The sequence below is a fragment of the Chiloscyllium punctatum genome, chromosome 3, assembly GCF_047496795.1.
Source record: "Chiloscyllium punctatum isolate Juve2018m chromosome 3, sChiPun1.3, whole genome shotgun sequence".
Lineage (NCBI taxonomy): Eukaryota > Metazoa > Chordata > Chondrichthyes > Orectolobiformes > Hemiscylliidae > Chiloscyllium > Chiloscyllium punctatum.
Genome location: NC_092741.1, coordinates 79,699,336 through 79,771,424, shown reverse-complemented (window position 1 = coordinate 79,771,424; position 72,089 = coordinate 79,699,336).

Here is a 72,089-nt window from a genome sequence, read left to right as displayed (position 1 = left end):
GAAATATAAAAAGGCTTTAGGTTCTTGCAGGAATATGTACATTGGAGTTCAGCAATAAACTGCTTGAAAAAAATTCAGGGTCACTGCAGTATAAGTCAGTTTGTTTCCATAAAATTGAAGATGAAATCAAAGAACGTTGGTCAAAAATTATAGCTGCTATATTGTACAGAGTACCGGGGTATGGATACTTTAAATGCTGTTACAATGTAAACAAGATATAGGTTAGCATGGGAACAGTTTAAGAAGTCCAAAATGATAGTTGAAGTGACCATAAGTATTGATGATCCAGTGCTTCTTCAACATCAGTCCATGCCCGCTAGCACCAGAACATGAGGAGAACACTGCCTCCACATACCGGCCTCTGTTCAGGACTTGCTTAGCCACCACACCAGCTCCGGCCTGTGTGCTCTGCTACTGTATCAGGTATCAGCCCTCTCACTCTGCTACTGTCACTGGACTCAACCCGTGCCCACTCTGCCATGTGACTTGACCCATGACCGCTCCACTGTGGGACTCAACCTGTGCTCGATCTGCTGTGGGACTTGGTCTGTCCTCACTCTGCTGTGGGACTCAAATTGTGCTTGCTCCACTGTGGGACTCGGCCTGTGCTAGGTCCGCCGTTGGACCGACTCGTGCTCACCTTGTCGTGGGACTTGGCCAGTGCTTGATCTGCTGTGGGACTCGGCCTGTGCTCCCTCTGCTGTGGGACTCGGCCTGTGCTCCTCTGTCGTGGACCTCAGTCTGTGCTCGTCTTGTCACGGGACTTAGCCTGTGCTCACTTGCTGTGGGACTCGGCCTGTGATTGCTCCACCATGTGACACAACCTCTGCTCGTTCTGCAATGGAACTCACCCGCACTTGCTTTGCCGTGATACTTGGCCTGTGCTTGCGCACCGTGGGACTCAGCCGGTGCTAGCTCCACCACGGGACTCGGCCTGTGCTCCCTCTGCCGTGGGACTCGGCCCGTGCTCACCTCGCTGGGGCTCTCAGTCTGTGTTCGCTCCACCATGGGACTTGGCCCGTGCTCGCTCCACCATGGGACTCGGCCCGTGCTCGTTCCACCATGGGACTCGGCCCGTGCTCGTTCCACCGTGGGACTCGGTCTGTGCTCACTCCACTGTGGGACTCGGCCCGTGCTCGCTCCACCATGGGACTCGGCCCGTGCTCGCTCCGCTGTGGGACGCGGCCCGTGCTCGCTCCACCGTGGGCCGCGGCCCGTGCTCGCTCACCCATGGGACGCGGCCCGTGCTCGCTCCACCGTGGGACGCGGCCCGTGCTCGCTCCACCGTGGGACGCGGCCCGTGCTCGCTCCACCGTGGGACTCGGCCCGTGCTCGCTCCACCGTGGGACTTGGCCCGTGCTCGCTCCACCGTGGGACTCGGCCCGTGCTCGCTCCACCGTGGGACTCGGCCCGTGCTCACTCCACCGTGGGACTCGGCCTGTGCTCGTTCTACTGTGGGACTCGGCCCGTGCTCACTCCACCGTGGGACTTGGCCTGTGCTCGCTCCACCATGGGACTCGGCCCGTGCTCGCTCCACCATGGGACTCGGCCCGTGCTCACTCCACCATGGGACTTGGCCTGTGCTCGTTCTACTGTGGGACTTGGCCCGTGCTCACTCCACCGTGGGACTCGGCCTGTGCTCACTCCACCATGGGACTTGGCCTGTGCTCGTTCTACTGTGGGACTTGGCCCGTGCTCACTCCACCGTGGGACTCGGCCTGTGCTCACTCCACCATGGGACTCGGCCCGTGCTCGCTCCACCATGGGACTTGGCCTGTGCTCACTCCACCGTGGGACTCGCCCCGTGCTCGCTCCACCATGGGACTTGGCCTGTGCTCGCTCCACCATGGGACTCGGCCCGTGCTCGCTCCACCGTGGGACTCGGCCCGTGCTCGCTCCACCGTGGGACTCGGCCCGTGCTCGCTCCACCGTGGGACTCGGCCCGTGCTCACTCCACCGTGGGACTCGGCCTGTGCTCGTTCTACTGTGGGACTCGGCCCGTGCTCACTCCACCGTGGGACTTGGCCTGTGCTCGCTCCACCATGGGACTCGGCCCGTGCTCGCTCCACCATGGGACTCGGCCCGTGCTCACTCCACCATGGGACTTGGCCTGTGCTCGTTCTACTGTGGGACTTGGCCCGTGCTCACTCCACCGTGGGACTCGGCCTGTGCTCACTCCACCATGGGACTTGGCCTGTGCTCGTTCTACTGTGGGACTTGGCCCGTGCTCACTCCACCGTGGGACTCGGCCTGTGCTCACTCCACCATGGGACTCGGCCCGTGCTCGCTCCACCATGGGACTTGGCCTGTGCTCACTCCACCGTGGGACTCGCCCCGTGCTCGCTCCACCATGGGACTTGGCCTGTGCTCGCTCCACCATGGGACTCGGCCCGTGCTCGCTCCACCGTGGGACTCGGCCCGTGCTCACTCCACCGTGGGACTCAGCCTGTGCTCGTTCTACTGTGGGACTCGGCCCGTGCTCACTCCACCGTGGGACTCGGCCCGTGCTCACTCCACCATGGGACTCGGCCTGTGCTCGTTGTACTGTGGGACTCGGCCCGTGCTCACTCCACCGTGGGACTCGGCCCGTGCTCACTCCACCATAGGACTCGGCCCGTGTTCGCTCCACCATGGGACTCGGCCCGTGCTCACTCCACCGTGGGACTTGGCCCGTGCTCACTCCACCGTGGGACTTGGCCTGTGCTCGCTCCACTGTGGGACACGGCCCGTGCTCACTCCACTGTGGGACTCGGCCTGTGCTCGCTCCACCGTGGGACTCGGCCCGTGCTCACTCCACCATGGGACTCGGCCTGTGCTCGTTCTACTGTGGGACGCGGCCCGTGCTCGCTCCACAGTGGGACTCGGCCTGTGCTCGTTCTACTGTGGGACTCGGCCTGTGCTCGTTCTACTGTGGGACTCGGCCCGTGCTCGCTCCACCATGGGACTCGGCCTGCGCTCGTTCTACTATGGGACTCGGCCTGTGCTCGTTCTACTGTGGGACTCGGCCTGTGCTCGTTCTACTGTGGGACTAGGCCCGTGCTCGCTCCACCATGGGACTCGGCCCGTGCTCGCTCCACCGTGGGACTCGGCCCGTGCTCGTTCTACTGTGGGACTCGGCCCATGCTCGCTCCACCATGTGACTCGGCCCGTGCTCGCTCCACCGTGGGACTCGGCCCGTGCTCGTTCTACTGTGGGACTAGGCCCGTGCTCGCTCCACCATGGGACTCGGCCCATGCTCGCTCCACCGTGGGACTCGGCCCGTGCTCGTTCTACTGTGGGACTCGGCTCATGCTCGCTCCACCGTGGGACTCGGCCCGTGCTCGCTCCACCGTGGGACTCGGCCCGTACTCGCTCCACCGTGGGATTCGGCCCGTGCTCGTTCTACTGTGGGACTCGGCCCGTGCTCGCTCCACCTTGGGACTCGGCCCGTGCTCGCTCCACCGTGGGACTCGGCCCGTGCTCGCTCCGCTGTGGGACTTGGCCCGTGCTCGCTCCACCGTGGGACTCGGCCTGTGCTCATTCTACTGTGGGACGCAGCCCGTGCTCGCTCCACCTTGGGACTCAGCCCGTGCTCGCTCCGCTGTGGGACTCGGCCTGTGCTCGTTCTACTGTGGGACGCGGCCTGTGCTCGTTCTACTGTGGGACTCGGCCCGTGCTCGCTCCACCGTGGGACTCGGCCTGTGCTCGTTCTACTGTGGGACTCAGCCCGTGCTCGCTCCACCATGGGACTCTGCCTGTGCTCACTCCACCATGGGACTCGGCCCGTGCTCACTCCACCATGGGACTCGGCCCGTGCTCGCTCCGCCGTGGGACTCGGCCTGTGCTCGTTCTACTGTGGGACTCAGCCCGTGCTCGCTCCACCATGGGACTCGGCCCGTGCTCACTCCACCATGGGACTCGGCCCGTGCTCACTCCACCATGGGGCTCGGCCCGTGCTCGCTCCACCGTGGGACTCGGCCCGTGCTCGCTCCACCATGGGACTTAGCCTGTGCTCGTTCTACTGTGGGACTCGGCCCGTGCTCACTCCACCATGGGACTCGGCCCGTGCTCACTCCACCATAGGACTCGGCCCGTGCTCGCTCCACCGTGGGACTCGGCCCGTGCTCGCTCCACCGTGGGACTCGGCCCGTGCTCGCTCCACCGTGGGACTTGGCCCGTGCTCGTTCTACTGTGGGACTCGGCCCGTGCTCGTTCTACTGTGGGACTCGGCCCGTGCTCACTCCACCGTGGGATTCAGCCTGTGCTCGTTCTACTGTGGGACTCGGCCCGTGCTCGCTCCACCACGGGACTCAGCCTGTGCTCGTTCTACTGTGGGACTCGGCCCGTGCTCACTCCACCGTGGGACTTGGCCTGTGCTCGCTCCACCATGGGACTCGGCCCGTGCTCGCTCCACCATGGGACTCGGCCCGTGCTCACTCCACCATGGGACTTGGCCTGTGCTCGTTCTACTGTGGGACTTGGCCCGTGCTCACTCCACCGTGGGACTCGGCCTGTGCTCACTCCACCATGGGACCTGGCCTGTGCTCGCTCCACCGTGGGACTCGCCCCGTGCTCGCTCCACCATGGGACTTGGCCTGTGCTCGCTCCACCATGGGACTCGGCCCGTGCTCGCTCCACCGTGGGACTCGGCCCGTGCTCACTCCACCGTGGGACTCAGCCTGTGCTCGTTCTACTGTGGGACTCGGCCCGTGCTCACTCCACCGTGGGACTCGGCCCGTGCTCACTCCACCATGGGACTCGGCCTGTGCTCTTTGTACTGTGGGACTCGGCCCGTGCTCACTCCACCGTGGGACTCGGCCCGTGCTCACTCCACCATAGGACTCGGCCCGTGCTCGCTCCACCATGGGACTCGGCCCGTGCTCACTCCACCGTGGGACTTGGCCCGTGCTCACTCCACCGTGGGACTTGGCCTGTGCTCGCTCCACTGTGGGACACGGCCCGTGCTCACTCCACTGTGGGACTTGGCTTGTGCTCGCTCAACTGTGGGACTTGGCCTGTGCTCGCTCCACCATGGGACTTGGCCTGTGCTCGCTCCACCGTGGGACTCGGCCCGTGCTCGCTCCACCGTGGGACTCGGCCCGTGCTCGCTCCTCCGTGGGACTCGGCCCGTGCTCACTCCACCATGGGACTCGGCCTGTGCTCGTTCTACTGTGGGACGCGGCCCGTGCTCGCTCCACAGTGGGACTCGGCCTGTGCTCGTTCTACTGTGGGACTCGGCCTGTGCTCGTTCTACTGTGGGACTCGGCCCGTGCTCGCTCCACCATGGGACTCGGCCTGCGCTCGTTCTACTGTGGGACTCGGCCTGTGCTCGTTCTACTGTGGGACTCGGCCTGTGCTCGTTCTACTGTGGGACTAGGCCTGTGCTCGCTCCACCATGGGACTCGGCCCGTGCTCGCTCCACCGTGGGACTCGGCCCGTGCTCGTTCTACTGTGGGACTCGGCCCATGCTCGCTCCACCATGGGACTCGGCCCGTGCTCGCTCCACCGTGGGACTCGGCCCGTGCTCGTTCTACTGTGGGACTAGGCCCGTGCTCGCTCCACCATGGGACTCGGCCCATGCTCGCTCCACCGTGGGACTCGGCCCGTGCTCGTTCTACTGTGGGACTCGGCTCATGCTCGCTCCACCGTGGGACTCGGCCCGTGCTCGCTCCACCGTGGGACTCGGCCCGTGCTCGCTCCACCGTGGGACTCGGCCCGTGCTCGTTCTACTGTGGGACTCGGCCCGTGCACGCTCCACCTTGGGACTCGGCCCATGCTCGCTCCACCGTGGGACTCGGCCCGTGCTCGTTCTACTGTGGGACTTGGCCCGTGCTCGCTCCACCGTGGGACTCGGCCTGTGCTCATTCTACTGTGGGACGCAGCCCTTGCTCGCTCCACCTTGGGACTCAGCCCGTGCTCGCTCCGCTGTGGGACTCGGCCTGTGCTCGTTCTACTGTGGGACTCGGCCCGTGCTCGCTCCACCATGGGACTCAGCCCGTGCTCGTTCTACTGTGGGACTCGGCCTGTGCTCGTTCTACTGTGGGACGCGGCCTGTGCTCGTTCTACTGTGGGACTCGGCCCGTGCTCGCTCCACCGTGGGACTCGGCCTGTGCTCGTTCTACTGTGGGACTCAGCCCGTGCTCGCTCCACCATGGGACTCTGCCTGTGCTCACTCCACCATGGGACTCGGCCCGTGCTCACTCCACCATGGGACTCGGCCCGTGCTCGCTCCGCCGTGGGACTCGGCCTGTGCTCGTTCTACTGTGGGACTCAGCCCGTGCTCGCTCCACCATGGGACTCGGCCCGTGCTCACTCCACCATGGGACTCGGCCCGTGCTCACTCCACCATGGGGCTCGGCCCGTGCTCGCTCCACCGTGGGACTCGGCCCGTGCTCGCTCCACCATGGGACTTAGCCTGTGCTCGTTCTACTGTGGGACTCGGCCCGTGCTCACTCCACCATGGGACTCGGCCCGTGCTCACTCCACCATAGGACTCGGCCCGTGCTCGCTCCACCGTGGGACTCGGCCCGTGCTCGCTCCACCGTGGGACTCGGCCCGTGCTCGCTCCACCGTGGGACTTGGCCCGTGCTCGTTCTACTGTGGGACTCGGCCCGTGCTCACTCCACCGTGGGATTCAGCCTGTGCTCGTTCTACTGTGGGACTCGGCCTGTGCTCGTTCTACTATGGGACTCGGCCCGTGCTCGCTCCACCATGGGACTCAGCCTGTGCTCGTTCTACTGTGGGACTCGGCCCGTGCTCACTCCACCATGGGACTCGGCCCGTGCTCGCTCCACCATGGGACTCGGCCTGTGCTCGTTCTACTGTGGGACTCGGCCCGTGCTCGTTCTACTGTGGAACTCGGCCTGTGCTTGCCTTGCCAAGGCTTTCCGTCAGTGCTCCCTCTGCTGTGGGACAAGGCCTGTGCTCGGTCCACTGTGAGACTCTGCCCTTGGTTACACCGTTGTGGGACTTGGCCCCTGCTTGTTCCACCATGGGACTCAGCCCGTGCTCGCTCCACCGTGGGACTCGGCCTGTGCTCGTTCTACTGTGGGACTCAGCCCGTGCTCGCTCCACCATGGGACTCTGCCTGTGCTCACTCCACCATGGGACTCGGCCCGTGCTCACTCCACCATGGGACTCGGCCCGTGCTCGCTCCGCCGTGGGACTCGGCCTGTGCTCGTTCTACTGTGGGACTCAGCCCGTGCTCGCTCCACCATGGGACTCGGCCCGTGCTCACTCCACCATGGGACTCGGCCCGTGCTCACTCCACCATGGGGCTCGGCCCGTGCTCGCTCCACCGTGGGACTCGGCCCGTGCTCGCTCCACCATGGGACTTAGCCTGTGCTCGTTCTACTGTGGGACTCGGCCCGTGCTCACTCCACCATGGGACTCGGCCCGTGCTCACTCCACCATAGGACTCGGCCCGTGCTCGCTCCACCGTGGGACTCGGCCCGTGCTCGCTCCACCGTGGGACTCGGCCCGTGCTCGCTCCACCGTGGGACTTGGCCCGTGCTCGTTCTACTGTGGGACTCGGCCCGTGCTCACTCCACCGTGGGATTCAGCCTGTGCTCGTTCTACTGTGGGACTCGGCCTGTGCTCGTTCTACTATGGGACTCGGCCCGTGCTCGCTCCACCATGGGACTCAGCCTGTGCTCGTTCTACTGTGGGACTCGGCCCGTGCTCACTCCACCATGGGACTCGGCCCGTGCTCGCTCCACCATGGGACTCGGCCTGTGCTCGTTCTACTGTGGGACTCGGCCCGTGCTCGTTCTACTGTGGAACTCGGCCTGTGCTTGCCTTGCCAAGGCTTTCCGTCAGTGCTCCCTCTGCTGTGGGACAAGGCCTGTGCTCGGTCCACTGTGAGACTCTGCCCTTGGTTACACCGTTGTGGGACTTGGCCCCTGCTCGTTCCACCATGGGACTCAGCCCGTGCTCTCTCCGCTGTGGGACTCAGCCCGTGCTCTCTCCGCTGTGGGTCTCAGCCCGTGCTCTCTCCGCTGTGGGACTCAGCCCGTGCTCACTCCGCTGTGGGACTCAGCCCGTGCTCTCTCCGCTGTGGGACTCAGCCCATGCTCTCTCCGCTGTGGGACTCAGCCCGTGCTCGCTCCGCTGTGGGACTCAGCCCATGCTCGCTCCAGTGTGGGACTTGGCCTGTGTCGCTCTGCCATGGGACACACCTGCACTCACTTTACCATGGGACTTAGGTTGTGCCCGCTCAGCTCCCACACAGGCTCTGACCCATCTCCATTGACCCTACTCTCCAGGCAGGGCCGTCAAAAGTTGACGGGGTGTGGAGGAAGTTTTAAAAAATATTACAAGGAGGAGAAAAAGAAAGAAAATAGAAAAGAGGAAGAAGAACTGGTGAGCAGAAGAGTTTCAACTGGAGCATCCTACTCTGCCGCCATCTCTCCCTCGCTCTTCTCGAGAGGTTGTTTCAAATTGAATATTAAATGTAACAGCAATTAAAATTGGGGATATGCCCAAGTCCTGAATTGGGAGGTGAGGCTATAATGGTACACAGAGGTCAGGAGAAGGGGAGAGACATGAGATCATGAAGGGAACAGTATTAGGTCAGCAGATAGTGTTGTCTCTCTGAAGGGTATGCATTTAGGTGATGGTGGATAGAGACAGATTGGTTTGCTGCTTGGGAAAGGCTTGAAGGCACCAGGTGAAGAGATCTAGAGCCAGCGAGATGAATTTGCCAAGGGGAAAACATCACAACTGTGACTCAGCAGAGATTGCATTACACAGAAAGGGAATGGATTCAAAATGGAACTGGATGAGCTGAGAATTTGTAACAGTTTCTAGGGGGGGAATGCTGGTTTGAAGTGGACAGAGGTGCCTGGAAGAGAGCAGTCAGTGAACTTCTAAAAGAATTCCTCTCCCCATTCTGACCATTGCCAACCCTGCAGTACCTTCACCTCCAGGATCGCATCATCGACTCACTTACGCCTGTCCCTCCAGAGGAACTTACTGAGTAGGGAAAATGGCTATTATTGAGAGTTTAAATGTTTGATGGCTAATTCAACGGTTTCAAGAGATCTCGTTTAAACAGCTGCTTCGAAATCAGATTGCTGGGTCCAAAATTGTAATATCAGGCCCTGCTCAAACTTGTGGCTCTAATGAAAACAGCCCAAGCTTATACAGCCTCTTTTCATCACTAAATGCTCCATCCCAAGTAACACCCTGGTGAATCCCCTTTGTACTCTCTCCAGTGCAATCATATCATTCCAATTGTGGTGACCAGAACCCCATAGAATGCTGTTGCTGTGGCCTAACCAAAGTTCTGTACAGGACCAACATGATCCATAACTGGTAAAGGCAAGCAAATGCTCTCTTAACTACCTTATTAACTCTGTCCTACAACCTCCATGGATCTATAGACAAGCATCTCAAGATCTCTTTTCTGAGCTTCCTAACATCCTGCCATCCACTGAGTAGCCCCTTGTCTTGTTCTTTATTCCAAAATGCATCAATTCACATTTATCAGGGTTACATCCCATTTGCTATTAACCTGCCCGTCTTACCAATCCACTTATCCTCTCCTAAAACTGAATACCTTCCCCTTCATTGTCAACCACTCGGCCAATCCTTGTGTCATCCGCAAAATTATGTACCATTCCCCACTGAGTCCGCAAATCCGACCCCACATTCGCATCCACATCGTTTATGAATATAACAAATAGTAAGGGTAACAGCACTGATCCCTGTGACATGCCGATACACACTGGGCTCCAACCACACAAACAACCTTCGACCACCATCTCTGTCTCCTGACATTGAGCTAATTTGGATTGGTTAAGTTACCCCGTATCCAATGAGCTTTCACCTTCTTTATCAGTTTCCCATGTAGGACCTTAAAAAAAGCCTTGCTGAAATCGATTTAAACTACATCAACAGCCAAACACTTGGTCCCTTTCTCAAGAAAATTCCACCAGGTTTGTTAGGCATGAATTCCCTCTGATAAAGCCATGCTGACTATCACTGATCAAGGATTGATGAAGGGCTTATGCCTAAAATGTTGATTCTCCTGCTCCTTGATGCTGCCTGACTGGCTATGCTTTTCCAGCAGCACCCTCATATCTCTGATCCAACCTTACCTCTGTAAACGGAGATTGTTTTTCTCTTTCCTTACTTTCTTCAAGAGTTTCCCAACCACTGCTGTTAGACGCACTGGTCTATGGTTCCCTGCTCTATCTCTACCACCCTTCTTAGTTTAGTACCATAATTTATTTTCCACACATTTCTGAAAATACAGTAAAATGTGTACAAGTCACCATAACTAATCTGTTGCCATTTTAATCCCATACATTATAAAAAAGAAATATTACATACAAAGTTAAGACAAATTTTATTTTTTGTTCCAAACGTAGCTTCTTGATTTCATAAGTGTTTCCGGGACGTGCCTTACTCCTCAGCCGCCGAAGCTGTCCCTGAGGCCACAACACCAAGGAGGAAGCACGCTGAAGCAGCACCAACCCCCCCTACCGCTGACCGGGCCCAGAATGCCACCTCTGCCAAAGCCATCTCATTACCATCGATACTCCTGCCGCTGCCATAGCCAGGAGACTGTCCAACTCTCAAGGACTGGGGCTCATTCTGAGGGCCAATAGACCATCCAAATTAACTCCAGAAGATTGAGGGATTATTCACTCCACTGCCATTGCACATGCCGCTGAAAAACCAAAGGATAAGAACCAAACCCAATCTATCGCTGCTTGAAGAATTGTTCAAGCCAGGGCTACCATGGCCATGAGAAATGGGCTGGATCCACTGCTCAACAGCTCCCCACAACCTCTCGCCACCACCACAGCTGCAGAAAGAAAAAATGAATTTGATTCAAAAGTTAAGTTAAGAAAAAAATTAAAAAAGAATGTAGTAGGTCATGCAAGAGGGAGTGGATAGGCTGGCACGGTGGCACAGTGGTTAGCACCGCTGTCTCACAGAGCTAGAGACCCGGGTTCAATTCCCACCTCAGGCATCTGTCTGTGTTGAGTTTGCACATTCTCCCCACGTCTGTGTGGGTCTCCTCCCACAGTTCAAAGATGTGCAGGTTAGGTGAATCGGCCATGCTAAATTGCCTGTAAAGTTAGGTGTAGGGGAATGGGTCTGGGTGGGTTACTCTTTGGAGGGTTAGCTTAAGCTGAAGGGCTTGTTTCCACACTGTTAGTAATCTAAATACCTCCTACCCTGCTGCCTCCGCCATCTTGAATAGCCTTACAGTATTCTTGTTAAGTGGAACCACATTAGGTAACCTCTAGTCCTCTATACCCTGCTAATCATTGTCTGCCATTCAAAAAGAGGCCTGTTTGTTCCTATTCTTTGTTTCCTGTCTGCCAACCAGGTCTCTTTCAACTTCAATAAATCACCCCAATCCCACGTACTTTAATTTTGCATAATAATCTCTTAAATGGGACTTTTTCGAAAGCCTTCTGCAAGTCCACAAATAAACCACATCCAATAGCTTTCCATCAACAATTCTATTAGCTATGTCCTCGCAGAATTCCAATAGATTTTTCAAGCACGATTTCCCTTTGTGCAGTCCTGTCACTTTATTGCAGAAATTAAAAGCTCATGGTATAGTGGGTTACATACTGGCATGGAGGGATGAGTTTGCGAACAGGAAGATAATAGTAGGAATCAATGGATTTTTTTCAAGCTAGCAAGATGTCACAAACACAAGGATCAGTGCTGGATCTCAGTTCTTGCAATGTAGTGATTCCCTCCTTCCCTCCTCCTCTAACCAAAACTAAGAGGGGAGGGGATAGTGGGATGTGAGATTGCAAAATTTGTTGGTAGCAGAGTAACTAGTAAGGCTTTCACTCAAGAAGATTCAGAGAGCAGCGGCTCAGCAAAAAGTACAGTAAGCTCAGGTAAAGTCCTTTTAGCTTTTCTCTTTTGTCTTACAATAGTTAAGAAGGTGGTTAGGGCAGTCGCATGTTCCTCCTGCAGGATGTGGGAGCTCACGAATACTTCCAGGAATACTCCGAGTGCTTCATAGATAAGGGTTTTAGTGAGGTGGTCACACCTAAGGTGCAGGGAGAGCGTAGCTGGGTGACCACCAGGAAAGGCAAAGGGATTAGGCAGAGAGTGCAGGAATCCCCTGTAGCCATTCCCCTCAAAAACAAATACACCGTTTTGGATTCTGTTGGGGGCAATGACTGGTCAGAGGAAAGCAACAGTAGTCAGGTCGGTGGCACTATGACTGGCTCTGGGGCACAGTGGGAAAGGATAAAGGTAAACAGGACCTTAGTGATAGGACGCTGGATAGTTAGGGGGACAGCTAGGAGATTCTGTGGCCTCAAATGGGAATCCAGAATGGTGTGTTTCCTCCCGGCTGCCAGGTGCAGGAAGTCTCGGAGCAGCTGCAGAACATTCTTGGGGTGAGGGTGAGCAGCCAGAAGTCACTGTGCATGTTGGCACAACTTACACAAGGATGCGGTCCTGCAGAGTGATTATAGAGAGCTTGGAAAAAAGTTAAAAACCAGAACCTCGACGGTGGTAATCTTCCAGCTCTATGTGCTAGTGAGGATAAGAATAGGAGGATATAGCAGATAGATGTGTGGCTAAAGAATTGATGCAGGGGGCAGAGATTCAGATTTTTAGATTACTGGGATCTTTTCAGGAGCAGAGATGACCTGTTCAAGAGGGACGGATTATACCTGAACCTGGGAGGGTGTGTGTGGTTGGAGCAGTACCTTGGCCGTCAAGTTTGCTAGTGCTACAGGGAGGGTTTAAACTAGATTGGCAGTGAGGTGGGATCCTTAACAGCAGGGAGGCAAGTGTAAGGCTGAAAGGAGATGTTGTAATCATAAACAGTAAAGTGAAGAGACAGGTCAGTCTAGAACATGACACGGGGCAAGGAATGGCTGTTGGATTAAATTGCATTTATTTCAATGCAAGAGGGCTGTCAGGTAAGGCTGATGAACTGAGGGTGTGGATAGGTATATGGGACTGGGATATTATAGCCATTACAGAAACATGGCTAAGTGAGAGACAGGGCTGGCAGCTTAATGTGCTTGGGTGCAGGTACAGGCAGGATAGAGGTGATGGAAAGAGGGGAGGGGGAGTTGCATTTTTGAATAAGGCGAATATCACAGCAGTAGTCAGAGATTAAATAACTGAAGGATCATCCAGTCAGGCTTTTTAGGTGGAGCTAAGAAATAAAAAGGGAATGGTGACATCATTGGGATTATACTATAGGCCCCTAAATAGTCAACAGGAATTAGAAGAACAGATATGCAGGGAGATTGGGAAGACTTGCAGAAGCAATAGCATTATTAGAGTAGGGGATTTTAGTTTTCCTAACATAGACTGGGACTGCCATAATGTTCAAGGCTTAGGTGGAGTGGAATTTATTAAGTGCGTTCAGGGACATTTCCTCAAGCAGTATATGAAGGGTCCTGCATGGGAAGGGGCAAAACTCGACCTACTCTTGGGAAATAGGGCAGGACAGGTGACGGAGGTGACAGTGGAGGAGCACTTTGGGACCAGTGACCATAATTTTAAAATAGTTATGAAGAGGGACAAAACTGGTCCAGAGGTTCTATTTCTAAATTGGGGCAAGGTGAATTTTGATGGAATTAGACAGGAGCTTGCAGGGGTTGATTGGAATAGTTTGTTTTGCAGGGAAAGGGACCTCTGGCATGTGGGAGGCCTTTAAAGGTGAGATAGCTAGAGTTCAACATCTATATACTCCTGTGAGGCTGAAGGGCAAGGTTGGCAGGGAAAGGGAAACCTGGATGACAAAAAATATAGAGACTCTGATGAGAAAAAAGAAGAGGTATGGCTCTGGTACAGGCAGTTGGGAATAAGGGAATCCCTGGAGGTATATTGGGAATACAGGAGTTTACTGAAGGAGGAAATCGGGACACTGAAAAGGGGCCACAAGATAGCCTTGGCTGAGAAGAGTAAGGTGAATCTAAAGAGGTTCTTTAAGTATACTAAAGGTAAAAGAATAACTAGAGGGAGAATAGGACCCCTCAAGGACCAAAGTGGACATGTATGTTTAGAACTGCAGGAGATGGGCAAGGTCCTCAATGGATATTTCTCCTCTGTGTTTACCATGGAGAAAGACATGAAGACTTGGGAACTTGGGAGAATTAGTGATGGTATCTTAGGGACAGTCCTTATCACAGTAGAGGAGGTGTTGAATGTATTAGAATATATGAATGTGGATAAATCTCCTGGTCCTGACCAGATATATCCAAGAACATTGCAAGAGGCTAGAAAAGAAATTGCGGGGACCCTGGCTGATATTTTTGCATTATTGTTAACCACGGGTGAGGTCCCTGAAGACTGGAGGATAGCAAATGTTGTGCCCTTATTCAAGAAGGCTGGGAACTATAGACCAGTAACATCTGTGGTAGGTAAGTTACTTGAGAAGATTCTGAGAGATAAGGTATAAGCGTATTTGGAATGATTAGGAATTGTCAGCATGACTTCATGCATGGGAAATCATGCCTCACAAGTTTGTTTAAAGTTCTTTGATGAAGTGACAAGAAAAGTTGATGAGGGCAGGGCTGTAGATGTAGTCAAAATGGATTTCAGTAAGGTCTTTGATAAGGTTATAGGCTGCTCTGGAAGGTTAGATTGCATGAAATCCAGGGAAAGTTGGCAAATTGAATGCACAGTTGACTTGATGGTAGGTAGCAGAGAGTAATAGTGGGAGGATGCTTGTCAGACTGGAGGCCTGTAACTAATGGAGTACCTCAGGGGTTGATGCTGGGCCCATTACTGTTTGTTATCTATACCAATGACTTGGATGAGAATATACAAGACATGATCGGTATGTTTGTAGCTGACACTAAAATAGGCAGTATCATGGACAATGAGGAAGGTTATCAATGAGAAATTGCAGCAGGACCTTGATCAGCTGGGGAAGTGGGCTGAGAAATGGCAAATGGAGTTTGTACAGATAAGTGAGAGGTCTTGCATTTTGGAAAGTCAAATCAAGGCAGGAGTTTCTTGGTGAATGGTAGGGCCTTAAGGAGTATGATGGAACAGAGGGACCTTGGAGTTCAAATGCACAGTTCTCTGAAAGTGGAGTCACAGGCAGCCACGGCAGTGAAGAAGGCTTTTGGCCTTCATCAGTCAGGGTACTGAGTATAGAAGTTGGGAAGTGATGTTGCAGTTGCAGGACGTTGGTGAGGCTGCGCTTAGTGTATTGTGTTCAGTTTTGGTCATCTTCTATAGGAAGGATGTTATTAAACTGGAAAGAGTGCAGAGGAAATGTACAAGCATGTTGCCAGGACTCAAGGGTCTGAGTTATAAGGAGAGGTTGGACAAGCTAGGACATTTTTCTTTAGCGAGTAGGGGACTGAGTGGGGATCTTATAGAAATGAATAAGATCATGAGAGGCATGAATTGGGTGAATGCACTCAGTCTGTTTCCCAGGGTTGGGAAATTGAGGACTAAAGGGCATCAGATTAAGATTAGAGGAGAAAGAATAAAAGGGAACCTGAGGGGCAATTTTTGTACACAGAGGGTGGCACGCATGTGAAATGAGCTGCCAGCAGAAGTGGTTGAGGCGGGTACATTAACTACATACAAATGGTAATTGGACAAGTACATAGATAGGAAAGGATTAGAAGGATATGGGCCAAGTATAAGAAAATGGGGTTGGCATGGATGGACATTTTGTTCAGCATGTGCCAGTTTGACCAAAAGGCCAGTCTCCATGCTGTAGGGCTCTATGACTCTCTATGACCCTATGGATGAAGGGATCAAAGGTATGGTATCTTAATTTGCTCCTGACACAAGTAAGAAGAAGATATAAGGAGCCTGCAAATGTGTACAAATAGTATTCTCTATTGGGCAGTTGCTAGGCTCCAGTCAATAGTAAAGAACATCTGAGCTCATTGTCAACCAAACAGGGAGGCTTCACTGTGAAGTTGTGCACTCTGTAAGAATCTGAAACAATTCTGAACAAACCCACAAACCTGGCTTGTGACTCACCAATGTGACTCTCTAGTGCTGATGTGACTCATTTCCCAAAGGGACACTGTCCTAACATGACACAACAACAAGAATACATAAAAGATAGGTTAAGTGAGTGGGAAAAGATCTGGTAAATGGTGTACAACATGGAAAGTGTGAAATTATCCATTTTGGCAGAAAGAATAAAAAGAAGCATCTTATCTAAATGGTGAGAGGTTACAGACATTTGGTTTGTGGAGAGAAATGGGTGTCCGAGTGCAGGAAGTACAAACCGTTAGCATGCAGGTACAGCAAATAAGCAGGAAAGCTAATAGAATGTTATGTTTTAGTGTGAGGGGAATTGAATGCAAGGGTAGGGAGGTTATGGTTCAGTCATACAAGCACTGATGAAGCTGCATCTGGAGTACTTTGTACAGTATTGGTCACTGTACTTACAGGTGGATTTTAATGTGTTAGAAGCAGTTCAAAAATGGTTTCCTCGACTATTAGATGGAATGAGTGGATATCCTAATGAAGAAAGGCTAGGCCCATATCCTCTGGGGTTTAGAAGAGTCCAGCTAACTTAATTGAAACGTATAAGATTCTGAGGGGGCTTATCTGGGTGGATTTGTGGAAAGAACATTTCGTCTTCTGGAAAAGTCTAGTTCAAAGTTTAGAAATAAGGGGCTCCCATTTAAAGCAGTTGTAGGGTAACATTTTTTCTGAGGCTGTGGATCTTTGGAATTCTCTTATTCAAAAGGGAGTGGATGAAGAATCTTAAAAAAATTTAAGGCAGAAAATTTAAGAACCAAGAAAATGAAAGATTATCAGGGGTATGCAGGAATGTAAAGTTTACGTTAGAATGGGATCAGCCATGATCTTATGAAACAGCAGAGCAGGATCGAAGGGCTAAGGGGCCTAATCCTGTTCTTTATATTTTCAGAATTATGCTGCACAAGCCACCATCTGACAATTTCAAGAGGACAGTATTACTGACAACTAGCAGCTCTGTGTGTGTGTGTGTGTGTGTATGAGAGTGTGTGCACGCCTCTGTGAGAGTGTGTGTGTGCATGTGTGTCTGTGTGTGTATGTGTGCGTGTGTGTGTTTGTGTATGCACCTGTATGTGAGTCTGTATCTGCATGTGTGTGGGGAGGCGGGGGAACGTGGGTGTGTGCGTGTGTTTGGCTGTGGGGGGAGCAAGTGTGTGTGGGTGTGGGGCTGATGTGTGTGTGTATGTGTGGGATGGGTGTGTGTGTGTGTGTATGTGGGTATGGGGGTGTATGTGATGTGTGTGTATGTGTGGGGTGGCTGTGTGTATCTATGGGGGAGTGAGTGTGTATGGGTGTGTGCGTACATGTAGGGTGGGCATGTGTATGTATGGGGTGGGTGAGTGTATGTAGGTATGGGGGTGTATGTGGAGGGTGTGCGTATGTATGGGGGAGTGAGTGTGTGTGGGTGTGTGTGACGTGTGTGTACATGTATGGGGGTGTATGTGGTGGGTGTGTTTGTGTGTGTATCAGGGACTGCAAGTTGGGGATGCACCTGGGGCTTCAAGGTGGGTAGCTCAGACCTGAGAGGGTTGGTTGTTGTTATTTTGTCGAGGAACACTTTTGAGAGCCATCTTCCCCCATCTGACTAGAGAGCACTGTTGCCTGGATATGAACATTCCTGATGGTAATTCTCAGGCAATTCACCATCTGTATGCAATCTTATCGAACCCTTTCCCATGAAGAATGTAATAAACAAATTTCACCACAGTTCACTTCCTCTCACCACTGCAGTGGTGTTGTGGCAGTATTGCTGGACTGGTATTGTAGCCTGACGCTGTGGGATGTCAAATCCCAACATGGTCAATGATGAAATTTGAATTCAATGAGTTAAGACTGAATGTTTAAAAATGTCCAACAGAAACCATGTAATGAGTGCCACTTGTTAAAAACACATCAGGCTCTTTACTGTCTATGAGGGAAGCAAATCTGCAATCTTTAACTTTCTTATCCGCATGCAATTCAATTCCACAGAAATGTGATTGATTTGTAAATACTTTTTTAGGGCAATCAGTTCAAGGGCAATTTGGGATGGGCAACAATATCAATGATGCCCACTTTCCATGCAAGAATAATGAGAAAGCATGAGAGAACCAACATCCTATTAAACTATCCTACCTGCTATTCATTTGTGCCTTTTATATTCTACAGTGGGAAGACCTCCAAATAATATCTGGTGTATATTTCTGAGCTGGAACCTGTAAATATTTTCGCACTGATACAGTGCATTAATTTCCCCTCCTCCTTCAGGGATATTGATCCTCTTTCACTCCTTCCAGAGAAAGCGAGGTTAATCCTCCCCCTTGGAACATGCAGTAATAAATCTGAGAATGTTAGTGAGCAACATCTGTGGCTATTAAAGGAAGATGTGCATGCTGAGACCATATGCAGCTTGTGAGTAAGGCTTTGGAACTGACAAAAAAGCCATATCAGACTTGAAATATTAAACCTCTCTCTCTCTCCACAGATGCTGCCAGACCTGCTGATCTTCTCCAGCTCTGTTTTTATTTTGGATGTGTCCATCCCCAACCTATTGAGACAGTGCTTTAGCACCTGCTCACTGACACACTTACAGCTTTCATTGCAGGCAGCCAGCTTCACGAAGCCAGTACAACCTTGGGGTTTCTTTGAGCTTTAATCTTTCCCAGCTGCATCAAATATTGCTTGTGGCCTTCCTTCCCCTCCACTCCCAGCTGCATTGAGCTGTCAATGGTTCACAGACCTCATCCAAGCCACCACAGCTCCCAGGACTTCCCCTGAGTGCTTGCTGCTCAGACACCACCCCCCCCCCCCCTGCATCAGCACCCTTTTCAGGATGAAGTCACCTTCTCTCTTTTTTCTTAAGCATCTGACTGACCAGGAGCCTAAAAGTAGAAACCTCTTACTTCCTTGGCCTCTGACTAAAACTGACCCTGTCCCTTGAACTATTGTTCAGTGCTGCATGAACTGATCTGAGTGATATATGTTGAAAGCCTTGTCCCTAATTGAATGTGGCAGCCATTAGAACAGTTGAATGTAGCTATCATTGGAATACCATGTTCTCTAAATAGATTGCAAATTTATATTGTACAAATGAATACAGTATCAGTGAATACAAAACAAAGAAAATGAACTTAATTTCAGGCCACATACATAAGTGATACGTTCTCTCTCTGTCCCTGGCTATGGTGTCACCCCATCAGCATCCAATTATGGCTGGTTTGGCCTCCTCAGGTGATAATATATAGACTTGCCCAGGTCTTGTTATCTGTTACATGCCTTTCTTTCCTGGATAAGCAAAAACAATGGTGATTGTGAATGAGTGTGTTGACATCAAGAAAAAATTGTATTTGTATGAATACTTGCCTAATACTTAACATGGATAAAGAGCTGTAAGATATGACTGAGGTGTGAGTAGTGCCTGAGAAGGATGCAGTGGTCCAAGTGAATATCAGTGCTAGGCCTGATGGTGGATGGAGTAAGCTGAGGTTGTAATGGTGGTGGATAATTATTGAGAAATTTCATTCTTGTTTGTGAGCTGTGATTTTACCTTGCCCACACATGTCAACTAACACATTTCTCGTAGCACCACACTATTTCTTGGTCCCAGGATTTTTGACATTTACTTCCAAGGTGATCTCCTGCCAGATGTGACATTAGCTGTCTCTATGGCCTCTTCCTTCCTGCAAGTGGAGGACCTTCCTCCGCCTGTATGACTCTATAACCCTGTAGACCTCTTCCACAAGGATCTCCAGTGCCACCAACAAGAAGTTGGAAAACTTTGTTTTTGAGCCTTGCTTCAGAATTGGCTTTTCTCCCAGCCGGCACATTCTATATACTCACTGGAAGTCGTTGAATGAATACTGCATACACTGTTCCAGACAAATTGCATCTAATCAACCCTTGAATGCCAAACTTGCAAGTGTCGGTTTTAATGCCCACAGGCACATTTAAATCATGATAATCATCTATTAGCCCAAAAATTGCATGATAAGTTCAAACTTTCTAAAAGGCACAGCACCCATTTAGGGCAGGGTCTCATTCCCTTGGGAAAAATAATTCCCTTTATATTTTACTGTAACAGTTGTAGAGAATCAAACATGATGGGAGCATTATTTCTGCAATAACTCTTCTGATTGTGAAAAATGTTGAAAATAATTTAAGATGCAATCAGAATACAATCCCGAAACTAATTTGCATTGTAACTAGGATTGTGGTGTGTCTGGATTCATTTATTTGATATTGTGTTGCTGTACCCATACAGAGAGGAATGAAGGCATGCATTGTACAAGTGCAGATAAAGGATGCCTTATCAAGACATGGTCTCAACTGTATTTCATCTGTATCTGAAGCCACATTCACATGAATGCAGGCAATGATTTCATTCTTGTACAATCAAATAAAAACACATTTGCATCTTGGAATCTAATAAGACGCATCTAATTATTAGCTGGCTGGCAGAGAAGCCAAAGGTTGGTGGGAAACACAGAAGATGAGCAATGAGCTACTTTTAAAGAGCAGATGGATTTGAATACAGCCAAAGTATATTCCCAGAAAATGGAAAAAGCAGGGTAAAAAAATCCAAGGTTTCCTGGATGACAAAGGAGATGGAAATTCAGTTAAGAAAAAGAAAGTATCCTTTGACAGATGTCAGATATAAAATACATTGGAGAACTAAGCTGAATATAGAAAGTTCAAGCAATAAAAGAAGCAAAGAGGCATTATGAGAAACATTGGCAGCTAAACTTAAGTCATATAGCAAAGTCATACAAGCACATCAGTATTAAAAGGGTGTTAAAAAGAGGACCAATTACGGGCCAAAAGGGATTTATACATGAAGGCAACTGGCATGGGAGAGTTGTTAAATTAGTACTTTGGATCAGTTTTTGCCTGTGAGGCAGATTTCTTGAAAAATATTCTTTCGTGGGCTACAGACATCATTGGCTGAATCAACATTTACTGTTGTCCTTAATTGCCCTTGAGCAGATGGTAGTGAACAGCCTTCTTGAAGTGCTATAGACCATGTGCTGTAGGTAAGTGAGGGAAAGGACCCAACAACACTGAAGTAACAGTGATATATTTACATGTGACATTGGTGGGTGGCCTTGGGGGGAGCTTGCAGATGGTGCTCTTCCCATGTATCTACTGCTCTTACCCCTCTTGATGGTAGTGGTCATGGGTTTGAATTGTGCTATGTAAAAAGACTTAGTGAATTTCTGAAGTGCACCTTGTAGATAGTACACACTGCTGTGAGTCATGGAAGGAATGAATATGTGTGGGTGTGATGCCAATCAAGTGGGTTACTTTTTCCTGAGTGGTGTAAAGCTTCTTGAATAATGTTCGAGCAATACTTATCCTGGCATGTGTGGAGTTTTCCATCATACTCCTGACTTATGCCTTTGTAGATGATGGTTAAGATTCAGGAGTCAGGAAGTAGGTTAGTAACTGCAGGATTCCTAGCCTCTGATCTGTTTTTGTAGTCACTGTAGTATCTGGTCAATGCTAACCTCTGAGATGTTGATAGTGGGGAAATTCAGTGATGTAATGGCATAGAATCTAACTATTCTCCCTAGGAATTCAATTTTGTTAGAGATGATCATTGTCGGGCACTTTTGTGGTACAAATGCTGCTCACCACCTGTCAGCCTAAGCATGGATATTGTCCAGATCTTGCTCCATTTTGGCTAGAACTGATTCAGAATCTGAGGAAACACAAATGATACTAAATATGATGCAGTTATTAGCGAAATCCCAACTTTTGACCTTAAGATGGAGGGAAGGTCATTGATGAAGCATCTGAAGATGTTTGGGCCTAATACACTACCCTGAGGAACTCCTGCAGAGATGTCTGGAGCTGTGATGAGTGACCTCCATCAAACACAATCATCTTCCTATGTGTCAGGTATGACAGAGGGGACTCCCCCCTCCCTGAATACAATTCCTATCGATTCCTATACTTAAGAAAGGTCACTGGACTTGAATTGTTAACTTTGCTTTCTCTCGACAGGTGCAACCAAAAGTGTTGAGTTTTTCCAACAATGTTAGTTTTTTTCCTCCTGATTTCCTGTATCTGCAGGTCTTTCAGTTACTCTGGAGTAGTGTATACAATTCTGATCGTTCGCAAGGATGTGAATGCATTGGGGAAAATGCAGAAGAAGTTTGCATGAATGGTTTCAGGGAACATGAGAAAAGGTGGAATTTTATTCCTTGGAGAGGAGAAAGCTGACAGGACAACAGAAGGACGATTTCCAAATCAGGGCTGATCCCAGTGGAGTAGATAGGAATAAATTTTTCCACTCGTAAGAGTATCGAGACTACAAGAACATCGATTTGAAGGTTTTTTTTGCAAAAGAAGCAAATGTGAGGTGCTTTTTCACACAGCAGATAGGTTGAGTCTGGAATTAACTGCTTGGAACCGTGGTGGAGAAATTCAATTAAGACATTCAAGAAAGGATTATATAACTATTTAAATAGAAACAACATGCAGGGTTACTGGGAGTAGGCAGAAGATTGGCACGAAGTCAAAGTGCCCAGAGAGCCAGTGCAGACCTGATGAGTCAAGTAGCCTCCTCCTGCACAGTAACAATTCAGTGCTTCTGTGACTCTGAGCAAATAGCATTGGATTCCTGGTAACATTCAAATTTTGGAGTTGACATAGTGAGCTGCAGTCTATCCAGCCATGTTCTCTTGTAATTCCAGGATATGTCCACTTTGCTTGATAATTGGTGATAAGTCTCCATTCATGCTTTCTGATCAACTTAATAGGTTCATTTCTCCTGAAAATGATAGTGACTCCATGACAATGTGAAGTTCTTTTTATAAGTCTAACAGAAATTGCAGCTTTGCGTTCAGTTGTCTAGGGAGTCTGATAAATTAATGTTATCATGCAAAGCATATTCAAAATCTGGAATTCACTCCTCTATATAAAGCTTTCAACAAAAGATCATTGCAACCTTCTAAACTGTGACTAATGGATTTGGTAAGAAAGGCTATTAAGGAATATGGAAACAAATAACTGGACTTGAGTCACAAATCAGCCATGATAAATTCATTGGTGGACAAGCTCAAAGAACTGAATGGTCTAACCTTGTTCCTGACTTTGTGTACCTGATTGTCAATAAATGAATTTACTGATGTACAAGCATCACTGGCCAATTTTCCTCTGTAATTAGCCTGGATAATCCAATACGTTCAGCTCAATAGCTGAAAAACCTGCTTCATGATAAGATAATAAGCCAAGGTCCAGTTTCGCTTGTTCATCTGAAAGTAAAAAAAAAACTCATGGAATGAATTGAAGAAGAGCACAGTGCTGCTTTGATGAACTTTGTTTCCTGAAACATGCAATGAAATACTTCATTCAGAAATGTTTTTTTTCTTCAGTCTGTGGACTCTTGCTGCATGCTAATTGGTTGCTTATATATCAATTGTTGCTACACTTCAAAAGTTGTCAAGCACTTTTGACCTTTTGAGGATATGCTAGGCTGCAGAAAAATATTTAACTTTTTTATTTGTGACAACTTCAAGGAGATGGTGTTATGGACTAGGCCAGACCACTCAAAACATTCTTAACCAGGCAGTCCAGACCGTAACTTTGCTATTTGTTTCAGTAAGTGTACAGTGAAAATTACCCAGAGTAGGTTAGCCAGGTTGACTACCAGGTTTTAAAACAGACAAAAATCTGTTCATAAAATTACAGAATGAAACACAAAGAACAGAATATAGAATACCAATAGAACTCAGTCTATCTAAACTAGACTTAATTATACAGTTCCAAAAATACACAACAGTCCCAATAAACAAACCCCTTAAACAAAGAGTAAAACTGAAACAGAGGCTTACAGGCCGAAGTTAGAAGGGCAGAAGGACAGTGAATCTCGGAGCCTGTTTCCACACTGCCACTGCTGGACTGACTGACTAATAACAAGAATTCAGTTTCCAGGACTGACCACTCTCCTTTCATGATACAGGTTACTCCTAAAACATGAAAGCTGTGGTCTAAAGTCTCATTTGTTTATGTATAAACAAAAAGGTCTTTCAATAAACCCTTTCACCTCTGTACCAAACCAGTCATTTGGAACCGAGAATGTTTTACGACCCCTCTGAAAAAAATCAAGGACACAGTATTCTTGAGAAAAGGCTTTAGGAAAAAGGGACCAGCTTTGTGACAATGGAGAGAAAAGTGAAGTTGGATCTGGATAATGGTTTGTAAGGATGATTGAGTCAAGGTTATATTTTCAGGAGAGATAATGATGGATCTAATAGAGTAGAATGGGGTTTAGCACTGGGCCCTTACTGCTTGTTGTGCACAATAGTGATCCGGATGTGAATGTAGGAGGAATGATCAGTAAGTTTGGTCAGGTAAATCACAAGGAGTAAAGCCTTGGACTACTGGATGATATAGATTGGCTGGTCAAATGGACCGAACACTGGCAAATGGAATTTAATCCTGAAAAGTGCAAAGCAATGCATTTTGGGAGGACTATCAAGACAAGGAATGTCATGTTGAATGTTAAGATCTGAAGAAGTGCAAGGCATTGAAGGGACCTTGGTGTGCATGTCCATAGATCCTTTAAGGCAGCAGGACAGATTGATAAGATAGTTACGAAGGCATATGAGACATTTGCATTTATTATGGATTAGTGGTGCTGGAAGAGCACAGCAGTTCAGGCAACATCCAAGTAGCTTCGAAATCGATGTGATTAAGGGCTTTTGCCCGAAACGTCGATTTTGAAGCTACTTGGATGCTGCCTGAACTGCTGTGCTCTTCCAGCACCACGAATCCAGAATCTGGTTTCCAGCATCTGCAATCATTGTTTTTACCTCCTTGCATTTATTAGTCAGGCATTGAATACATGAATAAGGAAGTTGTGATGGGCCTGTATAAAACATTAGTTAAGAATTTGCAGCAGGTCAGGCAGCATCCAAGGAACAGGAGAATCGACGTTTCGGGCATAAGCCCTTCTTCAGGAATGAGGAAAGTGTGTCCAGCAGGCTAAGATAAAAGGTAGGGAGGAGGGACTTGGGGGAGGGGCGTTGGAAATGCGATAGGTGGAAGGAGGTTAAGGTGAGGGTGATAGGCTGGAGTGGGGTGGGGGCGGAGAGGTCAGGAAGACGATTGCAGGTTAGGAAGGTGGTGCTGAGTTCGAGGGATTTGACTGAGACAAGGTAGGGGGGAGGGGAAATGAGGAAACTGGAGAAATCTGAGTTCATCCCTTGTGGTTGGAGAGTTCCTAGGCGGAAGATGAGGCGCTCTTCCTCCAACTGTCGTGTTGCTATGGTCTGGAAATGGAGGAGTCCAAGGATCTGCATGTCCTTGGTGGAGTGGGAGGGGGAGTTGAAGTGTTGAGCGACGGGGTGGTTGGGTTGGTTGGTCCGGGTGTCCCAGAGGTGTTCTCTGAAATGTTCTGCAAGTAGGCGGCCTGTCTCCCCAATATAGAGGAGGCCACATCGGGTGCAGCGGATGCAATAAATGATGTGTGTGGAGGTGCAGGTGAATTTGTGACAGATATGTAAGTATCCCTTGGGGCCTTGGAGGGAAGTAAGGGGGAGGTGTGGGCGCAAGTTTTGCATTTCTTGCAGTTGCAGGGGAAGGTGCCGGAAGTGGAGGTTGGGTTGGCGGGGGGTGTGGACCTGACGAGGGAGTCACGGAGGGAGTGGTCTTTTCAGAACACTGATAGGGGAGGGAAGGGAAATATATCCCTGGTGGTGGGGTCCATTTGGAGGTGGCGGAAATGACGGCGGATGATACACTGGACATGGAGGTTGGTGGGGTGGTAGGTGAGGACCAGTGGGGTTCTGTCCTGGTGGCGGTTGGAGGGGCTGGGCTCAAGGGCGGAGGAGCGGGAAGTGAAAGTGATGCAGTGGAGAGCATCGTCGACCACGTCTGGGGGGAAATTGCGGTCCTTGAAGAAGGAGGCCATCTGGTAGTACAGTTTTGGAACTGTTCCTCCTGGGAGCAGATGCAATGGAGTCGAAGGAATTAGGAATATGGGATGGTGTTTTTACAGGGGGCAGGGTGGGAGGAGGTATAGTCTAGGTAGCTGTGGGAGTCGGTCGGTTTATATTAAATGTCCGTGTTGATTCAGTCGCCCGAGATAGAAATGGAAAGGTCTAGGAAGGGGAGGGAGGAGTCTGAGATTGTCCAGGTGAATTTGAGGTCGGGGTGGAAAGTGTTGGTAAAGTGGATGAACTATTCAACCTCCTCGTGGGAGCATGAGGCAGTGCCGATACGGTCATCGATGTAGCGGAGGAAAAGGTGGGGGGTGGTGCCAATATAGCTGCGGAAGATGGACTGTTCCACATATCCTACGAAGAGGCAGGCATAGCTGGGGCCCATGCAGGTGCCCATGGCTACTCCTTTGGTTTGGAGGAAGTGAGGATTGGAAGGAGAAGTTGTTCAGGGTGAGGACCAGTTCAGTCAGTCAAAGGAAGGTGTCAGTGGAAGGGTACTGGTTGGTACGGCTGGAAAGGAAGAAGCGGAGGGCTTTGGGTCCTTCGTGATGGGGGATGGAGGTGTACAGGGACTGGATGTCCATGGTGAAGATAAGGCGTTGGGGACCGGGGAAGCGAAAATTATGGAGGAGGTGGAGGGCGTGGGTGGTGTCCCGAACGTAGGTAGGGAGTTCTTGGACTAAGGGGGACAGGACCATATCGAGGTATGCAGAGATGAGTTTGGTGGGGCAGGGCAGGAGCAGGCTGAGACAATGGGTCGGCCAGGGCAGTCAGGTTTGTAAATTTTGGGCAGGAGGTAGAAACGGGTGGTTGTCCTTGTTGGGTCCAAATTTTTTTGGTCGGAACGTAATCCGGAGTCTGTGTGGGATCAGACGGTTCCATAGGCAGGTGCTGTGGAAGGAGCTGTGGCTGTGGTAGTGAGTCTGTTTGAGAACGTGGCTGAAGAGCTTCTGTGCAGAGGAGATGACCTGGGGTGTGCAGTGAGAGAGGTGTCCTGGTTGGGTCCAACTTTTGTTGGACGGAACGTCCTGGTTGGGTCCAAATTTTGTTGATCGGAACCGCCCGTTTCTACCTCCTGCCCAAAATCCACAAACCTGACTGCCCTGGCCGACCCATTGTCTCAGCCTGCTCCTGCCCCACCGAACTCATCTCTGCATACCTCGACACGGTCCTGTCCCCCTTAGTCCAAGAACTCCCCACCTACGTTCGGGACACCACCCACGCCCTCCACCTCCTCCATGATTTTCGCTTCCCCAGTCCCAACGCCTTATCTTCACCATGGACATCCAGTCCCTGTACACCTCCATCCCCCATCACGAAGAGCTCAAAGCCCTCCACTTCTTCCTCTCCCACCGTACCAACCAGTACCCTTCCACTGACACCCTCCTTCGACTGACTGAACTGGTCCTCACCCTGAACAACTTCTCTTTCCAATCCTCCCACTTCCTCCAAACCATAGGAATAGCCATGGGCACCTGCTTGGGCCCCAGCTATGCCTGCCTCTTCGTAGGATATGTGGAACAGTCGATCTTCCGTAGCTACATTGGCACCACCTTTTCCTCCGCTACATCGATGACTATATCGGCGCTGCCTTGTGCTCCCATGAGGAGGTTGAACAGTTCATCCACTTTACCAACACTTTCCACCCCGACCTCAAATTCACCTGGACAATCTCAGACTCCTCCCTCCCCTTCCTAGACCTTTCCATTTCTATCTCGGGTGACCAAATCAACACGGACATTTAATATAAACCGACTGACTCCCACAGCTACCTACACCTCCTCCCACCCTGCCCCCTGTAAAATCGCCATCCCATATTCCTAATTCCTTCATCTCCACCGCATCTGCTCCCAGGAGGACTAGTTCCAAAACCGTACCACCCAGATGGCCTCCTTCTTCAAGGACCGCAATTTCCCCCCAGACGTGGTCGACGATGCCCTCCACCGCATCTCTTGCACTTCCCGCTCATCTGCCCTTGAGCCCCGCCCCTCCAACCGCCACCAGGACAGAACCACTGGTCCTCACCTACCACCCCACCAACCTCAATGTATAGCGTATCATCCGCTGTCATTTCCGTCACTTCCAAATGGACCCCACCACCAGGGATATATTTCCCTTCCCTCCCCTATCAGCATTCCGAAAAGACCATTCCCTCCGTGACTCCCTTGTCAGGTCCACACCCCTCACCAACCCAACCTTCACTTCCGGCACCTTCCCCTGCACCCGCAAGAAATGCAAAACTTGCGCCCACACCTCCCCCTTACTTCCCTCCAAGGTCTAGAGGGACACTTCCATATCTGCCACAAATTCACCTGCACCTCCACATGCATCATCTATTGCATCCACTGCACCCGATGTGGCCTCCTCTATATTGGGGAGACAGGCCGCCTACTTGTGGAACGTTTCAGAGAACACCTCTGGGACACCCGCACCAACCAAACCCCACCCCATAGCTCAACACTTCAACTCCCCCTCCCACTCCACCAAGGACATGCAGGTCCTTGGACTCCTCCATCGCCAGACCATAGCAACACGACGGTTGGAGGAAGAGCACCTCATCTTCTGCCTAGGAACCCTCCAACCACAAGGGATGAACTCAGATTTCTCCAGTTTCCTCATTTCCCCTCCCCCCCACCTTGTCTCAGTCAAATCCCTCAAACTCAGCACCGCCTTCCTAACCTGCAATCTTCTTCCTGACCTCTCCACCCCCACCCCACTCCAACCTATCACCATCACCTTGACCTCCTTCCACCTATCGCATTTCCAACGCCCCTCCCCCAAGTCCCTCCTCCCTACCTATTATCTTAGCCTGCTGGACACACTTTCCTCACTCCTGAAGAAGGGCCTATGCCCGAAACGTCGATTCTCCTGTTCCTTGGATGCTACCTGACCTGCTGTGCTTTTCCAGCAACACATTTTCAGCTCTGATCTCCAGCATCTGCAGTCCTCACTTTCTCCCCTAAAACATTAGTTAAGCCATGGTTGTAGTATTGTGTGCAGTTCTGCTCGTCAACCTATGGGAAGAATATGGTGGCACAAGAAAGGATGCAGAGAAGATCCAAAGAACAATGAGCAGTACAGCATAAGAATAGGCCATTTGGCCCACCAAGGCTGTGCTGCCACATGATGTCTTTCTAAACCAAAATCCTTTTTCCTCTATGCAGTCTATATCCCTCTATTGCCTGCCTATTCATATATCTGTCAAGATGCCTCTTAAACATTGCTATTGTATCTGTCTCCACCACCTCATCTGGCAGTGAATTCCAGGCACTTACCACCCTCTGTGTAATGAACTTGGCTCTCATGTTTCCTTTAAACTTATCACCTTTTACATTAAACCTATGTCCCCTAGTATTTGACATTTCTACCCTGGGAAAAGGACTCCAGCTCTCCAATCTATCTATTGCTCTCATAATTTTATAAACTTCTATTAGGTCACCTCTCATCCTTCAGCATTCAAGTTCAATCTCTCTTCATATCTAGTACCCTCCAAGCCAGGCACATCCTGGTAAATCATTTCTGTACCCTCTTCAAAACCTCCACATCCTTCTGGTAGTGTGATGACCAGAACACCCCGTACACAATATTCCAAACGTGCCCTAACTAAAGGTCTATCCAGCTGCAACATAGAGTCATAGAGTCATAGAGATGTACGGCATGGAAACAGACTCTTCGGTCCAACCCGTCCATGCCGACCAGATATCCCAACCCAATCTAGTCCCACCTGCCAGCACCTGACCCATATCCCTCCAAACCCTTCCTATTCATATACCCATCCAAATGCCTCTTAAATGTTGCAATTGTAACCGCCTCCACCACTTCCTCTGGCAGCTCATTCCATACACGTACCACCCTCTGCATGAAAAAGTTGCCCCTTAGGTCTCTTTTATATCTTTCCCCTCTCACCCTAAACCTGTGCCCTCTAGTTCTGGACTCCCCAACCCCAGGGAAAAGACTTTGCCTATTTACCCTGTCCATGTCCCTCATAATTTTGTAAACCTCTATAAGGTCACCCCTCAGCCTCCGACGCTCCAGGGAAAACAGCCCCAGCCTGTTCAGCCTCTTCCTGTAGCTCAAATCCTCCAATCTTGGCAACATCCTTGTAAATCTTTTCTGAACCCTTTCAAGTTGCACAACATCTTTCCAATAGGAGGGAGACCAGAATTGGATGCAATATTCCAACAGTGGCCTAACCAATGTCCTGTACAGCTGCAACACAACCTCCCAACTCCTGTACTCAATACTCTTACCAATAAAGGAAAGCATACCAAACACCTTCTTCACTATCCTATCGACCTGCGACTCCACTTTCAAGGAGCTATGAACCTGCACTCCAAGATCTCTTTGTTCAGCAACACTCCCTGGGACCTTACCATTAAGTGTATAAGTCCTGCTAAGATTTGCCTTCCCAAAATGCAGCACCTCACATTTATCTGAATTAAACTGACTTGTCAATTTTTATACTTTATACCCCGACTGATGAAGACAAACATGCTATATGCTTTGACAACCTTATCCACTTGTGTTGCCACGTTCAGGGAACTGGGGACCGGTACACTGACATTCTTCTGTATATTGATGCTACAAAGGTTTCTGCCATTAACTATTTACTTCCATCTTGCATTAAATCTTCCAAAATATAGCACTTCATAGTTGTCTGGATTAAACTGCTTCTGCCACTTCTCCACCCAGTGTCCAGCCTGTCCATATCTGGCTATATTCTCTGGTAATCCTCCTCACTATTGGCAGCTTCCCCCGTCTTTGTGTCATCCACAAACTTCCTAATCAGGCCAGTTGCATTCTCCTTCAAACCATAAACAACAGGAGACCCAGTGCTGATCCCTGTAGAACACCACTGGTCACAGATATCCAGGAGTAAAAACACCTTTCCACTGCTATTCTCTGTCTTCTATGATTAAGCCAGTTCTACAGTCACCTGACCAGATGTGACTTCACCTTTTGTATCTTCACCTGCCATGAGGGACCTTGTGAATGACTTTGCTAAAGTCTATTTGGACAACGTCTCCACCTTGCCCTCATCAATCACTTCCTCAAAAACTCAATCAAGTTTGTGAGAAGTGTCATTCCCATCGCAAAACCATTCTGCTTATTGCTAATAGTTTTTCAAGTGTGAGTAAATCCTGTCCCTGATAACCTTCTCCAATAATTTCCTTACCACTAATGTAAGGCTCAACAGCCTGTAATTTCCTGGATTATCCCAGTTGCTATTCTTAAAGAAAGGAAAAACTTTAGCCACTCTCCAGCCCTCTGAGACCTCTCCTGTCACTAAAGAGGATACAAAGATTTTGTACAAAACTCCAGCATTTTCCTCCCTCAGCATTCTGGGATAGACTCCATCAGATCCTGGGGACGTTTCCACTTAATGCCTTTCAAAACAGACATAACATGCTTTTTCTCTATATTGAAATGCCACAGAATATCAACATACCCCTCCTGAGACTCGCCATCTACTGTGTCCTTCTCCTTTGTGAATATCAATGAAAAATATTTGTTAAGGTTCTAGAATGATAGTCATAGAGATAAACAGCATGGAGACAGATCCATTGGTCCCACTCTTCCATGTCAACCAGTTATCCTAGCTGACCTAGCATTTGGCCCATATCCCTCTAAACCCTTCATATACCCATCCAGATGTCTTTTAACTGTTGTAATTGTACCAACCACCACCATTTCCACTGGCAGCTCATTCCATATTGGCACAAACCTCTGCGTGAAAAAGGTGCCCTTTAGGTCCCTTTTAAATCTTTCCCCTCTCGTCTTCAATCTATGCCCTCTAGTTTTGGGTTTTCCTATCCTGGGGAAAAAACCTCATCTATTCACCCTTTCCATGCCCCTCATGATTTTACAAAGTTCTGTAAGGTCACAGCTCAGCCTCTGAGTTGGTCCAAGGGCAGGTCTGGTAATCTGTTGAACCTGGTAGTTAGCTGGTGCTGACTTGCGTGGCTGAAGTCTTGAGGAGGATGCTGGCGATGCTGAGTAGGGCTGGTGCAACACTAAGTGAACCTGGAGAGTCAGAATTCTTCACTAAGTGGACCTGAGCCTCAGACACTCCAAGGAAAAAATCCCCAGCCTATTCAGCCTCTCCCTATAGCTCAAACCCTGGCGACATCCTTGTGAATCTTTTCTGAGCCCTTCAAGTTTCACAACATCCTTCCTATAGCATGGAGACCAGAATTGAATGCAGTATTCCAAAAGTGGCCTAACCAATGTCCTGTGCAGCTGCAACATGACCTCCCAACTTCTATACTCAATGCACTGACCAATTAAGGCAAGCGTACCAAATGCCTTCTTCACTATCTTGCCTACCTGCCACTCCACTTTCAACAAACTATGAACATGCACCCTAAGGTCTCTTTGTCCAACAACACTCCCAAGGACAGTACCAGTAGGTGTATTTTCCTCCGGTTCCAATCAAAAATTCCCTCCTTTGTCCTTGAGTGGACCTACCCTTTTCGAAAAAACCATCTTGCTCCTTATATGTGTCTAAAATGCTTTTGGGTTTTCCTTAATGCTGTTTGCCAAAGACATTTCATACTCCCTTTCAACCCTCTCAATTTCTTGTTTGAGTTCTTTCCTGCTACCTTTGCATTCTTTGAGGACTCTGTGTGTCTTCTGTGTCCTAAGCCTTATGTTATGCCTCCTTCTTTCTTTCTGATGAAGAGTGTTGCCTGGACTGGGGTTGTTTTCCTTAGAGCAGAGAAAACTGAAGGAGGATCTGATTGAACGAATGAATGACTTATTGTCATGGATATCTCGGCAGATACAGTGAGAAGTGTTATGTTGCCACAATCCGGTGCCATTTTGAGGTTCAAAAGAATAAAATAAAGTATTTAAATCGAGTTTATTTTCACAGCTCCATGACTTATGCAAAGTCTCTGCAAGGTCCCTGCACTGGGCCTACCATAGTCAGAAGTCCTCATTCCATCATTGCTATAGCTGACATCTCACTGCCAATTCCAGGAGTCCATGCATCAGGCCTAAGAAGGCAGGACTCCCCACTCCAGTCACCGCCATCACCACTGCAGCCTCCCTGCGACATCAGGACAGTGAAGAAACAAGGAGGATAAAGGAAAATGATAGAAGAGGAGGGATAAAAAGGAATGCAGTGGACAGGCCGATCATGCCAATCCCAGCATCTTGAATAGCTTGGCCCTCTCTCTTCTCCCTGCTGCAGAGCCCTCTCTCCCCTGAACTCTGCAGGGATCGCTCTGCTCAAGTGTGAAAAGTCCTGAAGGGCACAGACAGGGAAAAACTTTCCTCTTAGTAGTTTGGCCAAAAGCCAAGGGGCACAGTTTTAAGGTAAAAAGTACAAGGTTGAGAGCAAATTTGAGAAAAATGTGCTTCATCCAAAGGATTATGGGCATTTGGAGCTCACTGCTGGAAAGGCTGGTAAAGATAGGAAACCCTCAAGACATTTAAGTACCATTTAGCTGATCACTTGAAATGCCATTGCTTTAAGGCTGTGGGCCAATTGCTGGAAAAATAGGATTAGAATAGATCGATATTGATGACCGGCATGGACATGATGGGCTGAAAGGCCTCATTTGTACTGTAAAATATTCACCTTTGACTAAATATGAATAGGAATATCTTTGAATTCAGAACTTATTTGTTTAAGTTTGGTGGCCAGTTTCCAGGGGTACGTGATAACAGTTTGATGGCTGTGATGCTCCATGCAAACATTGGTATTTTTCCCAATTTTTTAAACGTGCGAGTCATTTAAAATTTTTAAATGTGCGAGTGTTCAGAAATGCACCCAGGTATTTTAATACTTTCTAAAGCTTGTTATACTGCTGCCATATGCAGACTGCATACAATCCTTTTACTCCTCACCCTTCCACCTCTCCCAATCAATGCATCATGCTCAGGAAGGACAAACCTTGACAATGCTCTGTAATCACTATGGAGCTGAAATTCCTTTCTGTGCTATTTTTGGAGCACTAGTTAATGTGTTCGTTCTCAAACCTTTGTGTATGTTATTTTAATGAATAGTTAGTGACTAGGGAACATGACATGAATGTGCCAGAAAAATTCTATCAATTATTTCAATCCCTCTGAGAAATGCTTAGGAAGTTTTAAGCTCCTGTTATATTACTACCATTAAGGGAGACTTGTGTGTGGAAAAGACATTACTATCATGGCAGTAAGTCCATGGACCAGCACAATCTGGCTAAGTGATTCAGTTCTGAAATGAAAGAATGGATTTAATATTGTAAGCAGCAAGACTTTTCTCTGTGAATATGAATCAAAGACATTTCACTTTTAATCCAACTGTTTTTAGTTCCCTTTTAAATTGCCTGACCTCTACAACAAATAATGCCATTTAACTGAAGAGAAAATCTGAAGGATATCTCATTATTTACTTAACTAGAAATAAAATTTCTATCCCAGATGACTCATCTGAAACATTCAATACGAGACAATTAAATGTATAGAAATTGGACATTTTTCGTGTGACAGCTTCTAATTTACACATTATCATCACCAACTCTAAATTTATAGATCAGTTCCAAATTACATCATTTGTGCATTTAAATTTTTCGGGAGAATGTTACGTGATAAAATGTATCGTTGTCTACTTGAAACAAGCACAAATCCCTGGACAAAATAGTTCTGGCTCAATTCTGGGCCTAGTTTCCTCAAAGCCATTCTATTTCAGATAGGAAGCATTACATGTGGATGAAGTGATCATGTTCAACCTTTAATAAAGCATGTATTTGTCTTATTTACTGTAGGATTGATGCAAATTGGAATATTTGATCTGAAGATTTGAAACTGCTCTGATGATATATTTCCCATTAATTTTCCCATTGGTACTGTTACTCCTGATTTAATCATTTTGAAAACCATATCATCTGACAACAGAATGATAAGGTTTAATCCATTTTTGCATATGCTGGCCCAATGTCATTGCTCATTGAAATCTTAACTTACATAATACGAACTTCAAACATAATTTTTGTTAAACAATGGTATTTCTTCTGGAAGTTAAGAGTTAACAATCTAGATAACAAGAAGGTAATTATCTGCAATCACATCAAATGTTATGAACACAATTCCTAGAACATCCTATTGCATAGGCCACTATTTGTGGGTAAGTGTGAGGTGATTCACTTTGGTATGAGTAACAAAAAGATGGGGTACTGGGCTATTGGTCAGATACTTGGTAGTGTGGATCAGTAGAGGGATCTTGGTGTCCATGTACACATATATCTGAAAGTTGCCACCCAGGTAAATAGTGCGGTGAAAAAGGCATATGGCGTACTGGCTTTTATTGGTAGAGGAATTGAGTTCCGGAGTCCTGAGGTCATGTTGCAGTTGTATAAGACTCTGGTGCGGCCGCATCTGGAGTATTGTGTGCAGTTTTGGTCGCCATACTATAGGAAGGATGTGGAGGCACTGGAACGGGTGCAGAAGAGGTTTACCAGGATGTTGCCTGGTGTGGTAGGAAGATCGTATGAGGAAAGGCTGAGGCACTTGGGGCTGTTTTCATTGGAGAAAAGAAGGTTTAGGGGTGACTTGATAGAGGTGTACAAGATGATTTGGGGTTTAGATAGGGTTGACCATGAGAACCTTTTTCCACATATGGAGTCAGCTATTACGAGGGGGCATAACTTTAAATTAAAGGGGTGGTAGGTATAGGACAGATGTTAGGGGTAGATTCTTTACTCAGCGAGTCGTGAGTTCATGGAATGCCCTGCCAGTAGCAGTGGTGGACTCTCCCTCTTTATGGGCATTTAAACGGGCATTGGATAGGCATATGGAGGATAGTGGGCTAGTGTAGGTTAGGTGGGCTTGGATCAGCGCAACATCGAGGGCCAAAGGGCCTGTACTGTGCTGTGTTGTTCGATGTTCTATGTTCTATGTTCTATTTATGGCAATTTAGTACAAATGCTAAAAACTTGCCTCATTAACAGGCTTCATGTTACTCATTGCTGTTGGCAAGGTATGTTAACAGAGGGTTACATTTTCTTAGTCATTCTTGCACATGTTTAATCATTTCTATGCATTAGGGAGACACCTTTCCCAACCTGTGAAAGTTTTCCGAAATAAATATTAATATATTCCCATTGAAAATAATACACAACTTTGCATTTTTGAATGCAGCTGATGTGCTATGTTGTCAGCCTTCTAAAATCAAATTGATATGTTAGGACAATCTGTCGGTGATGAATGTAAAACTGACATTACTTTTCTTTCGGTCTCAGTTGTTACTGGTTTTCTTTGTATAAACAGAAATAATGGCACAAGAAGCCATTTGAATCAATCTGCTTTGAATTCTGAGTTAATGTCAGCTTTTACCAATCACATAAAATGTTGTAATTACTTTAGCAGAATGTGAAACCTCATTGCAGCCTTAAATATGTTGCAAAAAGAAATCTTTTATGGCATAATAAAGGTATTGATTATTTTAAAGATCAAAATTGTATTGTCATAAATATTTTATATGCCACATTTGTCTGTAACATTGGATTATACAGAAAATGCTTCCATTCAAAATTAGTTCAACAATAATCATGGTATGATGTTAGATCGTTCCCAATGCTAAATACTGAGTTCTTCGACAATCAGAGACAATGCTTGAATTAAGTCCACACTTTACTGTGCACTACAAAATAATCCAACAATTCAGGTGGTGATGCTCGAATGCATCTGCTGTCCTTTTCCTTCTAGATAATACTGGTGACAGATTTAAAAGGTCTTACTGCAGGAGCCTTGGTGAGTTAATGCAATGCATATTGTAGATGCTATATTCTACTATTACTGTGCATTGGTAATGAAGAGAACGAATATTGAAGGTGGTGGTTGAGATCCCAATCAAGTGGGCTGTTTTTGTCCTAGATAATGATAATCTCCTTGAATGTTGTCTCATCCAGGAAACTGGACAGTATTCCATCACACACCTGGCTTGAGCCTTGTTGAAGGTGGACAAGCTCTGGGGAGTGAGGAGATGGGTTACTTAATGCAGAGTTTCCAGTCCCTGATCTTCTCTTGTAGTCGCAATACTCCTTGCAGCTAGTCTACTTTAGTTCTTGGTCAATGACAACCCACAGGATGTTGACAGTGAGGGATTCTGTAGTGGTAATGCTATTGAATGTGAAAGACTAATAGTTAGATTCTCAATTGATGCAGTTGATCAATGCCTGACCCTTGAGTGACAAGTTACATTCACACCACATATCAGCCCAAACCTTGATATTATCCAAGACCTGCTGGATATGGAGATAGACTGTTCTGGTATCTGAAGTGTCACAAATAATGCTGAACATCAGCCAATCATTAGCCAGGAATCTCACTCTGAAGATTAACAGCGAAGGGAAGTTAATTAATGAAGCAGCTGAAGATGGTTGGGCCTTGGACACTACCCTGAAGAAATTCTGCAGAGATGTCCTTTGCTGAAATGATTGACCTCCAACAACCATAATCATCTTTCTATGCACCTCCATCCAGCAGAGAGCTTTCCCCTTGATTCACATTGACTCCAATTTTGCTCGAGGTCCTAGATGTCAAATTTGGTCAAATGTAGCGTACTTATACCTAATCTTGAGAAATAGAGATGAGCTGCCTTTTGAGCTTCAGTCGTCCATTTCATATAGGTATAGTTACAGAGTTATTAAGAAGGGATTCCAAGATATTGACCCAGCCACAGTGAAGGAACAACAACATATCTACAATCCACAATAGTGTGGAGACTTGAAAGTAGCTTGCAGATGGTGATGTTCCCATGAGCTGGCTGCCTTGGTTTTTCATGCAGTGGAGATCATTGGTTTGGGAGGTGCAAGTGCCAAAGCCTTTGTGCTAAGCTGTGTTTCAATTTGTAGTTAATACCTACTGCAGGATGTTACTGTGATGGAGGGAGTGAAGGTTAAAATAGTGGGTGAGAGATTGATTTGTCCTGAACATTTTGACCTTCCAGGGCACTGTTGGAACTGTAGTCATCCAGGCAAATGAAGTGTATTCCATCACACTCCAGTAGATGGCTTTGGAGAGTCAGAGGATGATTTACTCCATTGAATTCCCATTCTCTGACCCGCTCTTGTAGCCAGAGTATTTCAATCCTGATTCATTTAAGGTTTTACTTAATGGTGATAGTCTAGGGTGTTGATAGTTGGAGATTTGATGATAATAATACCATTGAATGTCAAGGTGGAATGGCTAAATTCTCTCTTTGGAGATAGTCATTGCCTCGCACTTATGTATGGAGACTCTTACTTTATTTCCACGAGGCTATATTTTGTTGGTCACACCTAAGCAAAGATCTCATGGTGATTTTAAAAGTCGTGTAAGATCTGGACAATGTAGATAAGGAGAAACTGTTCCTGGTGGATGGAGGATTGAAAACCAAAGGGCATTGATTCCAAAAGAATCAATTATAACAAGAGCAAGAACTTTTTGCAGCACCATGTGATCAAGTGACCATGGTCCCAAAATTGGTCCCACGGCTGGTGAAATCAAACCTGACAGAAAATTGGCCAAACTAAACAGCAGCCATTGGTTATAAGAACAGTAGACACCAAGACCAAAGACGTGACAAGGATTCAAGGGACTAGTTACAACTCATCTGGGAGTTTTGTGTTGGAGAAGTGTCAATCAGATGTTCTGCTATCTTGACTGCTTGAACATATGCACATAACACCTCCTGGCATGGCAACAGTGAAGGGTGTTGGTGTGACCCTATTGGATCATTTGAATGCAGCTCATGACCCCATTTCTAAAGAAAGGTCCAGTGCAAGGTTGGATAAAAACAGCCACCAGGAAGCCAGTCCTCAGTAAAGATGTAGTGAAGATTCAATGACGACTCAATGAAGACTTGCGGGGAAGACACACAAGAAGATTCATGACACAAAACTGTGCAGCAAGCCAAATAGACCACCCTGACCTGCAAGACCCAGCTTCATGGAAGAACTCGAGCTCTAGGTGAGAGAGGAAGGAGATTCCAACAGCCCAGCTCAAATGTGTGGATTGTTGTAGAAAATATATTTTCTCAGAAAGTTAGAGCTAGATAAAGAATAAATGTTGTGGTAATTTGGGAAATACATACTGATTTTGGTAAGGAATATATTGTTAATAAAGTTGATTCAAGCCACAAACCGAATTCCACGTCCCTTTGTCCGCCTTACTGACAAGAGGGGTGGCATGGTGGCTCAGTAGTTAGCACTGCTGCCACACAGCACCAGGGACCCAGGTTTGCTTCGAGCCTCGGGTGATTGTCTGTGTGGAGTTTGCACGTTCTCCCTGTGTCTGCATAGGTTTCCTCCGGGTAGTCTAGTTTCCTCCAATAAACCAAAGATGTACATGTTAGGTAAATTGGCCGTGCTAACTTGCCCATAGTGTTCAGGAATGTGTAGGTTAACTCAGAGGTAAATGTAGGGGAATGGGTCTGAGGACTTCAGGGAATCACTGAGGGGGGAGATGAGGTAGTTGCTCTTTTACAGAACTGGCACGGTCACAACAGCAGAATGACTTCCATCTGTCCCGTAACCATTCTATGCTTCTCAGCATCCTACCAACACTATCACAGAAAAATGCCACTGCAACAGGCAGATTGATGAGGATGGGCTGGTTCTTACTTCAGTTGCTTCTGTGCTGCAAGCTGCCTTGGGACTTTAACAGCTCAGTTAATAAAGGTGCCACTGACTCATTCTTGATGCTGAATGTTAAAGTTCACTGCCTCTCATGGACTGTTTGCCCTTGATTAACCTAAAGGGAAAGGAACAACCAAATTTACCCAATTCTACCTCACCTCAATTCCCTGTTTATTCAGGCAGACAGCAGACATTTTCTTTATCCACTCATGGGATATGGGCTTTGCTGGTTGGCTAGCATTTATTGCCCACTCCCAGTTGCTCCTGCAAAGCTGGTAGTGAGCTGTCTTCTTGAACTGCTGTAGTCCGTGAGAAGGCAAGTCTTTCATGGCAACCTCAGCTGACGCAGGAATTGAACCTTCTCTCCTTTGCATTTGTCTGCATAACAAACCAGCAAGCTGAGCTTACTGACTCCCTCCAATGCTAACTGACTTAGTCCACTCTGGCATCCACTAGCAGAACAGTCTAATGGATGTACAGTATAGGTATATGTAGATTTTCAAATGAGTGCCATTGTGGAGAGGAAATGATATAACTGGCTATACGTCAACCGGGAATTTATGCACCTAATTTACAAGGCTGCCTTAGACTAAAATATGCCAGCAATATTTGGATGATCATGGTGGAGCTGTATCCTAAGGCTTGAAAGGCTTTTTGTTGTTTGTTAATTAATGCTATGCCTAATTATACAAAAGTATCATTTTCCTCAAAGTCTTACTCCACTGACAGGGGAGAAAAAGTTCCAGTGCACAAAAAAAAAATTGTGAAACATTTTCCAGATGTTAACAGTTAACAAGCCCTTAAGGTACCACTTTCTCTGTTTTCTTTATTATCATACCAACATTTTACAAGTGGCAGGAAATCACCTCAAATGATAATGCATCTCAAAGGGAGTTTATAAAAATTTATCAGATTTTCCCACCGTTTACTCACGATACATTTTTCCTGCAATTTCACATCATCAGTGAACAGTGGGCTGCTCATCTCCTGTGAAGTCAGAACCTTCTTTTATTTTAACAGGATTTTGACATCAAGACAGGAGGAAAAGCAATGTCGCTGCACTCTCAGTATCATGAACCATTAGTCTTCCAGATGATAGATCACCATGTTGCTTGAGTAAAAGAAATTGCAATATGATATGCTTTATTTGGGTCCACCCTCAGTTCATGAATTTCATTTGTGTTCTGTCAACAACCTCATCAATATAGTTAAGGCTTAAGAAACTACTGTCAGAATCCAGTTAACTCCATTCCCAAGGAAGACATTAGAAACCACAAAGGATTTCAGCTTACATTGTCATTGAGCCTTTCAGGCAAATAATTCCGACGGTAGAGGTGTAAAATTTGAATTCCCCACACCTTAAATCTGATGAGATCTTAGTTGTTGGTCAAAGTTAGATATAAACACCAAATTTACTTCAAAAATGTGTGAAATTGCTCAAGGTTTACATCAATCGTCTAATCTGAATGCGACTCATTTTTGCAAGCTGGGCTAGGCCGGGTCTCCAATACACCAGCAACAACTTGCTCAAATTTCGTTTCTTCAATTAGATCAAAGGGAACTCAACTTTCATTGGCCCAGCAGATCCATCCATACTGGTCTCACATCATGTATCAGCTTATCAGCAAAATCTCAAATCCCAGCATTCCACCCCACCACCATTGTATAAATGTTGTCCCCTCTGCATTTTACATGAGCTATGGAGAAGAGCCATCTCGACTTGAAATGTTAGCTTGCTCTCTCTCCCTGGATGCAGCCTGACCTGCTGTAATTTCTAGCTTCCTTGTTTTTCAATACAGATTCCAGCACTTGCAGTCATTTTCTCCTACAGTGAGTTCACGAGACTGTGGCTGGCCTTACATTTTCTATCTGCATTTCCTTAATTCCGTTAGGAGCTAACAATGTGACATTCACACACTGACCTTGTCAGCCTCTAGACTATGAAGTGTAGATGTGTGCTTTTCAAAATGAAGACCCTAGGCTAATCCTTTTCAATCCAATGCCATTTACACATGCAACTCTTACAAAGACCATAAAACTGAGGTATGCTGTGTTAAACTGGATATCCCCTAAAGGTGCATTAATACCATGCCTGGGGTCTGCATATCTTCGATAGAAGAGAGCTAGAAACCATGCTGGTGTAACAATGAACTTTTATGGACAAATTACCTATTTACAGAGACAGACTATAGCCAGACTCAGGTTCCCTCTGGTTCCCATTGCATGTAATCTGACTTCACATGTACACGAACAACTGACATAAGTACTGTTGATCCCTTATAAAACAGAAAATGGGCACAGGGATTGTGGTGCACAATTTAGCCAGTCCTGTTCAACATAAACAGCACACTAACTACCTGCTTAAAATCATGACTTCAGTATGCAGAGTGCTAATTGCACTGTTCATTTGCTGCATATATCAGTAGGTCCCTTAATATGTTTGCTTACTAGAACTGCTTAAATCTAGGCTGGAAATCTTAAAGGAAGGGTGCACTGTAATTGCTGGGGGTGATAAAGGTTTTGTGAGCAGCTTGCTATGTGATGATCTACAATGCCTAATCATGGGAGACAACATACACTGTTGATGATGCACTGGAAGTGGAGCTGGAAATGAGGATTCATGCCTCACATCTACACAAGGGAAGAAGCCCTCCAAGCTCTCCAAAGATCATCAAACAAATAGCCACAAAGATCAATATCAGAATTTAGTCCCAAGAACACATATGATGTACTTCTGCGGCTCTGTAAGGCTCTGGTTAGACCACACTTAAGGTATTGTGCGCATTTTGGGGCCTCATATCTCAAGAAAGATGTACTGGCCCTAGAACAGGTTCAGAGGAGGTGCACGAGAATGGTCCCAGGAATGAAAAACTTAACATATAAGGAAAATTTGAGGACTCCGGGTCTATGCTTGGAGTTTGGAGGATGACTAGGGATATAATTGAAACTTATAGAATACTGAATGGCCTGACAGAGTGTATCTTGGGAAGATGTTTCCATTGGCAGGAAAGACTAGGACTTGAGGGCACAGCTTTAGAGTAAAAGGAAGACGTTTTAGAACGGTGATAAGGAGAAATGTTTTTAACCAGAGAGTGGTGAATCTATGGCATTCACTGGCATAGAGGGCTGTGGAGGATAGGTCATTGAGCATATTTAAGACTGATGCACTACATAGGTTCTTGGTTGTCAAGGGGATCAAGCGTTATGCGAAGAAAGGGGGAAAATGGGGTTGAGGAACTTATCAGCCATGATTGAATGGAAGAGCAGATTCAATGGGCTAAATGGCCTAATTTCTTCTCCTATGTGTTATGGTCTTATGGTAATTTTGCAAGGTACTTAATTATCTGGCACAAGCTACAGAAAACCATCCCTTTATTCTCCAGATACTTGTCATCCATTGCATTAATGCTCAATCTGCTTATCCAGTCTTTGTGCAAATTGAAGTCATCTATGATTGCCCTAGCTGCATATGCCTCTCTTCTCCTGATTAATACCATACTTTACATACATTATTATTTGATGTCTTTGAATAGCTCTAACCAATATTTGCTGCCCCTCAATGTGTCCACATTCCACCCAAACAGAATCCACATGCTAATGTAAAATCATGAACTGCAAATGCTGGTGATCTGAAACAAAAACAGAAACTGCTGCAGAAGTTGAGCAGGTCTGGCAGCATCTGTGGAGAGAAAAAAAACAGAATTAACATTATGAGTTTAATGACCCTTTGTCACAGTTTAAAGCAGTTGGGAAATACCTGTATTTATGCTGATGACAGGGAATGGGTTTGGGGAGAAGGAGTGATTTGAATAGATGGTGCTCAGACAGCGAGATAAAAAGGAGAAGTAAAAGGATTGCTGATGATGAGCCAGGCAAGGGATAAAATCTGATTAAATGTTAACAGGAAATAGGTGAATAGGTGAAAATGAGCTGATAATGCCAGGAGTAAACTTTACAGAGCAGTGTTTAGAGGTAGGTAATGAATATCAAGGAAGGTACAAAGTTAACAATCACACAACACCAGGTTATAGTCCAACAGATTTAATTGGAAGCACTAGCTTTCGGAGTGCTGCTCCTTTATCAGGTGGTTGTGGAAGAATTTATAGCAGAAGTTTACAGTGTGATGTAACTGAAATTATACATTGAAAAAAACTTTGATTGTTTACTAAGTCCCTCATCCGTGAGAATGACCATGTTAGTTTCACTTCTTTTATATGTAAGTCACAAAACCTTTTTTGAAAGAAAAGTTTTTTCTCTCAAAAAAAGATTTGTGATTTACATATAAAAGAAGTGAAACTAACATGGTCATTCTAACAGATGAGAGGCTTAGTAAACAATCAAGGTTTTTTTCAATGTATAATTTCAATTACATCACACTATAAATTTTTGCTATAAACTCTGTGCCTTACAATTGTGGCCTTCACAACCATCTGATGAAGGAGCGGCACTCCGAAAGTTAGTGTGCTTCCAATTAAACCTGTTGGACTATAACCTGGTGTGGTGTGATTTTTAACTTTGTACACCCCAGTCCAACACCGGCATCTCCAAATCATGAAGGAAGGTGCTTATGTTCTGAAATTGCTAAATTCACCATTTAGCCTTGAAGGTGTCAAGATAGTAGATGTTGTTCCTCCAATTTGCATTGAGTTTCGCTGGAGCACTATAGTGGGTTGAGATAGAGATATTGGCATGAGAACATGGTGCTGCATTACAGAAGCAGGCAACTGGAAGCTAGATAATTATTACAGATAGAGTAAAAGTGTTCCGCAAAGCAGTCACTCAGTCTGCACTTTGTCACCTAATTGCAGAAGAGACTACATTGTATGCAGCAAATAAAGTAGACAAGTTTTGATTACACACAATAAATCTCTGCTTCACTTGGAAGTTGTCTGAGGCCACAAAGATCAATGAGGAGAGAGGAGATAGATGGATAAGTATTGTACCTGTGATTGCACCATGAGGTGCTGTGGGGTTATGAGGAGGTGTTGGGAGTGGAGCAGGAGTGAACAAGAGCATCATGGAGGGAATGGTCCCTGCAGAATGCTAAAAAAGGACAGGAGGAGAATATGTTTCTTGTTGTTGTATGCCACTGAAACTGGTAGAAATGGCAGCTTATGATCCTTTGGATTCAAAGACTGGTGCAGTAGAAAGTTAGGACTTGAGGAATCCATTTGTTGTTGTGGAAGAGGGAAGGTATGAGGACAGAAGTATGAGAAATGGGTTGAACGTTGCTGAGGGCCCGATTAGCTACTAACAGGAAGCGGGATGCATGGTCAAGGTAGCTGTGAAAGTTGGTGGGATTGATATCCATTTCAAACCCCCAGTCTTCATGCCCTGCTTTCTGTAAAGGCTCCATTTCATTCTCCCAGTTTCTACATTTCTATCGCCGCTGTTCTGATGATGCCACCTTCTGCCGGGATCTGCAGACATGTCCACCATCTTGCTCAACTGAGGTTTCTGCATCACTGTGTTCGGCAGGACCCAGATTTTCACCATTGGTGACATCCTTTACTTCATGGCAAAAAAGAAAGAAGTGGCAAGGACTGATTAGCGATAGTCAACATGGCTTTGTGCATGGGAAATCATGTCTCACAAACTTACTTAAGTTTTTTGATGAACTAACAAAGAAGATTGATGAGGGCAGAGCAGTAGATGTGATCTATATGGACTTCAGTAAGGCGTTCGACAAGGTTCCCCATGGGAGACTGATTAGCAAGGTTAGATCTCATGGAATACAAGGAGAACTAGCCATTTGGATACAGAACTGGCTCAAAGGTAGAAGACAGAGGATGGTGGTGGAGGGTTGTTTTTCAAACTGGAGGCCTGTGACCAGTGGAGTGCCACAAGGATCAGTGCTGGGTCCTCTACTTTTTGTCATTTACATAAATGATTTGGATGCGAGCATAAGAGGTACAGTTAGTAAGTTTGCAGATGACACCAAAATTGGAGGTGTATTGGACAGCGAAGAGGGTTACCTCAGATTCCAACAGGATCTTGACCAGATGGGCCAATGGACTGAGAAGTGGCAGATGGCGTTTAATTCAGATAAATACGAGGTGCTGCATTTTGGGAAAGCAAATCTTTGCAGGACTTATACACTTAATGGTAAGGTCTGAGGGAGTGTTGCTGAACAAAGAGACCGTGGAGTGCAGGTTCATAGGTCCTTGAAAGTGGAGTCACATGTTGATAGGATAGTGAAGAAGGTGTTTGATATGCTTTCCTTTATTGGTCAGAGTATTGAGTATAGGAGTTGGTGGTCATTAGATTAGATTACTTACAGTGTGGAAGCAGGCCCTTCAGCCCAACAAGTCCACACCGCCCCGCCGAAACACAACCCACCCATACCCATACCCCTACCCCTTACCTAACACTACGGGCAATTTAGCATAGCCAATTCACCTGACTTGCACATCTTTGGACTGTGGGAGGAAACCGGAGCACCCGGAGGAAACCCACGCAGACACGGGGAGAATGTGCAAACTCCACACAGAGAGTCACCTGAGGCGGGAATTGAACCCAGGTCTGTGGCGCTGTGAGGCAGCAGTGCTAACCACTGTGCCTACGGTCATGTTGCAGCTTTTCGGCTGTACAGGACATTGGTTGAGCCACTGTTGGAATATTGCGTGCAGTTCTGGTCTCCTTCCTATCGGAAAGATGTTGTGAAACTTGAAAGGGTTCAGAAAAGATTTACAAGGATTTTGCCAGGGTTGGAGGATCTGAGCTACAGGGAGAGGCTGAACAGGCTGGGGCTGTTTTCCCTGGAGTGTGGGAGGCTGAGGGGTGACCTTATAGAAGTTTACAAAATTATGAGGGGCATGGATAGGATAAATAGGCAAAGTGTTTTCCCTGGGGTTGGGGAGTCCAGAACTAGAGGGCATAGGTTTAGGGAGAGAGGGGAAAGATATAAAAGAGACCTAAGGGGCAACTTTTTCACGCAGAGGGTGGTACATGTATGGAATGCCCTGCCAGAGGATGTGGTGGAGGCTGGTACAATTGCAACATTTAAGAGGCATTTGGATGGGTATATGAATAGGAAGGGTTTGGAGGGATATGGGCCGGGTGCTGTCAGGTGGGACTAGATTGGGTTGGGATATCTGGACCGAAGGGTCTGTTTCCGTGCTGTACATCTCTATGACTCTATGAATCTATGACCTAAAGCGTCAAGTTCGGCACAGGAAATGGAGCTTTCATTATCACAGGAGTTGAAGTGAAGCCCAGGTGGTTTTTGCAAATTTGCAATTTTTTGGGGGTTTTAAATGGCCATTTAAATCATCAACTGCCTCCACTAAAGAGAGTGTTGGCATCTTTGTAGCACAGACACTAGAGTACGCACAGTGTGTGAACAGAAAGTCTGAACTTTGTGGATTCATTTAGATAGCCAGGACACCACAACTACCCTCATGTACCTTTGGGAGGGGGCAGGTATCCTTTAGAATTGCTTTCAATCAAAACAATTGTACCTAAAAGTTACCTAAACCACATGGAACTGTAAAGTTCCAGATATGCAGAACCTGTCACAAAGTGACAATCTTGTCAAGAATTGCCAAACCTGTCAAAACTGTAAAGAATGAAGATCTAACCCTAATCCTAATGTTATTGCATGTCAACAGTTATCAACATGTTTTTTTTAATGAATGAGAGTGATTTTCTTAATAACGTTTGGGGGATACTAGGTGAGTTGGCCTGGTAGAATGAGAGGGGAATGGGTAGAGCTATTGCTTGATATGAGCTTGCAACCAGTTGGCACAGGTGGTGAGGAAGCCATTGAAGGCAATGGGAGATGATTAGAGAGCATCTTATCGCATGCACTGGCATGGATGGGCTATGGACATTTTGTTGGGCTGAGGGGGAGTGAGAGGGCTGCAAGAGACACAGGTTTGAGAAATTTTAATAAAACAAAAATTTTAATTTTTGGTTACAGCCCTAAGGCAGGCTTGGCAATTTGCAGCCACCTCAACTCTTCCTAAATCATACAACAAGACTTCCAATCCAGCCCAAACCCCACCCCAGATGGAAATTGGGGAATGAGTCGGATATTCTGCAAGTGCTCAACATGCCCAACCCAGAATGAAAATTGGAGCCAAAGAGTCTTCAGAGTGATTTAGATAGCTTCAGTGAGCAGTCAAATAATTGATGGATGAAGTATAATGCTAGAAAATGTAAACTTGTCTACATTAGAAGTAAGAACAGGAAATTTGAATGACAGGATTATGGAGCACTATGGTACAGATAGATCTGGGTGTCTTAGTACATGGATTATAATCTGCTATTATGCCGGTTTAGCAAGTGATTAGGCTAGAAAATGTAGTGTTGTTTTTTTTAATAATAAGGGAAATAGAAAATAAGGAAAGCGTTCTGCAGTTGTCGAGGACTTTAGCCAGACCACACCTGGAAGACTGTATGCAGTTATGAGGTCCTTATTTAAGAAAGGATATAATTCTATTAGAAGCATTTCAGAGAAGGTTCACTTGACCAATTCCTGAGCTGAAGGGGTTATTTGATGAGGAAAAGATTGAACAGGTTATTGAAAGACTTGAGACCATAAGGGGACTTAACAGTTTGGGTTTTGAAAGGTTTAGAGGAGCCTACAAAAGGCAGATATAGATTAAAGTATTGGAGTCTCCTATTTAAGACTCAGACACAGGATGAGGCAGCATAATTGTCGCTTGTTCAGGTACACTGCAGAGTTGACAGAAGGTACATGCATAGCAACGTACCTTCCATCATATCACCTTGCACAGTGGAGGAGTGTACAATCTTTTAAATATTGCATACTTAGTTCTACAAGTTCTGTAATAAAGAAGGAATGAAACAAAAATTATCTCTCTTTGACAAGGCCTTAGTTATAATACAAGTTCAATACAATACAGCACAGCAACAGTCCCTTCTGCCCACCAACAGTGTGCCAAGTCCTAATCCTCACTTAGACCCATAACCCATTGCTTTTATCCTTGTTTTCACCTCTCGTTCATGATATGTATCAAGGTATTCCTTAAACGTCGCTAACATGCCTGCTTCCAACACCTCCACTGGCAATCCGTTCCATGCACCCACCACCATCTGTGTAAAAAATTTTCCAGCACTTCTCCCCTGAACTTTGCCCCTCTCACCTTGAAGCTGTACACTCCTGTAGTTAGGCAAAAGTGAGGACTGCAGATGCTGGAGATCAGAGTCAAGATCAAAGTGGTGCAGGAAAGGCACAGCAGGTCAGGCAGCATCCGAGGAGCAGGAAAATTGACATTTCGGGCAAAAGCCCTTCATCAGGAATGAGGCTGGGAGCCTCCGGGGTGGAGAGATAAATGGGAGGGGGGTGGAGCTTTGGAGAGGGTAGCCAAGAGTCCAATAGGGGGATGGAGGTGCGAATTAAGGTGACAGGTCGGAGAGGAGGGTGGAGTGGATATGTGGGAAGGAAGATTAGCAGATAGGACAGGTCATGAGGATGGTGCTGAGTGTGCAGGTTGGAACTGGGGTAAGGTAGGGGGAGGGGAGATGAAGAAACTGATGAAGTCCACATTGATGCCCTGGGGTTGAAGAGTTTGTCTGTTTCAGGACATGGTTGAAGAGCTTCAGGGCAGAGGAGATGACCTGGGGGTTGCAACTGATTGTAGCAGTAACATATCCAGATGCTGATGAGCTGCCTTCTGTGTCCACCAGATTATCATATTTGAAGGGGCAGCAGGGAAGTACACATGCAGCATGCAAGAGAAGAGGAACAGCTGCCTTGTGCACCCAGACTCTCCAGTCAGGTCAGATTTAGAGTGTACACAACAGGTCTTAGCTCCTTTGCCAATGACACCTATGCAGGAGCCCTTCAACATGGCAATTCTCCAAGCCTCAGGCAACGAGAGGGCATCAGCTAAGGTCATCCCAATGTACAGCCTACCTCCACTATAGCTGCAAGTGCAAGGTGAATACCAGCTAGAAACATATGTAGGAAATTTAAGAGGGGCATTTTGCTGCTCTTGTGGTTTCATTGGTACTTTTCAATAAACATTGGCCACTATCGTGATGCATCAATGATCAGCAGAGGTCCCACTTATATCTCCTTGGAAAGATCTGGAGGTGCAGAAGTTTTTGAACCATGGCAAGCTTTATTACCATTGCCAATAGTTAGCCACCATGTCCTGTGGGGCTGCCTCATCCTCCACCATGGAACACATGGCCTCTCTACAGAAGTAGTCTTTCGGACTGTTATGTTCTGTCCACAAGCAAGGTTCTCTGATTTGTTATGGTTCAAGGTGGGATGCCCAAAATCATTGGCATTCTGGCTAAGGAAGGATGAACTGGCTCCTATTCCTGAATCACCTGCCCCTTCATTAGTTGCAACAAGTTTAATCTACCCTGAGATACTTTTCTCCCAGCCTCAATTAATTTATCTTTTAAAAGGAGTCAATTTACCCAGGCTTGCTTGATGTAACAAAGAGAGGGCTTAGCTGTTACTAAATATGATGCAGAAAGATAAGTCAATATCTGTACTCTCACAAGAGAAGTAAAAGCTAAAACATAAAAGTTAAAAAACACAAAGTTGAGAAAAAGATCAGTTTGTGAGTTTTTCATGAAAAGTAGATGGGAGAAGATTGCAGGTATTACACGCACTGTTACTGGTAGCATTGATTATTGCACAGTCTGTTGCAAGATCAAATCATTATACATGTTGATTGAAATTCTTTGTCTTGGTACCTTTTGATGGTGACTGACCTACAATACTCAGGGTTCAAGAATGCACTTTTGTTCTATATCTGCAGTTGCAGGGATGTTAATAGCTTTTCACAGACCAGGGATCAGATAGTTTTTAATTCTGTTATTTTGTTAATTCTTGGATGGGCAAAAAAAAACAAATGTGCCTGTAGGGAATAGCTTCCTACTGAGATGTGGGGTGGAGGAGGTGAGAGATAGTCAGTCTTTCGTTATTTCGTCCTTTTCAGCCAATAGTTTTCAGTGTGGATTTGGGGCCTTGCTGTAAGTCTGCAGTAGTGAGTAGAGTGGGTTCTTTCTTGATTATATGTTTTCATTGAGATAGGTCTCTTGATTAAACATAAAAATATAAACCATAAGTATTAAGTTAGCCTGGAGCAGTATTTTGTAGAGGACTACGTTGGTGCTATTTTTGCAGATTGGAGGAAGCAAAAATGGCCTTTAGTAGAGTGATATGCTCTTCTTGTCAGATGTGGGAGTTCAGAGAGAGCTTACATGTTACTGAGGATTATACCTGCAATAAATGCCATTGGTTGTGAATCCAATCAGATCGAATGGATCAAATAGACAGACAGTTAGAGACAATGAGGAATCTACAAGAGCAAGGGGGTGTAATGGATGGCAGTTAGAGGTAGGGAGAAAAGTCACACATACAGACCCATGGAGAGAGAGACTCACTGAGATCTTTGTAGAGAGAGGTTGTAGTTGACCATTCCGCCCTAGGAAAAAGCCTTTGACTATCCACCCTATCCCTCCTTCTCATAGTTTCATAGACCTCCATCAGGTTGCCCCTCAGCCTCCATCTTTCCAGTGCAAAGAGTCTGAATTTATCAACCTCACCTCATAACTGAAAGCCTTCAGACCAGGTAAACCTTCTCTGCATCCTCTTCAATGAATCTATGTCCTTCTGGTAGCGTGGCGACCAGAACTGCACTCAATATTTCAAACGTGGCCTAACTAATGTTTTAAGTAGCCGTAACATAACTTGCCAACTTCTATATTCGATGCCCTGGCCAATGATAGCCTTCTTAATCACCTTATCCACATGTATTGCCATTGTCAGAGATCTGTAGACCTGTCCTCTCAAGTCCCTCTGTATGTCAATCCTCCTCAGGGTTTTGCAATTTATTGTATAATTCACACCTGAATTTTATGTTCCAAAATGCATCACCTCACATTTGTCTGGATTAAACTCCATCTGCCAATTCTCTGCCCAAATTTGCACTCTTATCTATATCCCACTATATTCTTTAACAATCCTCCTCACTATCTGCAACTCTACCAATTATCTGCAAACATCCTAATCAGACCACCTACATTTGCCTCCCGATCATTTATATATATGACATACATCAAAGGCACTCAGCCTTGCAGAACAACACGAGTTACTGAGTGGCCAAAGATATCTGTTAAGGCCTCAGCTATTTCCTCTCTTGCTCCCACAGTATCCTGATATTGATTCCATCTGGCCTTGGGGACTTGTCTATCTTAATGCATTTCAAGACAACATTTCCTCTTTCATTATCTTCACTTACCTGAGAGTATTTACACACCTTTCCCTAACCTTAACATCCCTCACATCCCTCTCTTTGGGGAGTACTGATCTAAAGTACCCTTAAGGAGCTCATCCATTTCCTCTAGCTCAACACATAAGCTCCCTTCTTTATCCTTGAATGGCCTTACTTTTACCTTAGCTACACTTTTGCTCCTAATATATGGATAAAATGCCTTGGGATTTTCCTTAACCCTACTCACCAAGGATACTTCATGGCCCCTTTTAGCCTTCCTAACTTCCCATTTGATTTCCTTCCTGCTTTCTCTATGTTCTTCAAAGACATCATCTGTTTTTAGTTGCCTAGACCTCAGGTATGCTTCTTTTTTTTTTGACTAAGCTGATAATTTCTCCTGTAGTCCAAGGCTCCTGAATCCTGCCATTCCTGTCCTTCATTTAACAGGAACATGCCTGTTCTGAACTCTAATCAACTGGTTTAACTTCTGCCAACCCACATTCTCCAATTCTTGCCTAAACTGGTTATAATTGGCCTTCCCCCAATTTAACACATTCATCTGAGGTTCCATTCTTGACCTTACCCATATGAATCCAGAAATTTACAGGATTATGATCACTATTCTCAAAATGCTCCCCTACGAAAACTTTGATCACCTGGCCAGGCTCATTTTGCAACACCAAGTCCAGTATGGCTCCCTCCTTCATTGGACAATTCACATGCTGTTTCAAAAAGCCCTCCTGGACACACCTAACAAATTGCTCCCGATCCAAAGCCCTGGTAGGAAGAGAGTCCCAGTCAATATGGAGGGAGTTAAAATTTCCCACCACAACAATCCTGTTATTTTCACATCTTTTCAGAATCTGACTACATATCTCTTTATTATCTCTCACTGGCAGCTGGAGGTCTGATGTAAAATACCAGCATTGTGATTGCACCTTACCTATTCCTAAGCTCTACCCATAATGTCTCGCTGCAAGATCCCTAAAAGGCATCCTCCCTCAACACAGTTGTGATATGGTCCATATCCAGTAATGCAAATCCCCCAACTCTTTTGCTTCTTCCTTTATCTCATTTACAACATCAATATCCTTAAGTTGCTAGTCCAGTTCTGTGACTTTCATGCAAATATAACCTCTGAGGAATTGATAATCCCTCCAGTCCTGGCCAAAACAATCATAGCTGTGGTTACCTTCATAGCCACTAGCAATGGATACTTTGCCAAGCTCAGAAATTAAAGTTGTGCTGACAGAAATTGACAGATTTTAGTGCTGTGCTCCAGACTGTATCCCACTTTGGGTGAAAAAGACATTCTCCTCAACTCCCCTCTAATCCTTTTGACAATTATATTAATTCTATCATGTCAGCTTATTGAACCCTTTGCTAAGGCAAATAGGCATTTCTTGTCCACATGGGCCATGCAGTCATAATTTTATGATATGCAGCCGTAGTCCACAAAGGAACTTAGACATCTCTTTCAAATTAAGAGAAAGGGAGAGATAGAGAGGGATAATTGGTTTTGCAAAGCTTGAAGATAACCACACCGCAAGCATGGGGAAGGTGAGGTGGCATCTCTCCAAGAGCTACTACAGGGATTGCACCGACATTGTTAGTTTTATTCTGCATAACACTGTAGTCACATATCATAATTTATAAACCTCCTATAAACCTCCATTGGCCAAAAGAAAACAATTCCGGAATATCGGAACTAAAATTCTTCAGTCCTGACAACATCCTCATAAATCCCCTTTGTATCCTCTCTAGAGTGATTATTTCTTTTCTGGGGTGACCAGAACTGTATACAGTTCTCCAGCTTTAGCCTAACTTGTGTTTTATATCATTCAAGCACAACCTTGCTGCTATTTTATTTGAGACCTTGGCCAAATCTTTGCATAATCTATTAAAAGCATGCCGAGAATTGGCAGAGTGCCAAGAACAGCACTCAAGGAATCCGAGCAATTGATATCATTTGTAAATATGGATTCTGTTGTACTATATTATACATTGTACCTCAAGAAGCTACAAACTTAATGCAATATGCTTGCAAAATATATCAGATCTCTGCTTAGTTTTGTTTAGAAAAAGCTGGAAATACTTAGCAGGTCAGACAGTATCTGACAACATAGAAACATAATTAATATTCCAAGCCAAGCCTTTTAGTATGTGAAAGAAGAACAAAAACAGGATTCAGTTTATCCCTCCCTCACCTAGAAGCATGATAACTTCGGGTATTCCATGCGAAACCGTAATAACTTTGGAAACCTTGCCCAAATCTTATCATAACAATTGGTAATATGCAATAAACCTGCCTGTTACCCACAAAGAGTACCTCATCTGAGGATACTCTATTGTGATATATTTTCTACCCATGATTAGATTATTTACAGTGTGGAAACAGGCCCTTTGGCCCAACAAGTCCACACCAACCCGCTGAAGCGCAACCCACCTAGACCCATACATTTACCCCTTCACCTAACACTACAGGCAATTTAGCATGGCCAATTCACCTAACCTGCACATTTTTGGACTGTGGGAGGAAACTGATGCAGACACGGGGAGAATGTGCAAACTCCACACAGTCAGTCGCCTGAGGCAGGAATTGAACCCGGGTCTCTAGCTCTGTGAGGTAGCATTGCTAACTGCTGTGCCACCATGCCGCCCACAATGATCATTAGATAAGCCTAAGAGAAAGCAAAAACAAAAGAGGATTAGTAACATCATATTAGGTCAAACAACCTTAGTCAATATCGAAACTTGTGAAGGTGATAATACTACAAGATACCAGTTGTAGTCATCTAGGAATATCTCAATTTGTTCCAGGTATTTTCTAAACAACCTCTTCAGAAGTGTCAATACATACTGGAGTAGGAGAGATCTAAACCCAGACACCTGGCTTAGACAGAGGGACATTTATCACTCTGCCACAGAGTCCCCCAAAAGTGTGCTAAGATTATGAAACTAGTAACATCTGACACAAATATTTTTAAGAGTCTTTCAGATTTTGCACACACAAGTTTAAAGTCCATTTTATACAGGATATTTCAAAACACATTTGTTGTGAGATGCTTATATGCTTTTCCCCTGAACTGCCACCTACACAATTGAGAAATGTGCACCTTTTTTTTATTTTTCATTTAAATTAGAATTTGTCAGAACAAATTACTCAAATCCCAGCTGTAAACCTGCCAGGTCAAGTTATAAATGGAGGGTGGGAAGTCTGCCAGGGCAGACAAATAAAGGCTATATCTTCTGTGAATTTTTTTGAGTGAACACAAAAAAAAATAACACCGATGGGACCAGTCTCTGTGTAGACGCCACCTTTGTGAAAATATTTGACCAACTGTTCCCATTGAATATGAACTGACAGAATAATGTAGCTCACATTTTAACATCCAGTTGAATACGTGGTGGAAGAAGAACTATTCCGTTGCTATCTGCTTGTTCATATACCAATAAAATTTATTTCCAGATATTGAAGAGGAAATCTGATTTGATGGAAACTATCTTTTGGACAAAGCAAGTGCCCTTGAAGCTCTTGTTGAGGTGTGTGTGCACTTTTGGGTAAAACTGCACCAGAGACCTTACTGATGAGGATGTTAACGTGTATAAAGAAAGAGCATTGAAGAAATGCAAAGCAGGCAGATCATGGTCCCAGTGTGCGATGCTGATTTGATGCCAGGGTTCCTTTTTGGAGCTTCATCTTCCAGATAACACCTTCTCTTGATCTTACACAGCTGTACAAATGTTTACTGGAAACATGGACCTCCCAGTCACCAGTGTTATTAAAAGAGTCCATAAACTACTGACAGTTTGCTGGTTGAATTTTCTGGCTGTTGCTTCAATTATGCACATGTTTTGTGCTTTTATAGCTGTTTAAAGTTACAAAAGTCTGTGTGGAGTTGTGTAACAAGCATTGAGGCACTTTTAGCTGATGTTAAGGTTCTGCATTTGTCACTTGATCCCAGATTAGGATGTGTGAGTGGATATTTCTTTAGGAATAACTTGAAGAATGAATACAAACACAGAGAATAGGACAAGTTACTGGAAGTGGACAAAGTAGGGCTGCCAGCAGATGGTTATATCCACCCAGAGTGTTAAGAGAGCAATTCTCTGATCTGAACCTCAGCAAAAAAAAAATATCCTGTGTTTCATTGATGATGACAACAGTGAAATCTGTCATTTGCACCTGCCATAAATTCAACACCAACGTAACACAAAGACTGCATTGTCAGTGGTAGCTTTGATGATCTTCTGTTGCCAACTCCTTCCAGACTGGAACTGGAGATATTTAAAACATCTCATAGATCGCCATTCCCTCTTCAGTATGGGAGGTGATTGAGTCTCTCAGTTCAAAGAAAGAGGTCCAGCTATCTTTCATTTTTACTTTCCAGAGGAAAACAGATGGACTCGTGATGTAACATCAACATCCCTTAGTCTAACTGCTTGAATGTCAATTTGAAGGCACCATGTATCCATTTTGCGATGCATGAAAATTCAATTGGATTGCTTCAAAGAACATCTACAAGTAGCGTCATGAAATAGGATGAGAACCTTGCAGTACTTTGGACATTTTAAACTTAACTTTAACTAAAATGTGTTTATTTTTATAGAAAAAGAAAACTACAACAGACACGACTGTGCATGTAAATGGGACAGCACGGTGGCTCAGTGGTTAGCATGGCTGCCTCACAGTGGCAGGGGCGCGGGTTCAATTCCCACCTTGGGCAACTGCCTGTGTGGAGTTTACACATTCTCCCCGTGTCTGCGTGGGTTTCCTCCCACATTCCAAAGATGTGCAGGTTAGGTGAATTGGCCATGCTAAATTGCCTGTAGTGTTAGGTGTATTAGCTAGGGGAATGGGTCTGGGTGGGTTGCTTTTTGGAGGGTTTGTGTGGACTTGTTGGGCTGTAGGGAATCTAATCTAAATTTAGTGCTGTCTGGCAGAGCCCTGATTGGGATCCATGGAATGTCACACTTGTACTGAAAATGTGTTGCTGGAAAAGCGCAGCAGGTCAGGCAGCATCCAAGGAGCAGGGGAATCGACATTTCGGGCATGAGCCCTTCTTCAGGAATAAGGAGGGTGTCCCAAGCAGGCTAAGATAAAAGGTAGGGAGGAGGCACTTGGGGGAGGGGCTTTGGAAATGTGATAGGTGATAGGAGGTTAAGATGAGGGTGATAGGCCGGAGTGGGGTGGGGGCGGAGAGGTCAGGAAGAAGATTGCAGGTTAGGAAGGCGGTGCTGAGTTCGAGGGTTGGGATTGAGACAAGGTGGGGGGAGGGGAAATGAGGAAACTGGAGGAATCTGAGTTCATCCCTTGTGGTTGGAGGGTTCCTAGGCAGAAGATGAGGTGCTTTTCCTCCAGTCGTGGTGTTGCTATGGTCTGGTGATGGAGGAGTCCAAGGAGTGTCCTTGCTGCATGTCCTTGGTGGAGTGGGAGGGGGAGTTGAAGTGTTGAGGCACGGGGTGGTTGGGTTGGTTGGTCCAGGTGTCCCAGAGGTGTTCTCTGAAACGTTCCACAAGTAGGCGGCCTGTCTCCCCAATATAGAGGAGGCCACATCGGGCACAGCGGATACTGTAAATGATGTGTTGGAGGCGCAGGTGAATTTGTGGTGTATATGGAAGGATGTCTTGGAGGGAAGTAAGGGGGGAGGCGTGGGCGCAAGTTTTGCATTTCTTGCAGTTGCAGGGGAAGGTGTCGGGAGTGGAGGTTGGGTTGGTGGACCTGACAAGGGAGTCCTGACAAGGGAGTCACGGAGGGAGTGGTCTTTTCAGAATGCTGATAGGGGAGGGGAGGGAAATATATCTCTGGTGGTGGGGTCTATTTGGAGGTGGTGGAAATGACGACCGATGATACAATGTATATGGAGGTTGGTGGGGTGGTAGGTGAAGAACAGTGGGGTTCTGTCCTGGTGGCGATTGGAGGGACGGGGCTCAAGGGCAGAGGAGCGGGAAATGGAGGAGATGGGGTGGAGAGCATCTTCGATCACGTCTGGGGGGAAATTGCGGTCTTTGAAGAAGGAGGCCATCTGGGTTGTTCGGGATTGGAACTGGTCCTCCTGAGAGCAGATGCGGCGGAGACGAAGGAATTGGGAATATGGGATGGCATTTTTATAGGGGCAGGGTGGGAGGAGGTGTAGTCTAGGTAACTTTACCAACACCTTCCACCCCTACCTCAAATTTACCTGGACCATCTCAGACTCCTCCCTCCCCTTCCTAGACCTCTCCATTTCTATCTCGGGCGACCGAATCAATACAGACATTTGTTATAAACTAACCAACTCCCACAGCTACCTAGGCTACACCTCCTCCCTACTGTGGGGATCCTTATCGAATACCGTGCTGAAATCCATATACACCACATCAACCGGTTTACTCTTGTCTACCTGTTTGGTCACCTTCTCAAAGAACTCAATAAGGTTTGTGAGGCACAACCTACCCTTCACAAAACCATGCTGACTATCTATAATCAAATTATTCTTTTCTAGATAATTATAAATCCTATCTCTTATAACCTTTTCCAACACTTTACCAAGTACTGAAGTAAGGCTCACAGGTCTATAATTGCCATGGTTGTCTCTACTCCCCTTCTTGAACAGAGGAACCACATTTGCTATCCTCCAGTCTTCTGGCACTATTCCTGTAGACAATGGCGATTTAAAGATCAATGCCAAAGGCTCGGCAATCTCCTCCCTGGCTTCCCAGAGGATCCTAGGATAAATCCCATCTGGCCCAGGGGACTTAAATATTTTCACACTCTGCAGGATTTCTAATACATCCTCCTTGTGAGTTTCAATCACACCTAGTCTAGTAGCCTGTATCTCAGCATTCTTCTCGACAACAGTGTCATTTTCTAGAGTGAATACTGTCAAAAAATATTCATTTAGTGCTTCCCCTATCTCCTCTGACTCCACACACAACTTCCCACTACTATCCTTGATTAGCTCTAATCTTACTCTCATCATTCTTTTATTCCTTAAATACCTATAGAAGGCCTTAGGGTTTATCCTGATCCTATCCACCAACAACTTCTCAAGACTCCTCAAGACTCTCTCTTTAGGTCTTTCTTGGCTACCTTGTAACCCTCAAGTGCCTTAACTAAGCCTTCACATCTCATCCTAACATAAGCCGCCTTCTTCCTCTTGACCAGGGATTCTACTTCCTTCGTAAACCACGGCTGCTGCGCTCTACAGCTTTCTCCCTGCCTGACAGGTACATACTTATCTAGGACAGACAGGAGCTTTTCCTTGAATAAGCTCCACATTTCTACTGTGCCCATCCCCTGCAGTTTCCTTCCCCATCCTATGCTTCCTAAATCTTGCCTAATCACATCGTAATTGCCTTTCCCTCAGTGGTATACGCCTATCCCTTTCTATCTCTAAAGTAAATATAACAGAATTGTGATCGCTATCACCAAAGTGCTCACCTACTTCCAAGTCTAACACCTGGCCGGGCTCATTACCTGGTACCAAATCTAATGTGATCCCTCCTCAGACCAGAAATGTTAACTTTGATTTCTCTTTGCAGTTGCTTCCAGATCTGCTGAGCTTTTCCAGCAATTTCTGTTTTTGTTTCTGATTTACAGCATTGACAGTTCTTGTGGTTTTCCTCTCGGTATTCTGTAAGTTTCATGCTTCAAAACGTTGTCAAGTACAGACCCAGAGTCATCAATTGCTCCTCAGGTGACAAGCCCTTCATCCCCAGGAGCATTCTTGTAAACCTCCTCTGGAGCCTCTCCAATGCCAGCAAATCCGTACTTAGATATAGCTCACAATATTCCAAATGCAGTCTGACCAGAGCCTATACAGTCTAAGCAGTACAGTAAGTGTGAGGCTTGCAGCAGTGTTATGTACATAAGGTTGATATGGAGTTTTAATATTTGATAAAAGGCATTTTTGATAGGAATGTCGTTCATTCAGTAGTGTATGAAATTCATGACACGTGGTGGCAATGTCATTTTGAAGATACATTCACTAACTTTGACCACTATATGAGTTCATATATGGCACTGTTTCCAGATCCTCAGGGCTAGACTCCTGGCATTAGCCTCATGACAATCTGCTTACTTTGGATTCTAAGCCTGCGTTTGGAATGTCATTTCTCTCCCTCTGGATACCAGACATCTCTCTGTGTCTTCATCATTTTTAATCTTCCTTTGATTTCATTTGATTATAGTCCTAAATTTTATCTAAATTGATTACACCCTCATAATTTATGCCCCAACACACTGCTCTTGCAATGTGCTATGGAAAGCTTGGACAGGTATAGTGCAAGGCAACAAAGCAATTAACAGAAGAATCGTTGAAACAGAATAGGTTTACCAGCGCATTAGTTTGCTTTTTTTAAAATCTGCTGGTTGGAGATCAGGATTTAATTTTTATAAACTGTGTTTTGGCCCAAAGGCTTTTGTGTTTGGACGCTGCTATTCATCTGATTAATATACTAGCTAGGTAAATGATAAAACAAAGATATTAATTGTTGAGCATCGCATTTCCCTTTTTGATTGTACAGTCTCTTAAGCCTTACAGTAGAAAGTTCACTTGACTGCATCTTCTGTCTCAAAGATTTCAAAACATTATGCCTTTGAGTGCAATCTTACAGTGTTTCATAAATTCCCAGTTCTGCTTCAAGTGGGATGTTAAAAGTTTGACAAAGATCTGAACTGATGGCTACAATCTCAAATGCCCATTGGTTTTTACGAAGATGCAGCTTTAGAGCTTCTGAGCTGATAGTTTTCCCCCAGCTTCTGGCTTTTCTGCAAAATTAATGATTCTATATCCAGGAATAGTGGCTTCTTCCACTGGGCAGATACATTCGAAATGACCTTGTCATCAGCTGTCATCCGAGGACGCTCCAGTTGAAAAGAACTTTGTTACATAATCCACTAAAAGGATATCGTCTTAAAGTAGATAAACTTTCTAATGGTTTGTTTTTCATTTATTCTGAATGCGTTCAATTGTAGATGAGTAATATGACAGTGCATTATCATTAATTAAAATATGCGCCATCGTAGAATTCGAACACAAAAATCACCTACGTTAAATCTAAAAAGACCCACATTAAGGTAACTGCTCAGAATATCTATGTATCGATACATTTCCACAACTTTCTCAAGTACAGAAATCAACGATAAGTTCCTTGGTGAATGCTTGGCAATGAGATCAAGATGTGAAATCATTTTTATTTTGTTTCTTGGTTAATATCTTGTGAAGCAAAACAAATTAGTATTTTCATTGTTTATATATACACATTTGCATTTGAATTGCTGGTGGCATTAACTGATTGCAATACCTCAATAAACCTAGCAACAATTCAATATCGTGCATATAACAATAAAACATTAGTAATGTGTGTGTCATGCAGTATTCAGAAAGTACTGCCTTTGATAATTTATCCAAAAATAATTTCCAAAGTATAATGCCAAGTTTTTGATATTTAATCACTCATTCACCAGCAAACAGGATGTGCACTGGGCACATGACATCATTCTGGTTAAAACATCAGGGGATGAGGGAATCTGCCGATGGCTCCAGTGGTGGCCCTGCAGCAATTTAATGTCGGGAGCCATATTAATTGCTTTAAATAAGACTTCTGCTTGTTTTACATGATGAATTCCTGCTTTTGAGACTACTTAAGCAGGAGGCTGGAAGAACACAGTAAGCCAGGCAGCATCAGGAAGTGGAGAAGTTGACATTTCAGGTGTAACCTTTCTCCATCTCCTGCTGCTGCCTGGCTTGTTGTCTTCTTCCAGCTTTCTGCTTGTCTACTTTGGATTCCAGCATCTGCAGTTTTTTTATTATATCTCTAGAGACGTACTTGCCAATCTGATAGATGAGATAAAGCCCTTAAGTGGCAATTAATTGGCCATTGGGAGTCAACAGATGTAAGGGGACTTAACTTCAGACAAGTCGGACATTGGTGGGTAGTTGATGAGAAAGCTATTTGTTAAATTTTATGTTTAGCTGACTCCAAATCTACTACAATGGGGCAAAATCTGATTCATTAAATTGAGTTTATTTTAATTGTATGCCAACACAATGAATTGGTTGAAGAGTGCTGTTCTCACATTGCTTCTGATCACAGCTTCTAGTTAGGAGTGCTGTGAGATATAATATATATCTGCACAAATATGATGCAGAACAATTACTTCTGTAAATAAAACTTGCAGATTTGAGATCTCTAATTTCTGTTAACAGATATTTTAAAAAATGTCTTCTAACATTTTACATTATGGAACGGGAGGAGAAAAGTCAGAAATCCTAAAGCAACTTGAACACAATAAGTCATCATTAGGACAATGCCAGATGACCTTTACTCTAACCAAAAATAAAGTGCTACACATAGAAAGAAAAGTTAAGCAATACATGCTCTGTGCATAGTGTGGAAATAGCTTAGCACAAAGCTAATAGAGATATGTGAGTCTTGGTATACGCAACACTGATCACGTTCAACAAATGCAGGGCAGGAATTAGCAAAACCAACAGGATGTTGAGCTAAGAGTTAAAACAATAAGTCAGAGAACCTGGTGACAAAACTGTGTCGTGGTCTGGTCAGACCACACCCTTCATATTGTGTCCATTTCTGGTCATGAAGGGTCAAGGAAGTCATTAAAAGGAATAGAAATGTGTACTGTTTGAAACTTTTGTGGGATACTGGACTAACAATACATGTGTACAGTCACTAATCTGGTGCTTGTGATGTGTCATTTACCTTGCCACTTTCTACAGCCAAACCAGGTGGCTCTCTGGAGGTTGCAATACCTTTACATTGTACAGTGAAAGGTTTAAGAGTGGTACCACACCCCCTCCAGTGGCATGCCTTTAATTGACACTGTGCATCAATTTCCCCTGCAAAAGTAAATGAGGGGAAAGCTAGCAGTTGTGGAATGTGACCTGAGTCAAATGAGAAAGCCAAAAAAAGAGATTCGGGGAAATCATCCTGTAAGCGGGGAAAAGAGTTTTACACTTGTGCATGTCATGAAATATTGTTACAGGAACTAAGTCACCACAGTACAAGATTATGAGTAAAGAGTTTCACTTAATCAGAGTGTACAGTAAAGTTCCAGTTTTGTGAAGAAGGCACAGAGACTGAGGCAGACAGATGTATTTCCTCTGTGTTTGTGTTTCACAGTTTGTTGCCTTGTTTGATAGCTTGTTCTAGAGAGTCCAGCTGTAGACATTCTTGACAAGATTGATGAGATGTGCAGTGAAGTCATCTATAAGTCAAGTGAATATGCCAAGCATTTCTCCTTCAATAACTGCCTGCTACTGAAGTGTTGTGACTGAACTGTCTCCTTAAAGGCTGCAATCTAATTTCCATGCACTCTACCTAATTGCACCCATTTTACATGGGATTTACATCAATCAGCAGTCAAATGGATATGCAAATGAGGTAACCCAGGAAAGCCTACTGTAAATATCTCTTCATGAGTGCAAATCATTCTCCACTGCATAATTGTTGCAGAACTACATTGGAGTCAATTAACCAAAACAGCAATGCTGTAAACCTACCCACTTGTGTGTAGATGTGCTAGATACGGTAGGTAAGATCACCACAGATACTGAGGAGCTGCTAATATGATGTAATTAGCAAAATAAAACATGCTGCATGCTTGAATTTAAATGAATACCAGATCTTAGCTTCATTCCTGTGGTTAAGAACGTAATTTCAATTCAGGCTATTTTTAAGATGGAGTTCAGCATTGTAAGCACTTGAAATTTTAATACTGATTTATTTTAAAAATATATAGTTGTAATACCGGCAATTTTTTTGTGGACGATGCTAAGTAGTGCAAAACCAGTACGTTTTGGCAATCCTAGAAATTTAAATGAGAGCAACATTGTATCTACATGTATGATACACTGGCTAAGCTGACCAAATTAATTATGGTTATTTGTCATTTTGATGACAAAGATGAAAATGGTTTCATCAGAAAATAGGGTTGTTTTAAGTGGTTGTACTTCCAAAAAAAAAATTGCCTATTTTAATCATACAAGAAATCCTCTGTTAGCCTGGTATATTGAAATCCTTGAGCAGTAATTATAGTCATATTATGCAATAGATAGTCTAATCTGTTAGAAATTTGGCATTGCTTCAACCATTTCTTCATTTTGTGTTCAAAATGACTTCCACCTTGTACAAATCATGCTGGGCATCATTTTGACAATTAATGAATAAGAGATTTCCTTTAATTATGTCCTTCTCCTTCTTCCTCCTGGCATTGCCAGGTCAACAAAGATTGCAACCAGATTGTACTCAGTTGAAGGTTGGCTAGTGGCTAATCATGCCCATTTGTAACTGACAGATTTACCCAATGCGAGCATGGGTCTGGGTACAGTTGCTCCAATGAGTCTATTCTACTACTTTTCTCTCCCGTGCAAGCTCTTCACTTAGGCTCAAGGGTCTCTGTAGCATGTCCAGGCACCATGATCATTGGCTTGCACATTCCACTCAGGATGGTTGATGTGACACACAAAGAGGAACTTCTTGAGAGTGTTGGCCTGGGACCCATCTGTTTTAATTACCAGTGCTCAGCTATCTCTACAATCAGATCTTGGGCATGATATTGCCCATCTGCAGAATGTGACTTGCCCAATACAAATGAATTTGCAGGTGAAAGCCCTTAGCTAGTGATGTTTATGGTTAACAGAATTTCAGTATTTGGGATGTGGTTCTGCTAGAGGGCCTTGAGAACACCACAGAGGCAGCACCAATGGAAGCACTCTCTAGAAGGTGTCTGTAATAGTGGTATAAGAGCCAAGACTCCATAACACACAGATTGGGGTGAACACTGGTTTTACACACTTTAGGTTTGGTCTGTACTCTGAGTCTATGGTTGCTTAACATTTATTTGAAGTAAGAAATTGAGGATTTAATTAAGAAAAAGAATGAAGCATATGTCAGGTATAGACAGGATAGATCAAATGAATCCTTAGAAGAGTATAAAGGAAGTAGGAGTATAAATAAGAGGGAAATCGGGAGGGCAAAAAGGGGACATGAGATAGCTTTGGCAAGTAGAGTTAAGGAGAATCCAAAGAGTTTTTACAAATACATTAAGGACAAAAGGGTAACTAGGGAGAGAATAGGGTCCCTCAAAGATCAGCAAGGCGGCCTTTGTGTGGAGCCACAGGAGATGGGGAGATACTAAATGAGTATTTTGCATCAGTATTTACTGTGGAAAAGGACATGGAAGATATAGAATTAGGGAAATAGATGGTGACATCTTTTTAAAAATGTCTATATTACAGAGGAGGAAGTGCTGGATGTCTTGATATGCATAAAAGTGGATAAATCCCCAGGACCTGATCAGGTGTAATCTAGAACTCTGTGGGAAGCTAGAGAAGTGATTGCTGGGCCACTTGCTGAGATATTTGTATCATTAATAGTCACAGGTGAGGTGCTGGAAGACTGGAGGTTGGCTAACATGGTGCCACCATTGTAGAAAGGTGGTAAAGACAAGCCAAGGAACTATAGACCAGTAAGCCTGCCTTCGGTGGTGGGCAAGTTGTTGGAGGGAATCCTGAGGGACAGTATGCACATGTATTTGGAAAGGCAAGGACTTATTAGGGATAGTCAGCATGGCTTTGTGCGTAGGAAATCATATCTCACAAACTTGATTGAGTTTTTTGAAGAGGTAACAAAGAGGATTAATGAGGGCAGAGCAGTAGACGTGATCTATATGGACTTCAGTAAGGCATTCGACAAGGTCCCCCATGGGAAACTGGTTAGCAAGGTTAGATCTCACCGAACACAGGGAGAACGAGCCATTTGGATACAGAACTGGCTCAAAGGCAGAAGACAGAGGATGGTGGTGGAAGGTTGTTTTTAAGACTGGAGGCCTGTGACCAGTGGAGTGCCACAAGGATCGGTGCTGGGTCCACTACTTTTTGTCATTTATACAAATGATTTGGATGTGAGCATAGGAGGTACAGTTAGTAAATTTGCAGATGACACCAAAATTAAAGGTGCAATGGACAGCAAAGAAGGTGACCTCAGATTACAATGGGATCTTGATCAGATGGGCCAATAGGCTGAGGAGTGGCAGATAGAGTTTAATTTAGATAAATGTGAGGTGCTGCATTTTGGGAAATCAAATCTTAGCAGGACTTATACACTTAATGGTAAGGTCTTAGGGAATGTTGCTGAACAAAGAGACCTTGGAGTGCAGGTTTATCATTCCTTGAAAGTATAGTCGCAGGTAGATAGGATAGTGAAGAAGGTGTTTAGTATGCTTTCCTTTATTGGTCAGAGTATTGAGTGCAGGAGTCGGGAGATCATGTTGAGGCTGTAAAGGACAATTGTTAGGTCACTTTTGAAATATTGCATGCAATTCTGGTCTCCTTCCTATTGGAAGGATGTTGTGCAATTTTAAAGAGTTCAGAAAAGATTTACAAGGACGTTGCCAGGGTTGGAGGATTTGAGCCATAGGGAGAGGCTGAACAGGCTGGGGCTGTTTTTCCTGGTGCATCAGAGGTTGAGGAGTGACCTTATAGAAGTTTATAAAATCATGAGGGGCATGGATAGGGAAATAAACAAAGTCTTTTTCCCTGTGGTTGGGGTGACCTGAACTAGAGGACATAGGTTTAGGGTGAGAGGGAAAAGATATAAAAGAGACCTAAGGGGCAACTTTTTCACACAGAAGATAGTACGGGTATGGAATGAGCTGCTAGAGGAAGTGTTGGAGGCTAGTACAATTGTAACATTTAAAAGGCGTCTGGATGGGTGTATGAATAGGAAGTGTTTAGAGGGATATGGGCTGGATGCTGGCAGGTGGGACTAGATTGGGTTGGGATATCTGGTCAGCATGGACGAATTGGTCTGAAGGGTCTGTTCCTGTACTGTACATCTCTATGACTCGGTGACTTTATCTGCCAAATGTGATGTTTGCTTCTGAAAGCTTGTTGTCCATTTCCTTTTCTATGGTGGCATCAAACAATGTGTCATTCCACTAACAGCTTCAAAGAGTCAGGAAGGAAAGATCACGTCCAGAGTGACATGCAGTCAGAGTACTGCATATAGTTTGGAGAATTTAGAAGCAGCATGGGTATTCACTGCAGTGGAGAAGAGGTGCTATTTGCTTTTTTGGCTTACAGTTTGTAAAATTTCTTGTTGTCAAACAAGATACATTGAAGCCCAGGATTAGGGGTCCAGCACAAAGGAGTGACATCAAAGGTAAACTGTAAGTTCTTTAGTTGGTGATAACGACTAATTATAGGTTAGGGGAAGTATTTACAGGTAAAAAACTGAAAGACCAGTATGAAGTTTTTAAAAATCAAATTAAGAACCAAGTATATCAAATAGAGATGCAGAGCCAGGCGATATGTTGTCCCTGCATGATATGGGAGCTGATGAACCCTAATGTGATTTGTAGTGACCACATCTGTAGCAAATATTGCTTGCTTATGTAATTCTGGCTCAATATGAACTCTGAGCTTTGAATACTGTGACACATCAGGGAGGGGGAGAGTTACCAGGACAATGATTTTCAGTCAGCAGTTATATCCCTTAGATTAACTACCTTGTATTTGGTCAGTAGTCGGGGCAGAGAGTGTGACTATGAGAAAGGCAGATAGAGGGATTTAGCAAGTGGTGCCGAAGGAGTCTTAGCCCTTGAACTTGTTTAACAGATTTTGAAATTTTTACTTCCTGGGTTGATGAGAACAGAGGTTGGGGGAAGGATGAGCAAACTGACCATAGCACTGTGGTATAGGAAGCCATTCAAGGAGAGTGCGGGAGTGGGGAATGGGTTGCAAAGAGAGAAATTTAGTTGTAATCGGGTACAGTATAGTCAAGCAATTGGACACTGTTCTCTGTAGCAGGATTGTGAGTCACATAGGCAGTGTTACCTGCCTGTTACCTGGGTTCAGAAGATCTCATCTGGGCTGCAAAGGAACTTGGAGTTGGAGGGGAAGGCTTCAGCTGTGGTGGTAAAGATAGGAACCAACGATATAAGTAGAAAAGGAAAGAACAGCTAGGGGCTAAATTAAAAAGCAGAAACATAAAGGTTATAACATCTGGATTACCAAGATCAAATTGGCACAGGGTCAACAGGATTAATGAGGTAAATGTGTAGCTCAAAGGTTGGTGTGGTAAAAATAGGGTACATTTCAGGGACATTGGCACCAGTATTGGGAAAGGAGGGAGCTGTTGCATGGAAAATTATGGAAAAGGTTAAGGGGGGAGGGGAGGGGTAGGATTTTGCTGCGGTTATTAAAGTTTCCAGAACAAGTAATAGGACAGATATTATAGAAAGGGTCAGGAAACTATCTTCAGGCATAGAAGATGAGGAGACAACTATGAGAAGGAGGGCAGTCAATGCAGGACTCAGGGTGTTATACTTAAAAACACGCAGCAAACGAAATAAGGTAAATGAATTTGTGGTGCAGAAATTGGTGTGTGCAATGTAATGGATATCACAGAGTATGGCTGCAAGGGTATGAGGGCTGGGAACTAAATATCCAAGGATACCTATCTCATTGAAGGGGCAAGCAGGTGGATGGAGGGGCAAGGTTTCCTTGTTAGTAAGATCTGAAAGTGGATAAATAACCTGGGCAAGATGGTCTATATCCAGAGTTTTGAAGGAGATAGCTGAGGAGATTGTAGAAGCATTGGTGGCGATCTTCCAGAAATCACTGGAATCAGGGACGATGCCAAAGGACTGAAAAATGGTAAATGTTATTTCCTGTTTGAGAAGAGAGGGAGGCAGAAGACAGAAATTATAGGCTGCTTAGCCTGACCACAGTCATTGCTAAGAGTCCATTTTTAAGGATGAGATTGTGCTTTGATGTGCATGGTAAAATAGGACTGTGTCAGTATGGCTTTGACAAAGTGAGGCATACTTGACAAAGCTATTAGAATTTTTTGAGGAGGTATGAGCAAGTTGATCAAAAAACTGGTGGATTTGAGCTATTTGGATTTCCAAAAGGCCTTTGACAAGGTACCGCACGGGATACTGCTCACTAAGATGAGTCCATGGTGCTCAGGCCAGGATACTGACAAGGATAGAGGATAAACTGACTGGTTAAAGGCAGAGAGTAGCCTATTTTCTAAATGGGGAAAGGCTTCGGAAATCTGATATATAAACAGACTTAGGACTAGTTCAGAATTCTCTTCAGGTTAACATGCAGGTTCAGTTGGCAGTTAGGAAGGCAAATACAACGTTAGCATTCATTTCAAGAGGGCTAGAATACAAGAGCAGAGATGGATTGCTGAGGCTATAAAAGGCTCTGGCCAGACCCTGTTTGGAATATTGTGAGCAGTTTTGGGCCTGGTAACTAAGAAAGGATGTGCTGGCATTGAAGGGGTCAAGAGGAGGTTAACAAGAATGATCCTGTGAATAAAGGGTTTGTCATTTGAGGAGCAGTTGAGGACTCTGGGTCTCTACTTGATGGAAGTTAGAAGGATGAAGGACCTGATTGAAACTTCCAGAATATTGAGAAGCAGCATGATGGCTCAGTGGTTAGTGCTGTTGCCTCACAGTGCTAGGGACCTGGGTTTGATTCCAGCCTCAGACGACTGTCTGTGTGGAGTTTGCACATTCTCCCCGTGTCTGCGTGAGTTTCTTCTGGGTGTTCTGGTTTCCTCCCACAGTCCAAACATGTGCAGGTTGGGTGAATTGGCCATGCTAAATTGCCCATAGTATTCAGGGATATGTAGGTTAGATGTATTCGTCATGGGAAATGCAGGGTTGTGGGATAGGGGAATGGGTCTGGGTGGGATACTGTTCGGAGGTTCGGTGTGAACTTGTTGGGCAAATGACCTGTTTTCACACTGTAGGGATTCTATGGCTTTATGGAGAAGGCATGGGAAGAGGTTGAGAAACATATTAGCCTTCAACAAATGGTGGAGCCGACACAATTGGCCAAATGGCCTAATTCTGCTTCCATGTCTTAACGTCTTAATAGGTAAATTGCTTAATGGCTTCCAGCTCAGTTCCCCTAGTGACAGTACTTGGTGGTTTATATTCTTCAAGGGTGGAAGCTGATGCAGAATTTTAGAGATGGCTTTTATTCATTTCCTAAAGAGGCATTAAGCCATTAATACATACAAATCCGGCTCCTGTGTACAGTGGTGCTAACTGCCTCCATGTAAAACAATGCTAAACAGTATTGATTATTTATTTTAAACTAATAACCATAATTACTGCTGTTGGTGGTAGTGGTCCAAGATCCTAGATAAATCACTAGGCCCCACACAATCCCTCAGCCTCTGCCTTAGCCTTCCACCTCACAGAGCCTTCTGATTCTGCTCTGAGGCCCAGTCATTTCAGAACAAGCTCCCATTCAACCGTATCTAATCACTTAATGGAAAATTGATGCATGGACCTTCATGGTCCATTACTACTGTACCATCTCGTGGATAATCCTGATCCAAATTTATTCGATCCTGGATCTCCCCATTTGGGCTAATACATCATGGGCATGGCAGCCAAAAAGGAACTCTGCTGCAATTCTAGGCATTAAGCTTATGGCAGGTAATTAGCTGAAAATGTGTTGCTGGAAAAGCGCAGCAGGTCAGGCAGCATCCAAGGAGCAGGAGAATCGACGTTTCGGGCATGAGCCCTTCTTCAGGAATCTATCGACGTTTCGGTCATGAGCCCTTCTTCAGGAATTAGTCACTAATTAGTCACTAATTCAGGTAATTAGTCACTAATAATAGCAGAATTTAATTTTTTAAAGAGTCGCTATGCTAATGATGGAAATAAAGTACAGATTTGAACATGCGTAAAGTTTGCTATGAAATATGATTTTGCCTAAATGTGGAAGAATATTTCTGTAGAAATCGATTGGTTCAAATATGAACGCAAATTACCTCATGCCATTTTTCATAAAGAACAAGTGGTGCAACAAGAGCAGTCAGTTCATATGGTGTTTGTGAATGACCTTAAATGACACTAAATCACAGAAATATGGAAGATTCACAGTGAGGCTTTTGTGAACTGTTACCACATCACAACCTTGGAATTTAGCCACAAAATTTATACTGAAGGGAATTGAAGAACTGGATTGAATGTGAGAGTTAGACCCAAGACCTTCCTGTAACACTGTGGTATTGTGGCAATGGGTAACAAGAACATAACTGTTCTTATAAAGTTCGTGTACTGTTCAATGATGTATTGTTTTCATTTATTGTCTTCCATATATGTAGCTGGGTAAGTTGAACATAATCTCTTATCATGCACGAACTGTTCCTCAGAGGCACATTTTGGAATATCTATTGACTCAAGTCTTGGAAAATCAAACATTTCCTTCTACCATTAGTATCAAATATTTGTAGTCCAGGTGTAACACTTGCATTTTGCTCCACTTGTACGCAAAGAATATCTAATTGCAACAGTCTCCAAATATCAAGCATTTCTTAATTAAAAATAAGATTGTCAGATTGATACGATTTAATCCATTGAAAGAAGTATTATCTTTTGCCCTTTCTATGACCTAACCTAATTCCTTACCTTTGCACTGTCAAGCAGACTCCAACTCTCCCCTTAGCATATTAACAAGTCTGAGGTACAAAATCGAAAACAAACATTGCTTTTCAATCACCAAAGAAAGTTTCCAATTATTATTTTGATTATTATGAACTGTTACAATTATTACAAATATTATCATTCATCCATTCCTCACCAACAAAAATGAAAAATATAGACATTATCAAAGTGAATATCTTTAAAAAATGCTCAGTGAAAGACATTTTCTTTACATCTGATTAATTGTATGGTCCATTCATGGTACAAACAACATTGCATCTTGCTTATGTCAGGCCTGCTCTCCATGGATATGAGTTGATACCAGAGAAAAATCATAGAACAATAGGTTGACTAAAGTCTGAAAGTATGTTTGTCATGTCATGGTAGTGACAAATATGGATCCTTAGAACCCCACAGCATGGAAAGAGGCCATTCAGCCTCTCAGGTCACTGCCTACTCTCCAAAAGGCATCCCAGCCAACCATCAGCTGCTTATCCTAACCCGACAACCCCACATTTACCATGGCTAATCCTCCTAGTCTGCACACTACATGGCAATTTATCATGGTCACTCCCTCATTGTTTGGAATGCACTCCCATTTAGATCCAGAGCTACCTCCTGGTGAGTACACACAGGCACATGTAGACATGTGATGGAGGTTATGATAGTGAAGCCATCGATAGTCAACGGACAGTGGGAGGCCATTGCCACACTGAGCCCCAGGATGACCAGATCCCTCTGGAGATATTGGGATACATTAGCAGCTGAAATGGCAGCAAAGATCAGGGAAACTCTGACAGAGAAGCTTTGAAGAGTAATGGGGAATGAGGGAGGACTCAGTCAAGACCATGAGTTCTGTAAGGGTCTCAGGCATGTGAACACAACTTCCTCCATGAAGAGTTTGGGGACCCAGATCCAGCAGAGCAGTCAGTGGCTCACCAGA